Genomic DNA, 71,713 nt, shown 5'->3' on the forward strand with positions numbered 1-71,713 from the left:
ACGGGAAGCAATAATCACTATTCCTTAATATCTCTCAACATCAATGGCCTCAACTCCCCAATAAAAAGACATAGATTAACAAACTGGATACGCAACGAGGACCCTGCATTCTGCTGCCTACAGGAAACACACCTCAGAGACAAAGACAGACATTACCTCAGAGTGAAAGGCTGGAAAACAATTTTCCAAGCAAATGGTCAGAAGAAGCAAGCTGGAGTAGCCATTCTAATATCAAATAAAATCAATTTTTCAATTAAAAGTCATCAAAAAAGATAAGGAAGGACACTTCATATTCATCAAAGGAAAAATCCACCAAGATGAACTCTCAATCCTAAATATCTATGCCCCAAATACAAGGGCACATACATACGTAAAAGAAACCTTACTAAAGCTCAAAACACACATTGCACCTCACACAATAATAGTGGGAGATTTCAACACCCCACTCTCATCAATGGACAGATCATGGAAACAGTAATTAAACAGAGATGTAGACAGACTAAGAGAAGTCATGAGCCAAATGGACTTAACGGATATTTATAGAACATTCTATCCTAAAGCAAAAGGATATACCTTCTTCTCAGCACCTCATGGTACTTTCTCCAAAATTGACCATATAATTGGTCAAAAAATGGGCCTCAACAGGTACAGAAAGATAGAAATAATCCCATGCGTGCTATCGGACCACCACGGCCTAAAACTGGTCTTCAATAACAATCAAGGAAGAATGCCCACATATACTTGGAAATTGAACAATGCTCTACTCAATGATAACCTGGTCAAGAAAGAAATAAAGAAAGAAATTAAAAACTTTTTAGAATTTAATGAAAATGAAGGTACAACATACCCAAACTTATGGGACACAATGAAAGCTGTGCTAAGAGGAAAACTCATAGCGCTGAGTGCCTGCAGAAAGAAACAGGAAAGAGCATATGTCAGCAGCTTGACAGCACACCTAAAAGCTCTAGAACAAAAAGAAGCAAATACACCCAGGAGGAGTAGAAGGCAGGAAATAATCAAACTCAGAGCTGAAATCAACCAAGTAGAAACAAAAAGGACCATAGAAAGAATCAACAGAACCAAAAGTTGGTTCTTTGAGAAAATCAACAAGATAGATAAAACCTTAGCCAGACTAACGAGAGGACACAGAGAATGCGTCCAAATTAACAAAATCAGAAATGAAAAGGGAGACATAACAACAGATTCAGAGGAAATTCAAAAAATCATTAGATCTTAATATAAAAACCTATATTCAACAAAACTTGAAAATCTTCAGGAAATGGACAATTTCCTAGACAGATACTTGAGATCCTGTCTAAAACCAGCACAGAAACCCACCCTGCATTCAAAGCATCATCCACCAATTCTCGATTATCTACCATTCTCTCCCTACCAGTCGTTCAGTTTGGAATGGTAGAAAAAAAAAAAACTGGGACTGATCTTTCTATTCTAAGGACCTTGATCTCTCTTTCCTTAGGTTCACCTTAAGAGTGCATACAAATGGATATCATCATCTGAACATCGTAGTATTATCTACTCTGTATATGTAGCATAATACTGTGCCTATGACAATCTCAAGCTTCCTTGAGTGTTGTTGCCCCATCAAGAAGTGTGATGTACTGAGGCCAATCCCCAGGGATCCTTTCAAGGGATTAGAAGGAAGCCATCAGAGATACTCCACATCATGGATCCCAACAAACAAACTAACAAAAAACAAAAAAACCTGACATTGAACTGTGTGGTGCTGGTCACATACCCTGTTATATTCTGTATGTTACGAGGTTTGTTAATCTTAACAAGTTCCCCAACTATGAGCTTCACATAGGACCCATTAGATTCAAGGAAAATAGGAACAACTATGTGTAAAATGACCCGAGTCAGGGCCCATAGACAGCAGCATTTCCAGCACTTGTGCTTTAGCCCATGTGGATTTTGCAATGAGCTGTGCCTAGCAATGTCCAGTACACAGTTGTGAGCTGTTGCTCTGGTTGAACTGTATTGGTGTGTGCATTCAATGAACTACACTATTTAAATGAATTCAGTGTTCCTGTGGTCTGAGTCCAGACCTCTTGACACCAAATCTTCCCTTCAGCAACATTTAGGAAAAGAAGCTAAGGTTAGGAAAGGTGACATCTTGTCATAAATTATGTGACAAGAGGGATGTCGAAATGATCCCTTGTGTTAAGAATCAAGGTGTCCTCTGTAATATTCAGGTCTATACTGGCCCTGTGCATCAGCTTCAAGGACCCATTTCTGATTTTCTTTGGGGTTCCCGTGATGATGCACTCAGACATGATTGGAAAGAACCAAAACGGTGGTCAGACTTGATTTATAAAATGCAGGCAACATTGCAAACTTATGTTGCAGGATATTTGATTCATATTATCAGCCCCAAGATAGTGTTATTTACTTTAAAAAATTACCTCTGGCAGGTCAGTTCAGCACTAGCACCGATATTTTACCCTAGAGCTTTTTTTGGTTGGTTGTTTGTTTTTTGTTTTTGTTTTTGGATGAACAAGTACTTTCTTATTTTGTGGCCCAGCCCTAGCTCTTACTTCTTTGCACAGTCACAGAGAGACCTCAAACATATACTCAGCCAAAGGCAGGGGAATGTAGAAAAGAGCCTAAGGCAATACCACATAATGACATTGAAAGTGGGTGGCCAAAAGGTGTTATAAAATTCACCTCACTTCAGTGAGTGATGACATACCAACCTGGTGGCCTACGATTCTGGAATATTAATCAGAATCCTTTCGTCATATTAGATCTTAATAGAAACAAGGAAGCAGTCCTTTCCTGAAGTATATATTCATCATACGTAAAGAAGATATTACATCCATATACAACTCAGAATAGAATTATCCCCCAAGACCGGAAAGATCTGGCAACATTAATATTAGAAGCTTCTCCTGTGTTACAATGGTAAGCACAGAAGAAAGAGGAAGATAGGGCTGAACACAAAAGCATCAGGCCAGAGCACTGTTTCTCAGGATGAGTTGCTAGGTGAAGGTAAATAAACCTTACTAAGTTTAATACAGTATTACATACACTGTTGTAAGTAACTGGAGCCGAGGCTATCCCCAAAGGTTTGCCTGTCTGTGAAATCTGATACCCTAACTCAGGTGTCTTCTCTGGCCTCAGTGGGAGAAGGTCCACCAGCCCTACAAAAACTTGATGTGTCTTGGTGGAGGCACACTCTGAGGGATATTCCTCTACTCTCTCAGAGGAGATGGTGTGAGGACATTGGGGAGGAACTGTGGGAGAGAAGTAACAAGAGAAAGGACAGCAATTGGGATGCAAAGTGAATTTAAGCCTGTCAGTCACTGCTCTATTGCTGTGAAGACACCTTAACTAAGGTAACTAATAAAAGAATCAGGGTGTGCCCTTGTCTCCAGGTAGATATGTAGCAGAGGACTAGCTTATCTGGGATCACTGGGACGGGAGACCCTTGTTTCTGAGGAAGCTTCATGAACCATGATATTGGAACTTAGGCCTCTGAGGCGGGAGTGAATTGGTGGGTGGAGGAGAAATCTCATAGGGAGAGAGTGTGGGGGACAGAACAGAAACTCATGTAGAGGAACATGGAGTGGGAGATAAATTGGAAATGTAGATAAAGTGATGAAAGAAAACTAAAAAACATCAGACTATGAGTATCATTCTAATTCAAGCCTCAAATAATAAAAACATAAATGCGAGAGTCGCCTGGTCCTGTTCATGTCATCCTGAATCTTAAAATCTTTTTTCCTCCAAATTCCGTGCCACATGAGGTGCACTGACCTGTCAGCTGCCTGCTTGGATGACAACTGCAGCAGCTTCCCTATGCACTTGCTTTGTAGGAGCACGAAATCTATTGAGCTCCCTTTTCCAAGTTGGAACTTTAATTGGTAAGAGTCTTGCCTTGAGGACACCTTCCACATCTCTACAGTACAGAGGCAGGAGGCTTATCGTTAATAACATTCATCTCCTTAACTATGTCACCCTCCTCTTCAGCACATGACTTTGCTGTGACATTAAACTTCTTAGTGATCTTTTCCACTCTAAGCTGCACATGGTTTTCATGTGTTTGCCCTGTGTGTTGTTCCTTCTCCTGCAGTCTTGAGGAACAGTGACCAAAAGTAACCAAACCACAGGCTCAAAGCCATGTTAATACTGTATTGGGTACTATTTTTACAGAGCTGCCTGAGATGTAAATGGGACATGGAGAATTCGAACATAGTTTGAATCTTAGGCCTTTCACTGGGCAGTCCCTCATCTTCTCTAAAATTTAACCCTATTCTTCTACCATTGAGACCCACCTGCTGCTTAGCTCTTTACCCCTCTGCCGTGGTCTGTTCCATATCTCTTCCTGCCCATGTCTATTCTGAATCTCCTGCTTCAGCTTGCCTCTGCCTATGTCCCTCTCTATGCCCGGAAGTTCTGCCCACATACTTCCTGACGCAGCTCTTGGCCATCAGATCTTTATTACATCCAATCGGCAGTGAGACAACACCTGATACATCTTTTAGCTTGTGTTGAGCTGGTGAGAAGGACAAACATCCACAAAATAGCAAAGCTGATGATGGGACATAGAAATGACAAGAGAAATCCTGCCAGCACTTAGCTCACTGCCAGTACAGAACTAACAATTGAAAGTTGACACACCTTAGTACAAAGGGAGGTCACCTCAGCATTTCCCCTTTTACTCCAAGGAATACCTTTAATTTAACATTAATAAGCTAGATAAAATAAGAAAACTTATGAGATGCATCAGGTAAGAATTACTGTCACAATATTCTGTCCATTCGTATTTTGCAAAATTGGAGAAGGTACTTTGTTATCTAAATTATATTAGTCTAAATTTTTGTACCTAAATCATTTTCTATCACTTTTTAAGCTTTGTATCCCTTATCTATCATAACTTGCATTTATTAACCGTAATAAGTCTTCTGAGACCAAATGTACTTTCATTAATTCCAAACAATTTAAGCGTTTATGTCTTTCATCCTTAAAATTTGACACATTTTTTGCGTACAAATTTTCTTTTTCTTTTTCTTTATTCAGCTTCCACACGAAGATTATTTTTGCTCTGATTTAGAGCAGGATGCAAGGGTGGAGTGCAGACCTGAGGGGAGGGCAGATGAATGGAGTTGAGCTGCAGGATGTGAGGTTCACAGAGAATAAATAAGAAGTTAAAAAAATTAAGAAATAAGCACAGTGGGGATGAAGCTGTGAATGCTTGGCGTGGGGAGGTTTGGCAGTGGACTGGGCATTTTAGGGGTGGGGTGGGATTGGCGTGGGTTCTGGAGTAGTAAGGATGGTGTCTGTTCTTGTCTTTTGGGGAAACTCCTCAGTCTTCTCCCATCCCTCCTCTGCTTCTACCCCCACCTCCAACCGCCATAACTGCCTCCTACCACAGCAGCGGCTTCTGGGCATCGGCCTCTTTCTGCTCAAGCTCTTCTACGTGCTCGGGGGTGGTACAAGCTTTTAAAAGTCCCAGGCAGTGGGCAGACCACGCACACTCTCCTGGCATCCCCATCCTCTCTCAGGACTTATGGTGCCAGAGCGGTTATCGCAGGAGTTTTGATACTGCTGTGGACTGTCCATAGAGCCCTGCTTTCTGAGCCTCCCATGTCCACCCTGTTCCTGTCCAGGTTCCTGGCTGTCACATTTCTGCACGATGGTGAACAAGTTTGTGTTTCTGATTCTCATAACAAGAAAAGGTTAAGACTAAACTATCTAATCTTCAACCCCATCCAAGATCTGAGGAGGAGAAATGTTGCCTGAATAAAAGGAAATTCAGAGCAAACAGCTTCCAAATCTAAAGAAATGACAGAAATTGTTGGCTACCCTGGGAGTCAGTCAGCAAATATTCCTGTGTCACTGTGGCATCCACCTTCAACTCACTGGGCCAGGAGCTCTGACAACAATCCTTTGAAGCAGGTCACTTGAAGGACTATCCTATTTTTTTTTCCAAAAACTGGGACACAGACTTCCCCATGATCAACTTCTGCACAGTCTGGACAGCTTTCTGGCAGCAGTAGAGGTAAGTAGGTAGTATTTCACCCAATGGTTCTTTAGAGCCCATCATCTTTTTCAGAATAGATTGGGGACACTACCAGGAGTTGAGGTCTCTCCCACTGTGAAAAGCCTTTAACTATTAGGACATCTGAAATGGCAGATTCTTCAGATCTCTAAAGGATTTGAGAACCACCTTTGTATGTAATGTCTATCTCAGTGGACAAATGTGGCTTTTTTTCCCAAGGGATTTACTTCCTACTTAACTTTAAAAACATACACAGGAAGTTAAATAAAGCTTATTTCTGTACCTAACTAAAGCAGTACCTAACATGACTGGAAGACTGATTATTTATAGTTGGAAAGTACTAGCTTGAATTCCTTAATTATCCACGTCAGTGTGCAGTAGTAATTTTATAAAATTAGAATTTTACACCACATTGTGAATAAGTTGCATATACTTATATCTTAAAAATGAATTGAATCATTTATGCAAGTACAATTTTAAATTCTATCATCATTCAAAAATCCATGCCATCCTAAAATATTTGAGACTTGGTATTGCTTTCTAGTATAAAGAGAGATACAGTGATCTATGATTTTGTCATTTTAGTCCCTTCTCCTGATTTCCCACAACATTAGACAGAGAATTGAGGAGAGAAAGAGAAAGGAAGAAAGACATCCCTGATTCGAATCTGCTTTACTGTTTCCTCCCTGACCATGGCCAGTAAGAACTTGCAACCAACCCCCTAACTGACAATAATCATCTACAGCCCACGGCAGACAAATAACCACCCACCCACCCTTCCTCCTGAGAATGAGGGGGTCATGTTCCTTTAAGTTGCTTCCCAATGTGTGTGGGGTGACAACATGTTTTGGGACCTTTCAGCAATTGGGATATTTTCCAAATCCTGGGAGATCTTGCAGTTTCCTATGTGTCCAGACCCTGAATGTGGAGAGATTAACTGAAGTCCTGGCTACATTAACAATGGAAAATACAAACACACATTCCTACCATTTGAGGAAGGTCACCGGATATCTACCCCTTGAAGTTTGCTCAAAACAATTAGTCAATTAGCTTTTTATTTATCTTCAGGTCACTTCTTAGTAAACAGACAGAAAAGAGACAGATTGTTTGCCAAAATTATATTAATTGCTTCTAAGCCAGTCACCAATAGAGTTCCTGCCATCCTTTGAAGTTTCATCAGAGAGGCTCTATTTTGCACAGACTCACAATACTTATGTCTCCCATGTGGCAAACTAAAAGAACTGTTAAGATCTCCTTAAATAATTCAACAGTTTTCCCAATCCAAAGTCTCCCACCCTCCTCCAAAAAATCAAGAGATTCCTCACAAACATCTCCACTCACTTCGGTACCAGTTTATATATCAGTCACATTTCTGTTACTGCAGAAAAATACTATGACCAAGAACAACTCAAGGAATACAGTTCTTCACATTGTGGTAACCAACCCCAACTACCAAATTATTTCATTGCTAAGTCATAAATGTAAGGTGGCTACTGTTTTGAATTGTAATGTAAATAGCATGTATAAAGTATGTCTCATATGTGGTTGTTCCCTGAAGGGCTTGCAACCCACAGGTTGAAAACTGCACTTGTGTGTGGTGGTGGGAGTGGGGGTTGTGAGTTTTTTGTTTTGTTTTTTTGTTTTCCTTTTTCTCAAAACCCAAATGCTGATAAGAACATAGGCCAATATCAGGCTCTTCAATTTTATTCCATTAGGCACTGTGTCTGCTCTCATGATATTAACATGCTGGTTTTTCTTTTTTACTATTCCCCAAAATGAAGGTGAAATCATTAAAGGTGATGCCTCCCGCAGTGCTTTACTGTCTTATTAGTTAGCAGTGTCTGACTGCCCTGCTCAGTTGTGCTTTCATGTGAGTTCTGAGATTTTTTTTCATTCCCATGAAGCTCTGTATTGGGATTATAATGGGATGGATTTAAACCTGTAGATGACTCTGGTAGGATTCGATATAATAATATAAATCATACTGATACATGAAAATGAGAGGCCTCTTCATTTTCTGGTTTCTTCAGTTTTTTTTATTTTTCCTAATGATTTCATTTTAACAAGTCTTTACTTCCTTAGATATTACAAGATGTTTATTCTGAATGGGTTTGTTTTCTTGGCTTCTTTCGTCATATTAATTGTTGGTATACAGGAGTTCTATTGATTTTACTGTGATTTTAGTGAATGTGTCCATGAGCCATAGGAGTTTGCCAGCGATTTCGTAGTGGTCTTTATATATGGATCATATCGCCTGCAAATGAGAATGCTCTGACTGCTTTCTTTCATATTAACATGCCTTTCCATCTCTCTATTGTCATATTGTTTGGATAAGACTTCACATACTAGTTGAATTAGATGAAAAGAATGAACATCTGTGACTTATTCCTGATTTTAGTGGAAATCCATTATGATTTCCTCCAGTTAGGATGCTGTTGGCCTTGCATATCGCCTTTATAATGTTAAGGTATGTCTTCTCCATATCCCAGATTCTCCAGGACTTTTGCATTAATCACTGTGGGATTTTGCCAAAGAGATTGTCTGCCTCTACTGCAGTGATCATGTGTTTCCTGTTCTTGGTTTTCTGTGGTGAATTGTTTATTCATTTGTATTTGTTGAAACATTCTTGCACCTCTGCAGTCAAGCCAGCTTGATCTCGGTACCTGACACTTTTGGTAAATGTCTGAATTTTATTTTTCAGGATATTATTGAGAAATTTTTCACTTAACTGTTCCTTCCAATCTTAGTTTCTTTTCTATGCTGTGAAGAGACACCATGAGCAAGGGAACTTGTAGAAGAAAGAGTTTATTTCAGCTTACAGTTTCAAGGATCATGAGTCTATGAATATTATGCTGGGGTACACGGCAGCAGGTAGGACACCATGTTTCTAGAGAACTGGCTGAGAGCTTACATCTTATGTGCAAGTTTGAGACAGAGAAAGTGTTAACTATAGATGGTGTTGAATTTGGAAACCTCAAAGCCCAATCCCATACACTCCTCCAACAAATCCGTATCTTATAATTCTTCCCGAATATTTCCACTAACCAGCAACAAACATTCATATATGTGAGTTTATGGGGGCCATTATCATTCAGATCACCATATTCCACTCCCAATTCCCCATAGGTTCTTAAACATATCATAATAAAAATACATTAGCTCAGCTTCCAAAACCCCTGTAGTCTTTCGGTCTCTACACATTTTATCCACAGTGCTTTTCGACCCTCCAGGAAGTCCCTTAATTATTCCCCTATGAAATCAAAAGGCAAATTGCATACATCCAATGTGTAATGCCAAAAATATGTTGTCATTGCAAAGGGAAATTGGGAATGTGGTGAGCCAGTTCAAGGCATTAACCCAACAGGGCACACTCCACATTCTCTACTTCTGATGCATGACAAAGGGATTAGATGGGTCCACTGCTCTGGCTTTGCTGACTGCAACATAATTCCTAAAACTATGTTGTATCGCATAGATCTGTGGTGGTTGTGTTTTCATTGTCACTCATTTCTAGGAATTTTAATTTTTCCTTATGTGTTCTCCCTTGGCCCTTTCAGTAGTGTGTTGTTTGTGTTGCTGACCTTCCACGAGAGTGTGTCCTGACTGCACTTTCTATTGTGTGATACCAGTTTGATTCCTTTGTGCTCAGATAGAATGCATGACACTACTTCAGCTTTCTTATCTTTCCTGAGGGCTGTTCTGTGTCCTAATCCGTGGTCAATTTTGGAGACAGATCCACAGGCTGATAGAAAATATATGTATAGTTCAGTGTAGTTTGTTAGGTAAATTTGACTGATGATGTCACTGAATTCTGCTCCTCCTCTTTTGTTTATTTGCATGTGATCTGCCAAGTGGTCAGAATAGACTATTAAAAACAATCACAACCACTATTATAGCTAATGGGTAATTTCAGATCTATCTGATAATTATATATTTAAATTTGTGACTGCTGTGTTTAATATGTATATATTTAGAATTGTAGTATCTTTTGGTAATTGCAAAGTATGAAATGAATGTCCTTACATCTTCTGGACAGGATTGGTTTGAAATCTATTCTGTCAGCTGCATAGAGAAACTGCATAGAATTGCTATAGGGACCTGTGTCTTAGGTCTGTTTCCCTAGTGTATCCTCTACATCTCTCATGATGGTGATCCTGTTTCTGGCTAAATGTATGTCTGTTTACTGGGGAATTGAGTTTAGTGACATGCAAATATTATTTAAACCTATGTATTTAATTTTGTTAATTTTTGTGGGTTTTATTGGCTTCTTTTGATTGACTGTTCTAGTTTTGTTACATTATTTCCTGTTTCCTCTGGTATTTTATCCTTCTCTTCAAACTAAAGTATTCCTTTTAGGATCCTCTACAGAGCTCCTTACTGGTTATACATATTTTGTAAATTTATTCATCATATGCCTTAATCAGCACAGTAGCTGGGCAGCTGCCTGCCCTCCATGGTATCAGATCTACTTTCCAAACAATAACGCTCAACTCTTACTGACTGTGTAGCATCTTGGCTGCTCTTTGTTCCCCTTGGACAGCCCTCAGGACCAGGCTCTCCTCTCCCTTAACCATGGCTGCTGTCCTCTTCCTCTCTTCTCTCCATCACACAAGTTCTTCCTTTATTCTCTGGCAGCTTCTTCCTCCTTCTTCCCTCCTCGTGATCCTCTCTAGCAAAGCCCTCAAAGCTCACCTCCCCCATCTCTCTGCTGTGCAGCTGTTGGCTGTTGGCTTCTTTATAATCACAGTTAACTGGGAGCAGGGTCAGTTTTTGGAGGTTAACCAGTCTTGAGTTCTACATATTAGCATTAAAATACAAGCAGAATTAGGCCAATCCACTACAAGGATTTCTTTTGTTTTGTTTTGGTGTAAGTTTTCTTTTACCTTTTCACTTTGTATTTTATTTTTGGCTATTTTTTTATTAATTGGTTATTTTATTTATTTACATTTCAACTGTTGTCCTGCTTTCCACACTCCCCTCATCATATCTTACATCACATTTCTGCTCAGCTTTGCCTATATGACAGTGTTCCCCCACCTACACATATCCATTCCCACCTCACAACTCCAGCATCTACTTTTGGTGGGCAACAGGCCTCAGCATAGTCAATGGCCTCCCGCCACATGGGTGCCACTTAAATCAGTCCTCTTCTACACAGTTACCTAGAACCATAGACCCTGTATATACTTTGGCTGGCAGTTTATCCCCTAGGAGCTGGGGGATTGGTGATAGAGGGTCTGTTTAGATATTAAAGACCAATAGTTGCTGCTTTCTCTTCTTTTTCTGGTTATGGGTGAAATGGTGATTGTGTGCTTCATTTTTTGAAATTATTGAGAGATGATTTATTTCTTGGTTTTTCTTGGGTATAGTTTAGCTCATTGTCTTGGAGTTTCCCTACTACAATCCTCTGTTGTGCTTTCTTAGAGAAAAATATTGTTTAAATTTGGTTTTGTCATGAAATATTTTGGTTTCTCCATTTATGGTGATTGAGAATTATGCTGGGTATAGGATCCTTGGTCCGCATTACATCTGCCCAAGATTTTCTGGCTTTTGGAGTCTCTGTTGAGAAGTCTGGTGTAATTCAGATAGGTCTGAACTTATTTGTTACTGGTTATTTATACCTTACCCCTTCTAATGATCTTTCTTTGATCTGTGCATTCAGTGTTTTAATTATTATGTTAATGGAGGAATTGTTTCTGGTATGATTAAATTGGCATTCTGTAGGCTTGTTGTACCTTCATGGCCTTTTCTTCCTTTACCTTATGGATGTTTTCTGCTATGATTTACTGAATATGCTTACTGGACCTGTGAACTGGAAATCTAAATTCTCTTCTATTCTATTATCCTTAGGTTTGGACTTTTAATTCTGTCCTGAAATTCATGGATGTTTTGTATTCAATAAACCATACATGGTTATCTGAGATGGGTATTTTGTGATTTGTGGGGTGATCTCCTTGACCCCAACTCTCACATTTAGTACCACGTTTTATAATGAAACAAGGTCAAGAATGGTGACCTCTTGCCATAAACTATATGAAAAAGGCAGGTGAATTAATGTGTGTCAAGTATCAGTAGATTCCTGGGTGGTTTTTGCTCCGGGTTGGCCATATGCAACAGTTTCAAAAGCCCAAGTTTGATGTTCCTTGGGATTCCCAAGATGATGCACTCAGACCTGACAGACAACACCCAGAATCCTCCTCAAAGAAATTGATTTATAAAATGGAGGGAACGTTACTAAGTCATGTTACAAAATATTTGATCACACTGTGATCTCCAAGAATGTATTATTTACTGAAAAACTAGTTTGTGGTATAGCAGGGCCATGGCACAGACATTTAAAGCAAGAGTTGTTTATTCATGTAAACATGGACTTAATTACGGTATGGCTCACCTACCACACACATTTATGGCAAAGGTAAAAAGTGCACTTAGGTCCAGCAGATCAAGACACAACGTGAAAGGAAATCTAGATAACTAAACCAATGGAAAGTTTTTGAGTTAAAGGATTTTTAAGAAAGTGTTCAGAGGGAACAGGACTGCTCTTCTTCTGGGAGGTCAGTGAATCAGGAAAGACAGTTGGGAGCTTTACTTGACTTCAGCATCTGACTCCTGAAACTTCATTGGTAAAATTAATGTCTGGAATTTTGGATTGTAAAACAACAGGTTGGCCCTGCAGCTTTGGGCAAGGCCCATGGACAGAGAGATCGCACCTGATGGGAACAATCTTAAAAGCCATCTGATTCTGGTAAGTCACCTGAGAGGTCCTCAAGGAGAGAGGAATGAATGGGTAGCACCATAACAGAAGGCTTTAGGATCTCGGATAGTGCTACTCTAGATGCCTTGGAAATAGAAGCAGAAAATGTAAAGCTAAATGACTTCACAGGAATTAGCTCATTTCTGATTATGATTTTTTCATATTGGTATTTTATATTTATTCTTTTTTTTTAAATTTAAATCAAGAGCCTTAGGTTGTAAGGTGAGGCGGTCTTAGAATCAGAAAATGCTTAGAACACTTGTATGGCGGCTCACAACTAACACTATCTGGCTAGAAATTCTACTTTTAATCTCGTCATCATCGACAGCTTCCATTTAACCAGCAGGGTCCATGCCAGGCAGACACTGAGCAGGTTGTATGTTCTGTTAATCTCCACAACAACCCAATTCAGCAGAAACACCCCCATTTTACAGGTGAAGAAACCACAGCTCAAAGCAAATGAGTATCAGGGTCCCCTCAGTCTCACTGGCTGTCACTCAGACCCACATCCTTCTCTGTACAGGGAAGCCATGGGCCTGATGTGGCTGTGCAAGCTGACTCTGCCGAGATGATCAATGCTATTCTTGACCCTGGGAGAATTTAAGACAAGGTGACCCACAGACTCCTGGGTTAGATTCTGCCGCTGGGTTCTAGGGTGGGACACAGTATCCCTTGTCATGGGTCTCTACTCAGCTGAGGAGTCTGCTCCCATCTGTCAGCTTCTATGGCAGTGGTTCTCAACAGTCCTACTGCTGCAACCCTTTAATACAGCTCTTCATACTGTGATGATCCTCTCCATAAAATTATTTCATTGCTACTTCATAAATAATATTGCTACTCTTATGAGTCATAATGTACAAGGTATCTGATATGCAATCTCTGTGAAGCAGTTGCCACACACAGGTTGAGAAATATTGCTCTATAAACTTTTTTTTTTTTTAATGAAAGGCTTTCACCTCAGAAGTACCTGGAGCAGTTGTAAGAGCCCTGAAATACTGACAAGTTTTGGCAGGCCCAAGACTGCTTGCCTTAATGACAACAGAGATTCCTGGCTAAAGGCACAATCTGAAATCACTGTCCCCAGGTCATTTCTTGCCTAAGTTTTCCCTCATTACAATGTCTGTCTGCTTGGACATGTCTGTCCAGGAAGCCAGTCCATGTAGTCTCTGATACAGACAGAATGCTAAAGGCAAGAATGCTTTCCCTCTGTTGGCCCACAGTCATTTCTATAGAAGTAAGTTCAAATCCCCTGTGGATAAATGTGTGTCTCTCACATGGTGTGTGAGACTTGAAATATCAACCGTTTGAGTTGACAAAAAACAAATTTCACTTCAGATTTACAGCTGACTAAAAATTATTTTTGGGAGAATGCAGAGGGTGGCCAGGCCTGAAGAGTCAGATCCCCTCCCTGCCTGGGATGATCCCACCCTCAGTAGACTTCAGCTTCACCTATAAGGTGTAATCAGAAAAATCTGACCTTAAGATTCTGAAGTCCACAATATGCACAACCCCTAAAGTTGGTAAACGGCCTATATGGGGGTTTTCTCCAGTTTAAACTATTCTGGCTTCTTTTCTCTCTTGTGCTGCAATCTGTTCTCTCAGGTCTGTTGGTCCTGGAAGGACCTGGGTTCAAGTCAAGGCCTCGTGGGTGGGGAGGAAGATGTTCTGTTGTGTGAATGAGTATGGATTAAGAATGTAGCCCCACCAACAGATTGGGAAAAGATCTTTACCAATTCTACAACAGATAGAGGGCTTATATCCAAAATATACAAAGAACTCAAGAAGTTAGACCGCAGGGAGTCAAATAACCCTATTAAAAAATGGAGTTCAGAGGCAAACAAAGAATTCACAGCTGAGGAATGCCGAATGGCTGAGAAACACCGAAAGAAATGTTCAACATCTTTAGTCATAAGGGAAATGCAAATCAAAAAAACCCTGAGATTTGACCTCACAGCAGTGAGAATGGCTAAGATCAAAAACTCAGGTGACAGCAAATGCTGGCCAGGATGTGGAGAAAGAGGAACACTCCTCCATTGTTGGTGGGAGGCAGACTGGTACAACCATTCTGGAAATCAGTTGGAGGTTTCTCAGAAAATTGGACATTGAACTACCTGAGGACCGAGCTATACCTCTCTTGGGCATATACCCAAAAGATGCCCCAACATATAACAAAGACACATGCTCCACTATGTTCATAGCAGCCTTATTTATAATAGCCAGAAGTTGGAAAGAACCCAGATGCCCTTCAACAGAGGAATGGATACAGAAAATGTGGTACATCTACACAATGGAATATTACTCAGCTATCAAAAACAATGATTTTATGAAATTCATAGGCAAACGGTTGGAACTGGAAAGTATCATCCAGAGTGAGGTAACCCAATCACAGAAAAACACACATGGTATGCACTCATTGATAAGTGGCTATTAGCCCAAATGCTCGAATTACCCTAGATGCACAGAACACATGAAAATCAAGAAGGATGACCAAAAAGTGAATGCTTCACTCCTTCTTTAAAAGGGGAACAAGAATACCCTTGGCAGGGAAGAGAGAGGCAAAGATTAAAACAGACACAGAAGGAACACCCACTCAGAGCCTGCCCCACATGTGGCGCATACATATACAGCCATCCAATTAGACAAGATGGATGAAGCAAAGAAGTGCAGGCCGACAGGAATCGGATGTAGATCGCTCCTGAGAGACACAGCCAGAATACAGCAAATACAGAGGCGAATGCCAGCAGCAAACCACTGAACTGAGAATAGGACCCCCGTTGAAGGAATCAGAGAAAGAACTGGAAGAGCTTGAAGGGGCTCGAGACCCCATATGAACAACAATGCCAAGTAACCAGAGCTTCCAGGGACTAAGCCACTACCCAAAGACTGTACATGGACTGACCCTGGACTCTGACCTCATAGGTAGCAATGAATATCCTAGTAAGAGCACCAGTGGAAGGGGAAGCCCTTGGTCCTGCCAAGACTGAACCCCCAGTGAACGTGATTGTTGGGGGGAGGGTGGTAATGGAGGGAGGATGGGGAGGGGAACAGCCATATAGAAGAGGGGGGGTTAGGAGGATGTTGGCCCGGAAACCGGGAAAGAGAATACAATCAAAATGTAAATAAGAAATACTCAAGTTAATAAAGAAAAAAAAAAAGAATGTAGCCCCACTCTGACTGGCCAACTAAGCTCCAGAAAATCTTCCCCAATCACAAAACTGGGCCATGTGGGAGCTTAAACTGTTTAAAGGGGAGAGCTGAGTGCTTTCTCCTGGAAGAAATACTTGGGGGTTGACTGTCACTTGTGAACCTTCTGTGTTAAGTCACTTCTCAGAAGGGAAGCTATCCTCTAACTCTTCCATGGGACTCACACAGCACTGGGGCCTGAGGATCCTATGGTGTTGCAGCTCTGAGCTGGGAGGGGTAGCTCTCACCCTGGCATGGAGAAGCCTGTTTTCACAGCTGATCTAGATCTGAGGAACAGGGGCTTTTAAAGAAGCATGTGAGAGTATCTCCTGCAGGAGAGCCCAGTCTGCAGGGAAAGTCACACAGGACAGCGAAAAGTGACTTCTCAACAAACACAGGGAATGGGAACCAGGGAGGGCACTGGATGGATGGTCGGAGAGTTTGAGAAAGTCTGCATCTCCCTGAAAGACTTCCCACAACCATAAGTCCCACCACTGTCCCCTTCTCACAGGGGAGGCTCAGCAAAGCCTGCCACCTGCTGGGATCCCCTCAAACTAAAACTAAAACCAGAGTGGAGAACTGAGGAAAGCACTTTGGTGGAGGGGGAGACACAAGTCTCCAGGGCCAGGTCAGCCTTCTGTCCCTTTGGTTCTCCTCACTTCACAGAGGTGCCTATTGAAAGGTGAGGCAAGCTGGGATCTCAACAGTCTTTGGCCAAAGAAGTGAGAGCCCACAGGGCAGAGCAAGGCAAAGCAGAGCCAGGCAGAGCAAAGTGAAGCCCTGCCAGTCAGCAAATAGGCCTTGCGCAAGTGGGACTGGTGGCAGCAGTGCTTGCCCTTGCTCTCCTGGTGGCGCAGAACACCTGCCTGGATGTGGGGAAACTCACAGTGGCTTGTCCTCCAGCTGCAACTGCCAGTGCTTGGGGAGGGGGAAGTTGAAGATGTTCCCATGATCCTCCGATTTCCGGCCCATTTTGTCCATGTTCAAGGCTGTGGTCAGCCCCGCCAGAAGCCCCGAGGACAGGGAGAGCAAGCACAACTGGCCAGCAACCACCATGGGCATCTGCGGTGGGACCCAGGCCAAGTAGCCACAGAGGCGCACCAGGCAGCCAGGCACCAGCCCCAAGCCTGTGCATACTGAGGCCAATGACACTCCACTAGTCCCTCCCACCATGCACATCCCACCCCTGGCAGGCAAGATCTCTCTGTCCAGGGCTTCCCCCAGACCTCCAACTACCAACAGCTCAATGAGCCCTTACTTAATTCTTGTTAACCATAATGGCTTGTCATAAAAGGTCATTGGGAAAGTCAATGATGAGATGAAAGCCTTAAAAGAAAACTAGAGAGACTTACTGAAATGAAGAAGAAAGCTCTCTTCCCAGTAGGAGCCTGGCAGTCCCAAGCTCAGGGCACCTCATGTCCAGTCTTGAACCCAGCATGCATTGTTGTGGAGAACCTGCCTGCTTAAGGACCTGGCTTCCCACTCATTCTCCTGAGATGATGACTTTAATTCTTTTAATTTTTACTGGTTATTTTCTTCATTTCCATTTCATGTGTTATCCCCTTTTCCAGTTTCCTTTCTCCACGAAGCAGAGTCCAGCTCACAAGCCTGAGCAGCTGCAGCCATAGTGCACCATGGGGGATCCTGGGGCAGACTGTTTCATCACCAAGATCCTGTGGACCCACAGGGGCTGCATGACCTTAAAGGAACTGCAGAGTAGGATCAGGCTCCAGAGGCAGAGCTCTATGAGCTGCTGGGCAAGACTGCTTATTCCTATTGGAGACTGGAGATCAGGCAGGGATCACGCTGTAGGTGGCGGCTACTACTGAAGCCTGTGGCTTCAATCTCAAGTGCATCCAGGGACCATGCTACAGATTGCCCAAGCCTCTGCAAGCTCAAACTTCTGGGACAGAGTCATTACGCAAAATCCCAGAGAAACCTCTGCAAATATCCACACCAAGTTTTTAGGAACAGAGCTTCCAGGTTCTGAAGAATCATGAGCTTTCTGGGCTTAACCAAGAGGAGCCGGCCTTCTTCCTGGTACAGGGGGATGCTTTTCTCCTGCAAAAGTTACTACAAAGGAGACAGCCACAAACAGATCTGCTTGAAGCCACAGCCATGCAAGAGAGTCCAAGTCTGTGAGCACTTCACCCAGGCCAACTGCCGTTACCTCAACTGTCTCAGGTCTCATGACCTGATGGACAGGAAGGTGCTGACCTCCGTGACTGAGCACGGGCTGAGTTCTGATGGGGTCCAGAACATCCAGGACATCTGCAACAACAAACACATTAGGAGGAGACCCACTGGCATGAGAGCTCCCCATGAACATCATAGCAGCAGGGCATACAGAGACAGAAGCAAAAGCAGAGACTGATTCCTTCCAAACAGTCTAGGATTTCTCTCCCATGTCTCATTTTGGCATCTGGTTCACCTTGTCCAGATGTCACCAGCTGTAAGGATTCCCTGGAGGGCGTGTCTACAGCTGTCACTCAGGAGGTCAAGAACCTGGGGACCCAGGACTCTGCACAGCTTTCCTTGGTCTCATCTAAGGCTGCTGGTGTCTGAGGACCCAGTCACATGAGAGCAAGCCAGGGGTTTTCTGACAATGGAGATCTGGATGCTTCTTTTCTAGGAATCCTACTGATTCTTTGTAAGCTCCTGCCTCCTCTGCTGACTTTCTTCTTGCTGAAGCAAAAAGAGATGAGTCCATGTCCATGAGAACAGGCATGCCTTCTGGACACCGCATGGAGGTCAAGGGAAAGAATGAGGCTCCAGACATCGATTACATCCCATTTTAAATGGTTCTACTGATGGGGTGACAATGGAAGAAGCCACAGACTCAGGAATTCTAGGTAAAGGAGAAACTCAGGGAAGGAGTTTGGCAACGTTCCTTCTCTTTCAATTCAGTGGAATAATTGAAGCACTATTGTTATTGGGTCTTCATTAAAAGTCTGGTAGAAAGGATGCATTAAAGCCATGTGGCCCTGATTATTATTATTTTTAATTTTTGGAGTGGCAGCCTTTAATGACTGTATCTATTTTCTTATGGGAATTATTCATTACCTTCCCAGATCTGTATTTAACTTGGTATTTGTTATCTGTTAGAAAAATCACCAGTATCAAATAGATTTTTCACTTTTCTGTAGTAAAGGCCTCTGAAGTAAGCCCTAATGATTGTTGAATTCACTCAGTGTCCTTTGTTATATCCCCCTTTTCATTTCTGATTTGGTACTTTAGATATAGGCTCTGTGGTTTGTCTGTCTTGTGGATCTTCTCAAAAAAAAAAAAAAAAAGCCAGCTCTTGCTTTGCTTGGCTCTTTGTATCATTCTCTTTGTTTGTAATTGATTGATTTTAGTTCTGAGTTTATTTCCTGCCATCAAATCCTACCAGACTCTCTATGGGATGAGGCTTTGCCTCACCTTGGTAACAGCAGCATGTGATACATGAAGCTTTTGCTGCTCTCTGTAGTGGGGATGACGTCACAATTTCACTGAAAACCATGCACAGCCTCGTTTTAGACTGTATTAAAGTAGCCCACGATTTCAGTGCTCTCTGCAAGGTGCCATGAGACAGTAGTAACATGAGTCTGCCTGCACCTCGACAGTTTTCACTAGGGACTTCTGAGTGATTTTATGAAAATTTATAGTGAGTTCATGGATGAACATGCACAAACACAAACGCACACACACACTTTACTGACATGGTGCACATTCTTTCCACACAAAGAAGAAAGTGAGTATTAATGAAAACACACCAATAAAGGAATCGATGGACGGGGTTGTGGGGAAGCTGGGGCTTAGAGTTATTTAAAGGCCCTGTGCAGGCTCTCCTTCTGTTGGAGGCTAAACTTCAAGTGCAATGGGGTTCTTTATTTTCTTTCTGTATAGCACACAGAGCTAGGGTGGAAACTAGGTTTTGAGCATATTTGGCAAGTACTAGAACACTGAATTAATTCCTAGGGCTGGAACCCTATTAATGTTCTACAGAATTACAGGGCAGGCTGGATGAAGACTCTCAGCTGACAATGTGGACATCTCAAGACAGGCACTGGACAATGGCTGACAGACGTGTATGAAGACTGGAAATGTTTTGCTATCTCAGAGGAAAAGAAGGCCCCTCCGACTACACTGTACTCTAAGGACAGTTTATTCAGGTAAGGGATGACATGAACTATTGTCTCATGTCACAGATGTCAGCACAAAATATCCTGGGTATTGTATGCCAATGGTAGCATTAACAGAACAAATCACACAGTGTTGTGAAGATATAGAATATGACTATATGTAGCAAGAACCAGGCCTCTTCTAGTTTCTAAGATCATACCTGAGAACCTCAAATATAGTAATAATGTGATAATGTGGTATAAGTCTAGTTACAACTAGTTTCTATTGTGACACAGATGACTCTTTTTGTGTCATGGTCAGCTTATAATGAATGACTAGACCTAAGCATGAGAATAACCAAATACTACATTGCTTCTCTAGCTGCTGAGCTTTTAAAAGCCCTGGTGTGACAGCAAGCTTTTGTGGACATCTGGATTATTCCTTCTGTACTTTAACTCTCTAAGTCAACCCCACTCTGAGTAAGTCAGTTCCATTCCATAAGTTGGAAATCAGTCAACTGGAAAAAAAATACTTTCTCAATACAAACACAGATTGGCCATGGAAAAAGGGTAGCTTGAACTGTCCCACCTAGGCCCTGGGCTTGCACAGGCCTGCTCTCCAAAAGAAACGTGTGTTCACAGCTGCAGGCTGCATTCACTATGGATGCTCTTGAGGTTCCTCCCTAAACTGCTTAGATTAAGATAATTTTGTTGCCATCTATCAAAAGAATTCATTATGCCAAACTGGCCTTTCTTCTGAACCTTCTGTTCTGTGGGCAGGGCAAAATCTCCAGCAACCCTCACAGCAATGTGGGCTGCCAATCTGGGACTCAGAATTACACCAGTGCAAACCAAGAACAGGGCAACTGGAAGAGACCTCATTGGGTTGTAGGAACCTTCTGTTCTGAGTCACTTCTCAGAAGGGGCACTTTGCTCTAACTCCTCCATGAGACCCAACCAGTACTGGGGCTGGAGGATCCTTAGGTGTGGCAGCTCTGAGCTGGGAGGGGGAACTGGCACACTGACAGGGAGAAGCCTGTTTTCACAACTGATCTGGATCTGAGGAGCAGGTGCTTTTAAAGAAGCATGTGAGAGTACCTCCTGCAGGAGAGCTCACTCTGCAGGGAAAGTCACACAGGACAGCGAAAAGTGGCTTCCCAACTCCCACAGGTCCTGTGACCCCAGGAGGGCACCAGATGGTCCAAGAGTTTGAGAAAAGCCTGCATTTGCCTGAAAGACTTCCCTCAACCATAAGTCCCACCACTGTCCCAGACTCACACCTGAGGATCAGCAAAACCTGCCACCTGCTGGGGTCCCCACAAACTGAACCCAGAATGGAGAACTGCGGGAAAGCACTTCGGGGGAGGGGGGAGACACAAGTCTCTGGGGCCAGGCCTGGGGTCTGTCCCTTAGGCTCTCCTCACCTCCGTTAGCCTCCTAGTGCAGAGCGCTGCAAGCCGGGATCTCAAAAGTCTTGGGCTGAAGAAGTGGGAGAAGGTAGCAGCAGTGGCAGTGGGGTCGACAGGGGAGTTGAAGACGGAATGGTAGCAACGCAAGCAGCGGCGGCGAGGGCGGAGGCCGGGGGGGGGGGGCGAAGGAGAGGACGGGTGTGGGGGGGTCGGGGCGGGGGCAGGGTAGGGGCGAGGGCAGGCTGGGGGCGGGGATTGGGACGGGTCTGAGTCGAGGGCGGTGGTGGGACTGGGAGGGGGGGATGGGTCGGAGGCGCTGTCGAGTGCGGGTGTGAGGCGGGGGCGTGGGCAGGGGCAAGAGCAGGGGCGGGGGCAGGAGCAGGGGCAAGCAGAGCAAAACCCAGCCCTGTCAGCTGGCGGATATGCTCTGGGGCGGGACAGACTCGCCCTGCAGCTCTATTGATGGGGTGACAATGGAAGAAGCAACAGACTCAGGAATTCTAGGTAAAAAGAGAAACTCAGAGAAGGGGTTTGGCAATGTTCCTTCTCTTTCAAATCAGAGGAATAATTGAAGCACTATTGTTATTAGGTCGTCATTAAACGTCTGGTAGAAAGGCTGCATTAAAGCCTAGTGGCCCTCATATATATTTTTTAATTTTTGTAGTGGCATCGTTTAAATACTATCTATTTTCTTATGAGAATAATCTTATGAGTTAAATCCCACATTTGGATTTAACTTGGTATTTGTTATCTGTGTAGAAAAATTACCAATATCAAATAGATTTTTCACTTTTCTGTAGTAAAGGACTCTGAAGAAGCCCTAATGATTGTTGAATTCACTCACATGTCTATTGCTTCATCCCCCTTTTCATTTCTGATTTGATAATTTAGGTATTGACACTGTGGTGTGTACTTAGTTTCAGAAAGGGGTTGTTTCTCTTATGGATCTCCTCAAAAAACAGCTCTTGCTTCCTATGACTCTTTGTATTATCCTCTTTGTTTGTAATTGAATGATTTTAGTACTAAGTTTATTTCCTGCCATCAAATCATACCAGACTCTCTGTAGGATAAGGCTTTGCCTCATCGTGGTAACAGCGGCATGTGATAAATGAAGCTTTTGCTGCTCTCTCTAGTGGTGATGACGTCACAATCTCCGTGTAAACCATCCACAGCCTGTTTTTAGGCTGTATTATAGTAGACCACCATTTCAGTGTTACCTGCCAGGTGCCGTGGGACACTAGTAACACACGTCTGCATGCACCTCGACAGTTTTCATTACAGTCTTCTAAGTCATTTTATGAAAATTGATAGTGAGTTCATGGATGAACATACACAAACACCTGCACAGAAACACAAACAAACACAAACTCTCTCTCTCTCTCTCTCTCTCTCTCTCACTCTCTCTCTCTCTCTCTCACACACACACACACACACTTTACTGACATGGTACACGTTCTTTGCACACCAAAAATAAAGTGAGCAGTAATGAAAATACACCAGTAATGGAGTCGATGGAGGGAGTTATGCAGAAGCTGGGACTTAGAGTTACTTAAAGGCCCTATGCAGGCTCTCCTTTTGTTGGAGGAGAAATTTCAAGTGCAATGTGGTTCTTTATTTTCTTTCTCTAAAGCACACAGGCTATGGTGGAATGTAGGGCTTTGAGCATGTTTGGAAAGTACAATCACACTGAATTAAATCCTAGGGCTGGAACCCTATTAATCTTCTACAAAATTACAGAGCAGGCTGGATGAATACTCCCAGGAGACAATGTGGACATCTCAAGACAGGCACTGGACAGTGGCTGAAGACTTGTCTGAAGACTTGAAATATTTTGAAAATTCAGAGAGAAAAAAAAGGCCCCTCTGACTACACCGTACTCTAAGGACAGTTTATGCAGGTTAGGATGGCATGAAGTATTGTCTCATGTCACAGATGTCAGCACAAAGTATCCAAGGTATTGTATGCCAATGGTAGCATCAGCAGAACAAAGCACTCAGTGTCATGAAGACATAAATTATGAGTTTGTGTAGCAAGACCCAGGCCTCTTCCAGGTTCCTAGATAGTAACTGAGAACCTCAAATACGGTGGTGATGTGATAGTGTGGGGGTGAATCTAGTTACAACTAGCTTCTATTGTGACACAGATGACTCTTTTTGTGTCATGGTCAGCTTATAATGAATGACTAGACCCAAGCATGAGAATAACCAAATACTACATTGCTTCTCTAGCTGCTGAGCTTTTAAAAGCCCTGGGGTGACAGCAAGCTTTTGTGGACATTCTGGATTGGTCCTTTTGTACTTTAACTCTCTGAGTCACCTCCACTCTCAGTAATTTAGTTCAATTCCATAAATTGGAAATCAGTCACCTGGAAAAAATACATTCTCAATATGATCCCAGATTGGCCATGGAAAAAAGGTAGCTTGAACTGTCCCACCTAGGTTCTGGGCCTGCACAGGCCTGCTCTCCAACAGAAACCTGTGTTCACAGCTGCAGGCTGCATTCACTATGGGTGTCCTTGAGGTTCTTCCCTAAACTGCTTAGATTAAAATAATTTTCATGCTAACAATCAAAAAACTCATTATGCCAATCTGGCCAACAGGAAGCTAATTTCTATTCTGTATTTTGTCAGATGTGCAGAATACATATGGTCATCATTGAAAATAGGTGAAAGATCTGCTCTAATATGGACACTAAGTGGTGCTGGAGGATGATCCTGACCCACAATGAGCAGTGGGAACACCAGAGCCCTGTAGGGATGGCTGGCAAGCTAACACATTGAGCATGCACAGCTCAGTAAATTTCCTGTGAATACACATCTCCTGAGATCTCTCTATTTAATTGGAGGTGATCCTGTCCACCTAATACAGCACATCATGTGGAATAACAAAAGCTACCTGCAGGAGCTGTGGTGATGACTCACAGGATAGAGCATCTGCTGCTCTCTCAGAAGAACCACATGGACCATAACAATTGGGTAAAGCATGTCAGTGATTACTTCATAAAGTGTGTGTCGGAGAAACAGCCACATTATCCACACAAAAGACACTGTCACACTGGGTACCCCTTGGTGACTTTGAATTCACTTATTAGCCCAGGATCCATGGAACATGCAGAAATCCATCTGTAGCTGTCAGTTCTAAGTCCACAGGAGGGGACAGAACCCTTGTGTAAGAATGATGGTCTTAAGAGTCAAGAGATAGAATTCAATTTTTATTCATAAGGAATTCATTTTTACAACAAAACAGGATTAAAACAAATAAATTAAAATATTTAAAAATATTTGAAAAGATAAAAACAGTAAGAAGAACTTATAAATATGAAACAACAAAAAGAAAATTTCAATTAAAATCATAACAAAAATATTTCTACACAGCACATTCTTAACGAACATTTAGAAGCACAGATGTATTGCTGTTTCTCCTCTTGCACACATAATGAAAGGAGGTCCCCCAAGTTGTCTCTCAAGTGCTGTTTTCTGAGAAGAAAGTAAGACCTCAATCAGTCAGGCTGGCTTAGTGTTATATAAATTTAGGGTCTCTAGGCAATGACAAATTAACTCTGAGGAAGAATACTCATCCAAAAAATTTGTTACCATTCAGGATGTTTGTCATCAGGGACTCCTGAGAAAACAATTTATTCTTCAGGAAGCTCTCTTACTGGTGTGTGTCCAATTCCAGCTCTCTTGCACTTTCTGAGACCTGGGAGAGGAAGGCAGTTTTTCAGACACTGATTTGGTGGTGAAATGCAAGGCAGCTGTCAGAAGGCTGCCTTCTACCATCTCAGTTCTATTGGACAGTCAACATGGACCTTTTAACTGATATCATTGTTGCTAACTCTTTGGGAAGGGCAAAATCTCCAGAGATCCTCAAAGTAATGTGGGCTGCCAATATGGGACCCAGACTTATACCAGTGCAAACCAAGTACAGGGCAATGGGAAGAGACCTCATTGGGTTGCAGAATGAAAGGAGACGTCCATATGTCACCAAGGTTAAAACCAATGACAAGTTCTAATTTGACATTTGCACTTTGTTCTTATCCCGCAAAGGTGCTTCCTACACAAGAAGTCACATGACCACAGAGTGTCATTTGTCAAAGAACCAAGAACTTGTTCAAAACTCTACAGAGCATCCAATCTATCATGTGGATATGCAATAATGAGGTATGTTATTAATCTGTCACCATTTCTATACTGCAGCTTCAAAACGAGCAGACAAATATACTTGCAAAATAATTCAGTTTCTGAAAAGTGGTTGGCTTCCCAGAATACTTGTGCATAGGCAGAGCAATGAACAATTCCATTACATGAGGTGGTTGGCTGGTTGTGAGTATAAATTAGAAAGGTGGTAGGAGAGAGCAAAGATGTATCAAATTGGCAAACTTTATCAGATATTTTTAAGCTAACACAGCTGCTCAACCCTACCAGATGATGCTGGGTCTGGACGTTGCTGGTCTTTATCTTTCTTGTTGAAGTCAACCAAATATTTCTGGTTCAGTGCACAATCAAGATGTACCTCCTTGCTCTCCTGCTTCAGTGGGACCAACTTCTTCCTGCATGTGTTCTCCATCAGGAGCTGGCTGAGCAGGTTTCTGGAAATACAGTCTGCATAGTAAGATCATGCTGCCCCTTTCTCCCATTCCCACTCCCGAGTGCCACTAACTCCACCAGGACCCAGATACCCATGAAGACTTAATAGAATTCATTTCGATACATATAAGGCTGCTGCACAAACCACAAAGAGCAAATTCCGGGAAGAATAAATTATTTGTTTGGCCTGAGCACCAATTAGTGTCCACATCTCTCAAAAAGAACATGGATCTACAACTATCCATGAAAGCCCAATGCATGGGGGCAACATCAATTAGTAGTGGGCCAACACCCTCAAAGGAGGTCAGTAGAACCAAGAGAAGGTCATACTAACCATGTGGTCCACACACTGAGTATTGTAAAACCTGGTATGACACCATAGGTCCAGGTCAGCCTAATAACCTTCTGCTGACTTCAATCAGTGCTGTTCTATCTAGAGCCTTCTGAAGATGCCTAGACAATCCTGGGATGAGTAACAGTCTTTTATGGAACTGAAAACTGAGTCCTAATGACCCTGGCACACTGATGTGTAAACAGCACAAGAGATAGAACCAGAGCTGAAGACCATCCAATCCAGAAAAAGAAAGTCAGAAATGGCCATTCCACAGGTGATAGCCTTTCTGACCAGAACTTACCTAGAGAAGATAATCTCCTTCTTCAGCTTATGGTTGTTCTCATGGATTTCAGTGTTCTCCATCTCTAAGTTGTGCAGAATTGACATGACCGCCTCCTCCATTCTCTCCAGGTCTTCATAATATGGATTTGGCCTGAAGTGTGGCCTGGCCCCAAATGATAGAATCCAATGAACATCAGCATTTAGGAATATATGAGCTCATGGTGGGTCCTGTACTACCCCAGTCCTGGAAGGACACCTTCTGAATTCTACATATTGGATCTTCTTCAGCTTCAGAAACCTGTTTTTCTGTGTCCAGGACACCAGAATCTCAGCATCCAGATGGAGGGTTCCCTGGCTCCCTTTGTTCAATCAAGAGGAAATCTGCAGTCAAGCCAGTTAAGCTATCAAGAGCCTAGGCCACACCTCTCCATGCTCCCCCACCCAACACACCCAGAAACCGGTGATTTCTTTTTTCCTGTCCCGATAACAGACCATATATCAACACAAAATTATAATCTGCACAAGGAATACAAATAAACAGACAATCATGGTCACAGAGACAAAGAACTGTGCTGTTGACAGTGGGGCTCCCAGAACAAAGCATTCACATCACCATGAAAGTGTTACAGGTAAATACTCAGGCCAAGACATAGACCCCTAGATTCCAAGTGTGGGGGGAAATATAAACATATAAAAGTTGTCCATATGCATTTGGATGTATGCACATACAGACTCACAGACTGAGAAATACCCACAAAAAAGAGAAATGCAAAAACAGAGTCAGAGAAAGAGAAAGAGAAATATGGAAACAGAGAGTATTGTGAAAACCAGGAGAAATGCATCCACCATTGCTGTCTCAGAGGGCAAGACACACAGACAATAACAAACAGGCCTGAGCCTGAGACCTTCTAGTCAAGCATTGAGATGAACAGTTTGGTACCAGGCCCCTCAGGCTGCTGCGTGGATCTTCCAGCACTGAGTCCCCTGCCTAGCAAGTACAGAGACTCACCATAAACTCACTGCAATTACAATCTTGCAAAGCCACCATCAGTCAAGGGCTTTGCAAATGCACACTAGACACTCACTCTCCCTGACATTATCCCCGAATTCTTCATTCAGACCACAAGTTCTGCTTTTCAATAAATGGAAGCAGATGAGTCCATTTTCCATTTCGCTCCTCAGGAAGGGTCAAGGTTCTGAATCTCCTCTATATGGGAGGTGAGGTTTAGCACAGGGTGGTTAGGGAGGCACAGCTTTCTAGAACCCAAAACCTTAATAGGATAAGATGAAGGTGACCTTGCAGACCCAGGAATGAAACAAGAGCATTTGGAGCGATTCATACCTGTTCTTCTTGGATCTCTCTGTTAGAAACCTCAGGCGATCTCTCAGGTCATTTCTCTCCTCGGTAATGAGCTGCAGCTCTTTAATCAGCCTCTCCTTTTCCTTCTTGGCCTGATTCTCGCTTAGTTCAGTGCCAGGGGATGATGTTTCTCTCCCAGCGTCTGTAGGTAGACGAACACAAGTGAACCTGCATGGGGAGAATGCATAGAGTGTACATAGACCACAGTTAGGCCTAAACAGGAGAACAAGCCTGGAACCCAGTGTCACTGCTAGGCGATTGGTCTATGCTTAAGAGGCCTCCTCAGTGGATCTCAGTTCTCCCACTACTCTATAGAGACCAAGAGATGTAAGCATCCAGGTGTTCCCTATTCCGGACATCAGGTGCTTACATGGACCACGGAGATGGCTTCTCCAGGATTATTATCAGCTGAACAGGGTACAGCTTGGTTTCAGGACCCTCACCCCTGTGGTTTCAGAACTCAGATGATAAATTCACCATCCACAAGACTTGAGTGATTGGAGACACTCAGATGTCCTACCCTGATACTCTAGGCCAACAACTTTGGATTAAAAACACATTTCCATGGAGGACATGGTCAACAGACTTATCAGTTCCCCTATTTGAAATACCAAATGCCCGAGAAGTTCCAATAGGTTACAGGCTGAATCTTGATCCACATGTTCCAAATACTTTTGGTATTTTAGAATCATGGATTTAAAACGCATTTCCAGGGAGGATATGTTCAACAGACTTATCAGTGTCCCTATGTGAAATACCAAATGCCCCAGAAGTGCGAATAGGTTACAGGCTGAATCTTGGTCTACACGTTCCAAATAGTTTTGGTATTGAAAAAAAATTTTTGTAACATACAACCTCTAATATATAAAGCTAACGATGACCCTGCCAGTTAGAAGAAATCAGAGATGGTCTAAGAACATAAGGTTATTGCCTGGAGCACAATCTCTCCCTGTTACTACTGTCAGATACCCACTGTATTTAAAGAAGCAATGAGAGTGAAATACATTGCTGCCCTGTCTAAACTCAGAAAAGGTGGACCCTCCATGAATACTGATGGTGTTATTATATCAATGTAACAGAACAAATGCACTGAAAAGTAAAGACCAGAGGTTCACAGTATAATAGCATTGGCCTTACCATATCCTCCCAGTGGGGATGGGGAAACTAAAGTTTGAAATCCTTGACTTTAAGGAATTGTGATATTCATGGAAATTCAATTCCTTTTCAGATGCTCCAGTTGTTGTGGCCCATTGCTAGAAAGGTCAGCTTAAGCCTGCAGCCCCCCTGGTAGGAAGCTCAAAATACACTGCCCAGAACTTACTCAACATTCCCCAGAAGTGCTGTCTTTGTCCATCATTACTTTGAGACGAAAGGCCAGACTCCTTCACTCTAGTCTCTCCACAATCGACGTTCCCCCTCCCAAAACACTTGCGAAGACGGGAAAACATGTCTTAGGGTGTAACCGCCAGACTCAGACTGAGAGAAACTAGGGCTCTGGTTGTCACTACAACACTGGTGACATCACAGAGGATGCCAGAACTCTCTAGGAGACAATAGAATGTCCAAGAAGGGACAGCTGATGTCATGGGGAGCAGACTTTGCCTCCTGCTAATGTTCTCCCTGTACTGAGCATAAGCAGAGGTGCCCTTTCCAGGAGACTTTCCTGGGCAGAGTCACTGAGCATCTCCTGCTTCCAAAGCCAAATTTTCCTCAAGGCTTGATTATAAAAACCTTAGTAATTCCTATGCATCTAAATGAATGTTTCCTTCCATATCTTGCCCCAAAATGTCTCATCCTAACTCAAATTGTCCTCATTCACCAATGTTAGCCATTAAAACTTCCTGAGATTTCATACCAGCTTGAATATGCAGTCAAAAGTTCTCCTGTCTCATTATGTACGAGTGCTTTAAATCACATCAAGAAATAGTCTGCATGGTAGGTTATAACATGGGTGTGTGTTAGGGGAACACTCATGAAGTCATGTGCTTTGCAATTGACAATTGCCAGAAAATTCCTTAGTTGAAAGAGTTGATGTCTTTATGGTGCTGGGAACAGTGTGGAGACCAGTTGGCAGACAAAAGTGCAATATTGGAGCCACCAATGAAGGGAACCTCATGCTGCTTGTGGGGTTCTCCTTTCTGTGCCAATGTCGCCAAAGGAGCACTGCTGACAGGCCTTCTATCAGAAGCTGAGCTTCTATCAGAAAAATAAAATAGTCAAGAGATATAGGGGGTGCACATAAAGGTGTAGGACGAGGCTATACACATCACTACGTGGATACAGCAAGGACCCAGCACTTGTGCTCTGGGTCATGGGCTTCTCCACAAACACAAAAGCATCTGTCACAGTAAAAAATGGATACTGTATTGAGTTCACACACCAACACTGATTGATCAGATCCATACCCCAGATTTTGGGGGCAGATCCATGGCCCCAAATATCTTCCTCTCAACTTATACAGCAAAAAATAAGAAAGAAAGAAAAGAGTCAAAACAAAAAGCTCAAGCTTCTCATATGAGGATTGCAGGAAGTGTGATCTGGTGGTCAGTTCTGATTAGGCCATTTTAGATAGAACAGTGCACAGTGATGCTTAATGTGATGGGTCCTATATAAAGCTTTCTGCATTATTGGAATTTTAACAAGCCTCATCCAGAACATACAGAACAGGAAAGGATGTGATCACCATGTCCTTGCTCTCTATCAGGTTATTTTTCTGTGTCTGTGATTGTCAGCCATAGACAGCAACAATCTGAAATAGCTGGTAGACATGGAACAAAGTGGCTAAAACTATAGTTGTGGGTTAAACACCTCAACTGTCAAAGGCTAATGCTGTCCTCACAGTCCCTGGAGGCCACTCTTGTAAGACTGTCTACTGGAAAGTAGAAGCAGGTTTATCTGAGCTCAAAGTGAACCTCTCCAGGTAGGAAGAGGGCAACATGGGATACTTGAGACCCTGTCTAAACCAGCACAGAAACCCACACTTCCTTCAAAGCATCATCTATGAATTCTTGATTATCTACCATTCTCTCCCTACCAGTCTTTCAGACTGGAATTGTAGAAAAGAACTGGAAATGATCTTCCTATTCTGAAGACCTTGATCTCTCTTTCCTTAGGTGCACATTAAGAACTCATGCAAATGGGTATGACCATCTGAACATCTTAGTATCATCTACTCAGTATATCTAGCATAATTCTGTGCCTATGGCAATCTCAAGCTTCCTTGAGTTTCGCTGACCCAGCAAGAAGTATGAAGTACTGAGGTCAAACCCCAGTGATCCTTTCAAGGGTTTAGAAGAAAGCCATCAAAGAAACTCCACTTCTTTGTCCTTAGATTAAATCAAGCTGATACAATGTGAACCTGGTGGGCTATTTAACCATGCATCTTTCTGCCAACCCCAGCTTTCTGAGTTCAGTCCATGTGAACCTGCATGGGGAGAATGCATAGACTGTACATAGACCACAGTGAGGCCTAAACAGGACAACAAGCCTGGAATCCAGTGTCACTGCAAGGAGTTTGGTCTTCGCTTAAGAGACCTCCTCAGTGGGTCTCAGTTCTCCCACTACTCTATAGAGACCAAGAGATATAAGCAGCCAGGTGTTCCCTATGCCTTCTGACACACGCAATAAATGCAGTAAATTTTAATTTCTGTTCAATTGTTCAGTAACTTACTTACACTTGCATATTGCTGTGGAAGTGATGGGGTTTCGTGATCAGTACTACATTTAACAATGCATAACCAATCATCCCTCCTAGAATGACTGTATATAGAGAAAGAAAATTTATTAGAATGGTTTATAGGCTGTGGTACAGCTAATTCAACAAGGAATGGAAGGTCTAAAACACAGTAGTTGCCCCTGTTGAAGCCAATCCCCCTAGCATAGCTGTAGCCATTTTGTTCCATGCCTGCCAGATAGTTCATATTCTTGCTGTAATATGTCTGCCTGTCATGGTTGTCTGAAAATAATTTAACTCAGAGCAGGGTCAGGAATGATCACATAACTTGTGTATGTTTTTTTTATTGGTTATTTTGTTTATTTGCATTTCAAATGTTAACCCCCTTTCCAGTTTCCCCTACAATAACCCTGCATTCCACCCCCTTCCCCAGCCTCCTCGAGGGTGCTCCCCCACCCACCCATTCCCGAACCACTGGAAGGAAGTTCTTTATGTTGTGAGGTTTCTTAATCTTAAATTTCATAATTATAAGCTTCATGTAGAACCAATAAAATTAAAGGTCAATATGAGGGCTGCAGAGATGGCTCCATGGTTAAGAGCACTGACTGCTCTTCCAGAGGTCCTGAGTTCAAATCCCAGCAACCACGTGGTGGCTCACAACCATCTGTAATGAGACCTGATGCCCTCTTCTGCTGTGTCTGCAGACAGCTACAGTATACTTATATATAAATAAATAAATCTTTAAACAGATAAAAAGTCAGTATGAACCTTTGTTGTCTAAAATGACTTGAGTCAGGGCTGACAACCAGACAGCCCTTCCAGCACCTGCCTATGAGCTCACATTTTAGTCTTTATAAACTGACATAGAAAAATATCCAGGGTCCTAACGTGACAAATTCTCAGCTACGTCTCTGATGATCAGTCTTAGGGTGGGCATTCAATAAACCATCCCTGTCTAAGTGAGGTCAGAGTTTGTGTGGTTTATGGGGCAACTCCAGGACCTCAACGGTTTTGTCCATAAGGCTGGATATTTCAGCTGGTCTTCAGTACATGCAGGAATCCTGAAGAAGAAGGAAAATTAATAAAGCAAACTTCCTTTTTCCATGTCCTTGATATGAGCCAGCAGAAGGTGTGGTCCAAACAACAACCAACGGATTGGGTAAAGATCTTTACCAATCCTACAACAGATAGAGGCCTTATATCCAAAATATACAAAGAACTCAAGAAGTTAGACCTCAGGGAGACAAATAACACTATTTAAAAAATGGGGCTAAGAGCTAAACAAAGAATTCACAGCTGAGGAATGCCGAATGGCTGAGAAACACTGAAAGAAATGCTCAACATCTTTAGTCACAAGGGAAATGCAAATCAAAACAACCCTGAGATTTCACCTCACACCAGTCAGAATGGCTAAGATCAAAAACTCAGGTGACAGCAGATCCTGGCAAGGATGTAGAGAAAGAGGAAAACTCCTCCATTGTTGGTGGAATTGCAGACTGATACAACCATTCTGGAAATCAGTCTGGAGATTCCTCAGAAAATTGGACATTGAACTACCTGAGGATCCAGCTATACCACTCTTGGGCATATACCCAAAAGATGCCCCAAAATATAACAAAGACACATGCTCCACTATGTTCATAGCACCCTTATTTATAATAGCCAGAAGCTGGAAAGAACCCAGATGCCCTTCAACAGAGGAATGGATACAGAAAATGTGGTACATCTACACAATGGAATATTACTCAGCTATCAAAACCAATGACTTTATGAAATTCATAGGCAAATGGATGGAACTGGAAAATATCATCCTGAGTGAGCTAACCCAATCACAGAAAAACACACATGGTATGCACTCATTGATAAGTGGATATTAGCCCAAATGCTCGAATTACCCTAGATGCACAGAACACATGAAACTCAAGAAGGATGACCAAAATGCAGATGCTTCACTCCTTCTTTAAAAGGGGAACAAGAATACCCTTGGCCGGGAATAGGGAGGCAAAGTTTAGAACAGAGGCAGAAGGAACACCCATTCAGAGCCTGCCCCACATGTGGCCCATACCTATACAGATATTAGATAGGATGGATGAAGCAAAGAAGTGCAAGCCGACAGGAACTGGATGTAGATCTCTCCTGAGAGACACAGCCAGAATACGGCAAATACGTAGCTGAATGCCATCATTAAACCACTGAACTGAGAACGGGGCCCCCGTTGAAGTAATCAGAGAAAGGACTGGAAGAGCTTGAAGGGGTTTAAGACCCCATATGAACAACAATTCCAACCAACCAGAACTTCCAGGGACTAAGCCACTACCCAAAGACTATACGTGGACTGACCCTGGACTCCAACTGCATACGTAGCAATGCATAGCCTAGTAAGAGCACCAGCGGAAGGGGAAACCCTTGGTCCTGCCAAGACTGAACCCCCAGTGAACATGATTGTGGGGGGGAGGTCGCTATGGGGGAAGGATGGGGAGGGGAACACCCAAATAGAAGAGGAGGGGAAAGGGTTGAGGGATGTTGGCCTGGAAATCGGGAAGGGGAATAACAATCGAAATGTAAATAAGAAATTCTCAAGTTAATAAAGATGAAAAAAATAAAAAGAAAAAAGAAGGTGTGGTCCAGATTAGAAGTGGGCCTTTCCATCTCAAAAGATCTGAATTAAAGATTTATCTTCTGATCTCCAAGATTTGGATTACAAGTAGGTCTTCTTGCTTCAGAAAATTTAATTAAGAAAAAAAAAATCCAATGGTGCTTATGCCTTTAGCCTCAGCATCCAGGAGGTAGAGGCAGGTGGATCTCTGAGTTCAAGGCCAGCCTGGTCTACAAAATGAATTCCAGGACAGCCAGAGCTACACAGGGAAACCCTGTCTCAAAAAAAACAAAGAAGAGGAGGAGGACCAAGAGGAGGGGGTTGAAGAGAGGAAAACAGAAAGAAGGAAGGAGAGAGAGAGAGAGAGAGAGAGAGAGAGAGAGAGAGAGAGAGAGATCCCCCTCACAGGGCGTCAAGCCATTTGGCATTAGTTAATTCCAGGTACACTCAAGTTGACAACCAAGAACAGCAATCACATTACCCGTGGTTGTGATCTCACCCTGGTAGGCTCCTGAGTAGGAGACTGAAGCAGGAGAATTGCCATAAGTCTGATGCCAGCATGAACTACACACGTGTTCCAAGCCAAGCCAATCTCAGCTACAGTTTGAGATTCTGTCTGAAAAATATGAAAGAGAAAGAAAACATAATTTCCTAGAGCAGTGTTTCTCAACCTTCCTATGGCCTCAACCCTTTAGAATAGTTCCTCATGCTGTGGTGACCCCAACTACAAAATTATTTTGTCGCTACTTCACAACTGTAAATTTGCTACTGTAATGAATCTTTATTGTAGTGTAAACTATCCGATAGGAGACCCTGTGTGGGTCACGACCCACAGGCTGAGGGCCTTTGCCCTAGAGGCGGTCTTGGCCTAGTTTATATAGTTCATGTTATAATGGGCTCTCTCAGTGTTTGAAGGTCAAGTATATTCACTTGTAACATCAAAACTTAAAAATTCAGTTGAGCTGCTGGCTGGTACGGTGTGACATCCCCCAGAATAGCTTTGCCATTTTGTTCCATGCCTGCCAGCCATTTCATATTGTTGCTGTAACATGCCTGCTGTCACTGACAAGGAGAAGGGACTTGGCTCAAGGACATGCTGACCACACACCTTGTTTTGTTCTGAATATTCTGTATGCGGTTTGCTAATCTTGAGAAATTCTACACCTGAAGGAGTGGTTCCCTGAAGTGGACACAGTTGAAAGGCTAAGGCAGATGTGTGAAGGAATGTTTCACTGAGGCATACGCAGGTAAAAGGATGTTCTGCTAAAGCACGCATGTGAAAGGACACGTGATGAAGGGTTCTGCACTAAGGACACGTGATGAAGGGTTCTGCACTAAGGACACACATGCATTGGTCTGCCTTGCATTCTGTAGTTGAGCTGCATTTGTTGGGACTTCATAGAACCACAGCAAAAACCCTTCTGGTGGGCTGTGTAGTTTCTCACTGTTTCCTTGGACTCGGGCTGATGGGCAGAATGATGTCAGCTGAGACAGACACATGTGCTGACGCAGGACACATGCTGAGGCCTGACCCATGGAGGACAGGGGATATTGAGAGGGAGTTTGGATGGAGTTATGCTTGCGTAGCTTGTTGGTTTGGGTTCTCTGCTGATCTCTGCTCGCCTGAGAGCTGCTCTTACTGACTGTGTAGCATCTTGGCTGCTCTTTGTTCCCCTTGGACAGCCCTCAGGACCAGGCTCTACTCTCCCTTAACCATAGCTGGTGTCCTCTTCCTCTCTCCTCTCCATCACACTCGTTCTTCCTTTATTCTCTGGCAGCTTCTTCTTCCTTCTTCCCTCCTCATGATCCTCTCTAGCAAAGCCCTCAAAGCTCCCCTCCCCCATCTCTCTGCTGTGCAGCTGTTGGCTGTTGGCTCCTTTATAATCACAGTTAACTGGGAGCAGTCAGTTATTTGGGGTTAACCACTCCTGAGTTCCACAAATTAGCATTAAAATACAAGCAGAATTAGGCCAATACACTACAGGGGTTTTTGTTTGTTTGGTTGGTTGGTTTGGTTTAATTTTCATTTACCTTTTCACTTGTTATTTTATTTTTGGCTATTTTTTATTAATCGGTTATTTTATTTATTTACATTTCAACTGTTGTCCTGCTTTCCACACTCCCCTCATCAAACCTTACATCCCGTTTCTGCTCAGCTTTGCCTATGTGACAGTGCTCCCCCACCCACACATATCCATTCCCACCTCACACCTCTAGGATCTGCCTTTGGTGGGGCTACAGGCCTCACCTTGAACCATAGAGCATCCTTGCATACACTTTGGCTGGCAGTTTGGCCCCTGGGAGCTTGGGGATTAGGGAAAGAAGATCTGTTCAGATATTAAAGCCAATGATTGCGGCATTCTCTTCTTTTTCTGGTTATAGGTGAAATTATGTTTGTGTGCTTCTCTTTTTTTAAATTATTGAGAGAAGATTAATTTCTTGGTTTTTCTTGGGTATAGTTTAGTTCATTGTCTTGGAGTTTTCCTCCTATTAGCCTCTGTTGTGCTTTCTTACATAAAAGAGTTGTTTAAATTTGGTTTTGTCATGAAATATCCTGGTTCCTCCTTTTATGGTGATTGAGGATTATGCTGGATATAGGAGCCTGTGTCTGTATTACATCTGCCCAAGATTTTCTGACTTTTAGAATCTCTGTTGAGAAGTCTGGTGTAATTCAGATACGTCTGAATTTATTTGTTACTAGATATTTATACCTTACCCCTTTTAATGTTCTTTCTTGATCTGTGCATTTAGCGTTTTAATTATTATGTGAATGGAGGAATTTTTCTGGTACAATTAGTTTGATGTTCTGTAGGCTTGTTGTACCTTTATGGCCTTTTCTTTCTTTACCTTATAGAAGTTTGCTGCTATGATTTGTTGAAGGTGTTTACTGGATCTATGAACTAGAAATCTTAATTCTCTTCTCTATCTATTATCCTTAGGTTTCAACATTTAATTGTGTCCTGAAATTCATGGATACTTTGGATTCAATAAACTATACATGTTTATCTGAGATGAGTGTTTTGTGCTTTGTGGGATGACCTCCTTGACCCCAGGCTGCATGAAGAATCTCAGCTGACAATGGGGACATAAATTATGAGTATGTGTAGCAAGACCCAGGCCTCTTCCAGGTTCTTAGATATTAACTGAGCACCTCAAATACAGTAGTAATGTGATAGTGTGGTGTGAATCTAGTTACTATTCTCTATTTTGATATAGATGATTCTTTTTGTGTCATGGTCAGCTTATAATGACTAGAATACCTAAGCTTGAGAATAACCAAAGACTACATTGCTTCTCTAGCAGCTGAGCTTTTAAAAGTCCTGGTGTGACAGCAACTGTTGGTGGACATTCTGGATTATTCCTTCTGTACTTTAACTCTCTGTGTCACTTCCACCATCAGTAAGTTAGTTCAATTCCATAAATTGGAAATCCATCACCTGGAAGAAATACTCTTTTTTTTAAAGATTTATTTATTTATTTATTATATACAAGTACACCGTGACTGTCTTCAGACACACCAGAAGAGGGCATCAGATCTCATTACAGATGGTTGTGAGCCACCATGTGGTTGCTGGGATTTGAACTCAGGACCTCTGGAAGAGCTGTCAGTGCTCTTAACCACTAAGCCATCTCTTTAGCCCAAGAAATACTTTCTGAATATGATCTGAGATTGCCCATGGAAAAAGGGTAGCTTGAACTGTGCCACCTAGGTTCTGGGCCTGCACAGGCCTGCTCTCCAAAAGAAACCTGTGTTCACAGCTGTTGGCTGGCTAAGAAAGATTTCACAAGACGTGATACACAGCCCTCGGACTTCTGCTTCAGTCATCTGCACAATTTTTCCCGGACGATATCCTCATACCTCCAGCAGGCAGGTGATGAAGCTGTCCACTCTCAGCTCCCCTTCAGCCATCTTGTGGGCACCAGACTCTCCTCCCTGCAGCGGGAACAAGGGCTTCTCCATGGTGGCTGCAGCAGCAGTGGTGGTTTGGCATTCTCACCTAGGAGTCCCTTTGCCTTTCCCCAGTTCCAACTGACCTCAGGCCCGGGCCTTCCCCCCATCCACTTCCCAGGGAGCAGGGAGAGCAGCACCCACTAGAAATAAAAGGGAAGCCCTTGGTCCTGCCAAGAGTGAACCCCCAGTGAAGGGGCTTGTTGGGGGGAGGGTGGCAATGGGAGGAGGATGGGGAGGGGACACCAATAGAGAAGGGGAGGGGTAGGGGTTAGGGGGATGTTTGCCTGGAAACCCAGAAATGTAATAACAATTGAAATATAAATAAGAAATACCCAATTTAAAAGATGGAGAAAAAAAGAGAAAAGTGTCACACATTTAAAACAGAAGAATATGGACCCTAATTTTAAACCACAGCTCTGTCAATTAACTAAACCTTTAAAAAGCTCAGAAAATCAGGCCAAACAATATTTTCTCAGTTTATGTATCTGTAATGTCGCATAAATAATAATGTCCGTTTCTTGCTATTGTGGAGGGAATTAAATAGATAATATGTAATCATGGAAATTTTGAAGTACCATCCATTTTTCTGTTCATTAAATCACTCTTCCTCATTTCATTGATCAAGTATGTATGTTTTCTTTTCATAGTTACATGTATAATAAAACCAGTATAAAAACCTTCAGAATTGTATAAGCTTTCACTTTTAACAAATTAAATTAGTTGTTCTTTGTATTTCTGCTGAACATTTAAATGTTCTTTATATGTCCCAATGCTAGTTTATTAGGTACCTATAAACTTTAAACTCTTTGCCTGAGAGCATGAGTACTATTTAATTATATAGTAACTACACTCAGGATGTCTTTGTATTAGAACCAATTATATCAGACACTAAGAAAAATTACTATTGCTTTAAAGTTTGTGTGTATGAGTGAGAGTATGAGTATGAGTGTCTGTGTGTGTGTGTGTGTGTGTGTGCGCAGCACATGACCAAACAACGTTCAGGAGCCATTTCTCTCCTTCTGTCATGTGGGTCCCAGGATGTAACCCAGATGTTTGACTTTGGCAATAAATAATATTACCAACTAAATAAATAAATAAACCAACAAAAAACAAGCCACCAATCAACTTTAAAAGTAAAGGCCAGAAGTTCACAGAATAGTACCATTGGCCTTACCATATCCTTTCTTTGGGGATGGGAAAATTAATGTTCTGAAATCCATGACGTTCAGGAATTGTGATATTCATGGAAATTCAATTCCTTTGCAGATGCTCCAGTTGTTGTGGCCAATTGCTAGAAAGGTCAGCTTAAGCTTGCAGGACCCCCACCATCCCTCCCCCACGCCTCCACAGAAAGCTCAAAAGACACTGCCCAGAACTTACTCCACATTCCCCAGAACCACTTTCTTTGTCCATCATTTCTGTGAGACGAAAGGTCAGACTCCTTCACCCTAGTCTCTCCACAATCGACATTCCCCCCTCCCAAAACACTTCTAAGACTGGAAAACATGTCTTAGGATGTATCTGCCAGACTCAGACTGAGACAAACTAGGGCACTGGTTGTCACTACAACATTGGTGACATAGCAGAGGACGCCAAGAACTCTCTAGGAGATAATAGAATGTCCAAGAAGGGACAGCAGATGTCATGGGGAACAGACTTTCCCTCCCTGCTAATGTTCTCCCTGTACTGAGCATAAGCTGAGGTGTCCTTTCCAGGAGACTTTCCCGGGGCAGAGCCACTGAGCACCTCCTGCTTCCAAATCCAAATTTTCCTCAAGGGTTGATTATAAAAACCTTAGTAATTCCTATGCATCTAAATGAATGTTTCCTTCCAAATCCTGCCCAAAAATGTCTCATCCTAACTCAAATTATCCTCCTTCACCAATATTAGCCATTAAAAATTCCTGAGAAATAATACCAGTTTGAATATGCAGTCAAAATGTTCTCCTGTCTTATTATGTACAGGTGCTTGAAATCACATCAAGAAATAGCCTGCATGGAAGGTTGCAACATGGGTGTGTGTTAGGGGAACACCCATGAAGCCTTGTGCTTAGCATTCAACGGTTGCCACAAAATTCCTTAGGAGGAAGACTTGAAATCATTATGGTGCTAGAAACAGTGTGGAGGCCAGTTGGTAGAGGAAAGTGAAACATTAGAGCCACCAGTGAAGGCTCCTGTTGGGCCCTACCTTGGTGTTTCCCTCCCCCCTCGCTGAGCCTTTCAGCCTGCTATAGGAAGAAATTGTTTACACCTTTGACAGCTGCTCTTAGCCCCTGATTTGGGGCTGGGATTTTCCATGGCACCCTTCCTCCCCACTGAGCTTTCCTGCTTCTTGTTTATAAGAAGCTGTTTATGCCCCTGATTGGGCTGGAACTTTCACCACACAGACTTGTCCTATTTTCCTGGTTGGGGATTTTCACCTGCCTTGTTGTTTTTCCACGGCTTTTGCCTCTGGTATATAAGGAGATCTCAGTAAAGCCTTGGTGGCACTCGCTAAAAAGGGGTGAACCGTGTACGTGTTTTCTTTCAACCCCACAAACCTACACCTGATATTCACACACTGTCGGCACAGGCACTGACAATAGGTATCACAATAGAAACTAGTAACTAGATTTAACCAAACTATCCCATTAATGCTGTATTTCGTGGTATTTTTTTTTTTTTTTTGCTCTCCTAGAACCTGGAAGAGGCTTGGGGTTTTCTAATCCTACTCATAATTTATTATCCTTCCCAACACTATGTGCTTTGTTCTGTTAATGCTAACAGCGGCATCCAATACCTAGGATATTTTCTACTGACATGTGTGACGTGAGACAAAACAGTCCCTGTCATCCCTCACCTGAATAAACTTCCTTAGAGGACAGTGTAGTTGGAGGGTCCTTCTTTCCTCTCCAAGATCGAGAAACATTTCCAGTCTTCAGACAAGTGTGTCAGCCATTGTCCAGTGACTGTCTTGAGATGTCCACATTGTCAGCTGAGTGTCGTCATCCAGCCTGCCCTGTAATTGTTGTCGATGATTAATAGGGTTCCAGCCCTAGGATTTAATTCAGTGCTACAGTACTTGCCAAACATGCTCAAAGCCCTAGCTGCCACCCTAGTCCTGTGTGCTCTAGAGAAAGAAAATAAAGAACCACATTGTCTATCAAGTTTCTCCTCCAATAGAAGGAGAATCTGCATCCAGTCTTTTAAGTAACTCTAAGCCCCAGCTTCCCCACAGCTCCCTGCATCGATTCCATTATTGGTGCATTTTCAGTAACGCTCACTTTATTTTTGGTGTGCAAAGAATTTGCACCATGTCAGTAAAGTGTGTGTGTATGTGTGTATGTGTGTTCATCCATGAACTCACTATAAATTATTATCAAATGACCCAGAAGACCGTGGAGAAACCTTTCGATGTGCATGCAGAATTATGTTACTACCGTTCCATGGCACCTTGCAGGGAACACTGAAATAGTGGGCCGCTTTAATAGAGCATAAACCAGGCTATGCATGGTTTTCGGTGAGATTGTGATGTGCAACAGCACAACAGAGATCAGCAGAAGCTTCATTTATTCCATGCTGCTGTTACCAAGAGGAGGCAAAACCTCATCCCATAGAGAGTCTGGTAGGATCTGATGAAGGGCAATAAACTCAGGGTTGAAATCAAGCCTTTAGAAACAAAGAGAAAAATGCAAAGTCAAGGAAAGCAAGAGCTGTCTTTTTCTTTTCTTCCTCTTTTTTTTTTTGAGAAGATCCACAAGAGAGACAACCCCTTCCTCAAACTAACAATGCACAAGAGAGACAATACATGAATTAAAAATCAGAAATGAAATGAGGGACATAAGAATAGAAACCGAGCAAATTCCAAAATCATTAGTTCTTACTCCCGAGGACTTTACGCCAGAACACTGGAATATTTATTCGATATTGTTGATTTTGTAGACAGATAACAATTACCAAAGTTAAATCCAGATCTGGGAAGGTATCTGAAAAATACCCCTAAGAAAATAGATACACTCATTAAAGGTTGCATACATTATATATTATATTGCTTTCTTTTTGCATGATTAAACCCCTTCAAGGACATTTAGCTATGTTATAGAAAGTGTTACTTTTAAAACAAAAGGACAAAGAGAGAAATTGAGGAGTCACTGAGAGACACTTCCCAGACAGGATCAAGGAAAGACGGCTGAGAGATGCAAGCAGGGGCTGGAACGCTGCCCTTGAGAAGAAAATGTTTTTCTCACTTTACCTTACACTATGCTGTATTGTGTCTGTTTTTTGTGGAAGCGGCTCTCATGCTCTCTGGGTTATGACAAGTATATTGTGATACTAGGAAGAGGGGTGATTTGCTATACAGATATTTTAAGGAGAAGCCTTTGCTTAGTCTCACTTCTTTGCCTAGTCTTGCCTCAGTCGTTCCTGGTATCATGGGAATAACGATCTTATTATATCTTGCCAAAAGGGAAAGTTAGGTAATCCATATTCATGCCTATATAAGGGTTAATAAACTTGCAGCTGCATGCAGTTGCATCTGCCTTTGCTCTGCATCCTCTGTGTCCTGGTTATTTGTGACCGTACCTGGGCCCCCAATGCACTAGATGTTGACAAGCATCACCCTTCTCAGTGTCAGGTTTATTTTCTTTCTTTTTTGAAATCTATGATGTGGAGGCGTATTACAGCAACAATATGAAATAGCAGGCGGGCATGTATGAAAATTGCTGTGTTTAAGCTAGGTGTGGGGACAAGTCCTCAAAAGGAGCTGTTAAGATGGGAAACACATAATGCATTTGTTGCTGGAATTGAGTTGCCTCAGCTGTGTTGCTCTGCCTGCTCAGTGTCCATTCAACGTCACTCTGTTTCTACAGAGGAACTCAAGGTTTGCCCCAGCCGCCTGTGAGCTGTGATATGGGCAGAGAAAGGCCAGGACACAGGGGTGATTTCCCACTCCTCAGTTATGCTGAATTTTCCACTACTGTACTTGTATACACAAGTACAGTGTGGTCAGTTATTATAGATATTTGTCATTTCTTACAGAGGGCAACTATGATTGACTACACCCAATTCTATAAAAAACAAAACTCAGGAAACCTGGCCCTTGGCAGCAATGAATCAAGAAATATCTAGGATGGTGGGGCATGAATTCTGCCAAGCAATGAACTCAGATAGGTGGGGTTGTGAGGAAGATGTGTGGTTGAATAGCCCAATAGATTCACGTTGTATCATCTTGATTTAATCTAAGGACAAAGAAGTGCAGTATCTCTGATGGCTTTCTTCTAACCCCTTGAAAGGTTCACTGGGGTTTGACCTCAGTTCTTCATTCTTCTTGCTAGGGCAGCAACACTCAGGGAAGCTTGAGATTGCCATAGGCACAGTATTAGGCTAGAAATGCTGAGTAGGTGATACTAAGTTGTTCAGATGGTGATACCCATTTCATTTGTTCTTAACGTGGACCTAAGGAAAGACAGATCGATGTCCTTAGAATACAAAGATCATTTCCAGTTCTTTTCTACCTTTCCTGAATGAAAGACTGGTTGGCAGAGAATGGTAAAAATTCAAGAATTGGTAGATGATGCTTTGAATGGAGGGTGGGTTTCTGTGCTGGTTTTAGACAGGTTCTCAATTACCCCATCTTGTTCTCTAAGTTGCTCGTCAGGTTCACTTTGAGCTCAAATAAAGCTGCTTCCACTTTCCAACAGGTAGTCTTACAAAGGGGCCTCCAAGGACTGTGAGGACAGCATTAGCCAATGAGAGCTGAGGTGTGTAACCCACAACTGTAGCTTTATCTGAAAGACCCTCAGACAGAGGAGACTCTCGCTCCAGTCCTGAGGACAATCACCACCCCATGAACACACAGGACTCAGTCTTGATGTAAAAACAAGAGGTTTACTTTGGGATACCAATGCACTGGGGCCCGACATGGTCCACACACAGGAGGGATGTGAGGAGCCTCGAACAACAGAAATGTACAGCTTAAATAGTCAGTTAAGATTACACAATTTCATTACCTCAGGTATTTCGGTGCCAAGGATAACTAGGCAGATGTTTCTCATCCTGGAATTCCTGGGATAAGGTCTTAACCACATCAATGCAGCTATTTCAGTATGAAGGACGTCTGACTTGATATATGTTTTCTTATCCTGGGGTTCCCAGGACAAGGACCAAGGATATCTGTCTTGGCAGGTGTTTCTCTTCTGGAGTTCCCAGGACAAGGCTATAGCTATGTCAGGCTATAGCACAGCTGCATTCAGTACCAAGGACATCTCACTTCTATAGTGGTCAGTCAGCTTCCCAGAGATGTTTCCTGTCTTGTAATTGCCCTGCAGTAAATATGTTCTATACCCTCTGTTCTTATGGTCAGGCAGCTTCCTAGAGAGTGGGTGGGAATGTGCTTTCTGTACTTTCTGTTCTATTGTCTAATGTGTAGGGGCTAAACGAGGGCCAGCTTAAAAGATTCTCATTCGTAAGAAATGGCTGTACTGATATCAAACGGGGATCTTTCATATCCACTTTCTTCCAAGTCTACCAGCCATCTCAGATTGTTGCTGTAATATGCCTGACAATCAAGGACACAGAAAAATAACTTGATACACAGCAAGGACATGGCAATCATATCCTGTGTCGTTATGTATGTTCTGGATGAGGTTTGTTAAAATGACAATATTGCACAAAGCTGTATATAGGACCCATCAAATTAAGGGTCACTATGCACTGTCATAGCTAAAATGGCCTGGTCAGAAGGGACCACTGGATCACTCTTCTGTAACTTCACATGAGAGGCTTGTGCTTTTTGTGTTTTTTATTTTTGTGTTTTTTTTCTTATTTATTTATTTATTTATTTATTGCTTTATATGTTGTCAGGAAGATAGTTCAAGTCATGGATCTGCCCCCAAAATCTGAGCTTTGCTACTAATACTGTAAACAGTATTAGTGTATGCATTCAATAAAATAACTGTATTTTTTTTTTTTAGTAGGATAGATGCGTTTGAGTTTTGTGGGGTAATCCATGAAACAGGAGTAAAGATGCTTGTTTCTTACTCTGTCCACTGAGTTATGTCTCTAGGCTTGTCCTACTCCTTTGGCTGCATCCCCCCCCCCCACATCTGCTGACTATTTTATTTTTCAGATGAAATCACACGTTATAGCTTAGAGAGGCCTGTAAGCAATTCTACTTTGGTAACTTAAGTGCAAAGAGGAGAGCCCCACACTCAGCCTGAGGGTGCATTCACTGGTGGATCCAATATTTCAGTTTCCTCTGCTAACAGACCACCACATTGTTGCCAGGACCATAATGAATGCAATTCTTTCTCCTAAGGAATCTGGTGGCAACTGTCAAATGTTAAGCACAAAGCTTCAGGTTGTACCTATAACACACACCCACATTGCAACCTACCCTACAGGCTATTTCTGGGTGTGATTTCATGCACCTGCACATGATGAGACAGGAGACCTCTTTGGCTACTTATAGGAACTGGTGTGATTTCTCAGTAATCTTTAATGGGTAATATTGCTGACTGAGGAGAATTTGAGGTAGGATGAAACATTTCTGTGCAGGGATTGGGGAGGAAGCACTCATTTAGATACATAGCAATGACTTAGGTTTTTCCAATCAAGCCTAGAGCCAAATTTGGCTTTGGAAGCATGTGGTGCTCAGTGGCTATGCCACAAGGAAGTCTCCTGAAAAGGGTCCATCAGCTTTTGCTCAGTACAGGGAGAACATTAGCAAGGAGGCAAAGTCTGTTCTCCGTGACATCAGCCGTCCCTTCGTGGACATTCTATTGTCTCCTAGAGAGACCTTGGAATCCCTGTGATGTCACCAGTACGGTTGTGACAACCAATTCCCTACTTTTTCTCTTAGTGTCCAAAGGATATATCCACAGACATGTTTGCCCGTCTTTGTAGGCGCTTTGGGAGAGCTGATGTTGATAGAGAAGAGTCTAGAGTGAAGCAAACGAAACCTAAAGGTAATGATGGACACAGGACATGGGGAATGTGGAGTAAGTTCTGGGCAGTGTATGTTGAGCTTCCTGTCAGGGGTGTGTGTGGGGGTCTTCCGCTGGCCTTTTTAGTAATGGGCCACAACCACTGGAACATCTCCACAGATATTGAATTCCATGATTATCACAATTCCTGAAAGTCAAGGTTTTCACATCATTAGTTTCTCCATAACCACATGGAGGATATGGCAGTGCCTATGCTATTATTGGGTGAACTTCTAGTCTTTACTTTTACAGTGCATTCTGTATGTTAAATTGATATAATAACACCATAAGTAGTCATGGAGGGTATAACTTTTCTGAATTAAACAGGGCATCAATGTACTTCACTTTCATTGCTTCTTTAAATTCAGTGACTATCTGACAGTAGTAAGAGGGAGAGAACTGTGCTCCTGGCCATGACCTTATATTCTTAGAACTCCTTTGACTACCTCTGGCTGACGGGGCCAATCTTACCTTCATATATTAGAGGTTCTGTGTGGCAGATATTTTTCTACAGTAGCCAACTATACGGAGCAGGTAGAGAAAGAGCTTGTAACCTATTGGCACTTCTGGGGCATTTGTCATTTCTGTAGGGGGAATTAATAAGTCTGTTGACCATGTCCTCCCCCTATATGACTTTTTAATGCAAAGTCATTGGACTAGAGTAACAGTGTAGGATATCTGAGTATCCCTGATCAATCAAGTCATTGTGGATGCTGAATTGATGATCTGACTTCTGAAACCAGGTTGTAGCCTGCGTACCTGATAATAATCCTGGAGAAGGCATCTTTCTGGTACTTGTAAGCCTGTGTGGTTGGGCATAGGGAACACCTGGCTGCTCACATCTCTTGGTCTGTATATAGTAGTGGGGGAACTGTGATCCACTTAGGATGCCTCTTACACATAGACCAAACTCCTTGCAGTGACACTGGCTTCCAAGCATGTTCTCCTGTTTGGGCGACACTGTGGTCTGTGTATGCTCTATGCATTCGCCCCATGCGGGTTCACTTGTATTCTTCTACTTACAGAGGCCTGCAGACAGACGTCATCCCCTGAAAATGTCCAAAACAAGGTGCAGGCCAATGAGGAAGAGGAGAGGCTGAATAGAGAACTGGAGCTAACTACCAAGGAGAGAAATGAGCTGACAGATCGCCTCCTTTATGTGACAGGTGGATCCATGAGCAAGAGGTATGCATTGCTCCAAGAAAACGACCTTGTTCTAAACCTCATCTCCCATAGAGAGGAGATGCAGAACCTGACCCTTACTGAGGAGTGAGTTTGGAAATGGACCCTCTGATTCCACCTGTTGAAAATCTGAACTTGTGATCTGAGTGAAGATTTCAGGGATAAAGTCACTTGGGCATGAGTTCCCAGTGTACAATTGGAAAGCCCTTGACAGGTGGTAGCTTTGCAAGGTTTTAGGTGCTGTGAGTTTATGGAGAGTGTTTGTACTTGCTAGGAAGGTGACTGAATGCTATCATCTCATGGCAGCACCCTTAGGTGACAGGTCCCACAGTGTTCATATCAATGCTTAACTAGAAGTCCTGAGGCTCAGGCCTGTTCCTTCTTGTCTCTGTGCCTTAAATTCCGAGACAGTAATGGTGCATACATTTCTACTGATTCTCATTGTGCTCTTTCCATATTTGTCTCTCTTTCTCATTCTCTGAGTCTGTTTACTTTCCTTTTCTTGTGGGTGTGTCCCAGTTTGTGTGTCTGTGTGTGCACAGGTCTGCATGCATATGCACAACTTTTATATGTTTCTGTGTCCCTCCACCCTTGGAATTTAGGGGTCTGTTTTTTGACCTCAGGATTTACCTGTATAATAGTTTCATGGAGGTGTGAGTGCTTTATTTTGGAAGCCCCACTTTCAACAGCACAGTTCTTTGCCTGTGTGGTCACATTTGTCTATACATTTGTATGCCTTGGGCAGATTATAAGTTTGTGGCAATATCTGGTCTCATCTCCAGAATTATGTGTACTGTCTGCCTCTAGAATATTAGTTATTCGGCTTGTAGCATTCCACTTGTCAAAACAGGAAAAATGAAATCAGAGGTTTCTGGAAGTGTGTGTGTGTGTGTGTGTGTGTGTGTGTGTGTGTGTGTGTGTGTGGTTGGGTAAGCTCTGTGGCCTAGGCTCTTGACAGCATAACAGGTTTGAATGCAGATCCAGCCCTCCTGATTGAAAAAAGTGAGCCAGGGAACCCTTTATCTGGGTGCTTAGCTTCTGTTATCCTGGGCACACAATTCCAAGTTTCTGAAGCTGAAGAAGATCCAAATATGTAGAATTCAGAAAGTGTCCTTCTAGGGCTGGGGTAGTACAGGACACAGCCTGAGTTCATATAATCCTAAACCTCGATGTTCATTGGGTTCTATCTTCCTGGGGCCAGCCCGTACTTCAGGCCAAATCCATTTTATGAAAACTTGAAGATAAAGGAGAAACAGGTCATGTCATTACTGCACAACTTAGACACAAAGAACATTGAACATCGTGAGAAATTTCAGGAACTCAAGAAGGAGATTAACTTCTATCTGTAAGTACTGGTCAGAAGGGCCCATCACTTGTGGAATATCCATTGCTGCCTCTCTTTGTTCTGGACTGGAGAGCCTGCAGCTCTGGGTCCATGTCTTCTGCTGTTTAAATATCACTGTGCCGTGGGTCTTTTGGACTCAGTTTCAGTTCCATAAGAGACTGTGACTTCTCACCACAGTGTCTATGCATCTTTAGAAGGCTCTGGATAGATCTATACTGATTCAGGCATCAGAGTGTTATTAGGCCGACCTGGGCCTCTGGGGTCATACCAGGTTTAACAAAGCTGAATGTGTGGACCACATGGTTAGCATGACCTCCCTTGGTTCTACTGTCCTCTTGTGGTTGTTTACTGCCTACTAATTGATGTTGCCCCGATGCATTGGGCTTTCATGGATAGTTGTAGATCCCTTGTTCTTTTGGAGAGACATGGACTCTTATTGGTGCTTGGGTCACAGAAACAATTTATTCTTCCCTGGATTGGCCGTTTGCTGTTTGTGCAGCAGCCTTACATGTATGGAGATGTATTCTACGAAGTCTTTATGGGAATCTGGGTCCTGGTGGAGTTTGTGGGATTTGGCAGTTGGAATGGGAGGAAGAGGCTTCAGAATCTTACTATGCAGAGTGTGTTTCCAGCAACCTGCACAGCCAGCTCCTGATGGACCAGGCATGTATGAAGAAGAAGTTGGTCACATTGAAGCAGGAGTGCAAGGAGTTACAGCGATATTTGTTTGAGTTGAACCCGAATGATGAAGACGAACAGGAGAAGACCAGCAACCTCCAGACCCAGCAAAATGTGGTAGGAACAAGCAGCTGAGTCAGATTAACAATGTCTGATACCATTTGCCTATTGGATACATCTTTGCTTCCCCTATCACCTTTCTAATCTCCCCACACCCAGTCAGTCACCCACCTCATGTGATAGAGTTATTCATTGCTCTGTCTATGCACAAGTATTCTGGGATGTTAACCACTCTTCAGAAACTGAATTATGGGCAATTATACTTCTCTGCCCTTTTTGAAACTGCAGTCCAGAAATGGTGACAGAGGAATAACATATCACATGACTGAAGGCAGCAACTTGACAGCTGGTATGCGGGTCCCCACCACATCCGTGTCTTAATAGCTGCCTTCTTCTCCCAGGTCTCAGGAACTGCAGGAGACATGGAATAGGACGGATCCCAGGAAGACAGCCCCCTGAAGAATGAGTTTCTCTCTCAGGAGTTCCCTGTGACGACAATCCTCACAGTCAAAGACTTTTTGTGGGTGAATATTCTTCTTCTCAGATAATTTCCTCAATGTATAGAGACCCTACATTTATGTATCCGTATGCCAGCCTGTCTGGTTGAGGTCTTTCTCCTCTCTCATACCGACAACACCATTTGAGAGACAACTGAGGGGACTGCCTTGACATCTCACGTCCTAGAGGAGAAACAGCACTACAACTGTGTTTCTAAATGTTCATTAAGAAAATGCTGTTAAGAAATGTTTTTGGTTATGATTTTCATTGAAGTTTTCTTTTTGTTATTTCATAGTTATATATTCTTGTTACTGTTTTTCATTTTATACCATTTTAGGTATTCATTTTATTCCTGTTTTTTGTAAATTGTACTCCTTATGAATAAAAATTGATTTGAAACTCTTGACTCTTAAGACCATCTTATTCAAGGGTCCTTTCCCCTCCTGTAGACTTAGAACTGACAGCTGGATATGGATCTTTGCATGGACCAGGCAGCATGGGTAAATAGGGAATTCAAAGCCACCAAGGGGTACACAGGGTGATAGTGTCTTTTGTGTGGATAATGTGACTTTTTTTATGGACACACACTTTATGATGTAATCACTGACATACTGTATCCATGCTGTCATGTATTCTTCTCATCCTAACTATATCAGTCTACAACACACATTCCTTATTGACTGTGTGCACCAGATATTGAGTAACACACACTCATGCCTGTAGAGCTGCAGAAAAAATGACAACTTTCACAAAGGAATATAGAATAATCCTAATTGAGAACCATGTGCCTCAGTTTTTCTTACAATACAGCATTAGTATTAAACCACAAAGATAATGACCATTAACGTCATTTTGGGAAATAGGTTTTTATAGGTGCTGTTTCACTTGATCATTCATATGCTGTGTTTTTTATTGTTGCTGATTATATTTATTTTTATCATTTAACTCAATGGATCTTTTTTTTTCAAATGTATGTCTGGGCCACTCCTGAGTGCATTTCCCTCATGATCCAAAAGAGGGAATAGCATTCCCCATTGTAGATGATTGTTAGGGACCATGTGGTTCTTCTGAGAGAGCAGCAGATGCTCTAACCTGTGAGCCATCACCACAGCTCCTGTAGGTAGCTTTTGTCCTTCCAGGGCATGTGCTATACTAGATGGACGCCATCATCTCCCATTAAGGAGAGAGATCTCAGGAGATGTGTATGTACAGGTGGTTGAGCAGTGCCTGCTCAATGTGGCAGCCTGCTAGGCATCCACACCCGGCTCTGGTGCCTCCACTGCTCATTGTGCATTCAGGATCATCCTCCAGCATCACTCAGTTTCAATTCCAAACAGATCTTTCACTTACTATCGATGATTATATACATTAAGCACATCTGATAAAATACTGAAGAGACTAGCCTCCTTCTACAGGCCAACTTGGCATAATGAATTCTTTTGATAGAAAGCAAGATAATTATCTTAATCTATGCAGGTCAGGGAGGACCTCAAGAGCATCCATATTGAATGCAGACTGCAGCTGTGACCACATGTTTCTTTTGCATAGCACGTCTGTGCAAGCCCAGAGCTTAGGTGGGACAGTTCATGTTTCACCTTTTACATGGAAATCTGTGATTGTATTGAGAAAGTATATGTTCCACGGGACTCATTTCCAATTTATGGAATTAAACTGACTTACTGAGAGTGGAGGTGACTCAGAGCGATAAAGTGAAGAAGAATAATCCAGTATGTCTGCAAACAGATGCTGTCTCATTAGGGCTTTTCAATGCTCAGCAGCTGGAGAAGCAAGGGAGAGGCATTGGTGACTCTCAAGCTTAGGTCCTCTAGTCATTATAAGCTGACCATGACACAAAAAGGGTCATAGGTATCACACTAGAACCTAGTAACTAGATTTAACCAACCTATCACATTAATGCTATGTTTGGTGCTATTTTTTGCCCTCTTAGGACCTGGAAGAGGCTTGGGGTTTTCTAATCCTACTCATAATGTATTATCCTTCCCAACACTATGGGCTTTGTTCTGTTAATGCTAACAGCGCCATCCAATACCTAGGATATTTTCTACTGACATGTGTGACATGAGACAAAACAGTCCCTGTCATCCCTCACCTGAATAAACATCCTTAGAGGAAAGTGTAGGTGGAGGGTCCTTCTTTCCTCTCCAAGATCGAGAAACATTTCCAGTCTTCAGACAAGTGTGTCAGCCATTGTCCACTGACTTTCTTGAGATGTCCACAATGTCAGCTGAGTGAGGGCAGGGCAGGGCAGGGCAGGGCAAGGGATTGGGGCAGGACAGGGTAGGGCAGGGGATTGTGGCAGGGCAGGGGAGGGCAGAGCACTGGGGCAGGGTATTGGGGCAGGGCAGGGGTTTGGGGCAGGGCACAGCAGGGCATTGGGGCAGGGCAGGGCAGGGCATTGGGCAGGGCATTGGGGCGGGGCAGGGCAGGGCATTGGGGCAGTGCATTGGAGCAGGGCAGGGCAGGGCAGGGCAGGGGATTGGGGCAGAGTCCATGAGATGTTAGTAGGCAACAGGCCAGCTGGGGCTAGTGTGGGTACAGGGCTTCTAGTGTGGGTGTGAGAGGAGTAAATTAGGAATGGTCAGATTCTGATGCAGCATATAGGTGGGAAGCAGCTTAGACCATCTCAGTGCCATATAGGGACATTGTAGACACTGATGGGCAATGTCGGGATAGTAGGGTCCCATATAGTGCTCTCTGCAGGTGTCAGGAGAGCATACAGTGGCTCTGTCAGACTTATGACAATCAGGCAGGCACTGGGTGCAAGTGAGAATCATGGGACAAGCCCTGTGTGCAGCCTGGTTTTGGGACATTCCCAGGTGCCCCATGGACTGCAAATTAAAGGCAAAGGACACAGGGAAGCCAGCAATTCCCATGCACAGGACATACATACCTGTAGATCTTTCTAGAATTTCCATAGACTATCTGTCACTCGTCCTCATTATAGAAGGCACCAACATTCTGCCCTCTACTTCAACTTGGTGAGACAGCTATTCTAACTCCAGCAGGAAGGCCTCAGGGAAGACAGTAAGAACTCACAAGTGACCCCTTTTACTATTGAAACAGGGTCTTCCTATGGAGCCCAGAGTGGCTGTAGGATACTAATGCTCCTGCCTCACAGTGACTAGAATTCCAATCCACCCTCAAGAGCAGTTGATTCATCAATAGATCAGACTAAGGACATGTGAGGCTCCAGGGTGCTAGGATTACCAGGGTCCTAGTAAGTTTCTCTAGCCTAAATTACAACCTGAGTCAGTGCTGCTATTTGGGACACCGCCTGATGCCCAGTGACATCACACCTTGGAACTCTTTGTCAAGCATAAGCTGTTATGGGAATGAAGTACCCACACAATAAAAACTGGTCTGGATACTCCTAGGTCAAGAATCCCCTGTTGGAAATGCCTTGGACCGCAAAATTTTAAATGCTAGATCCTTCTGGCTTTTAGAAGATTTATAAATACAAAAAAAGAAAGATGGGCATAGTAATTTAAGCCAGTGATCCTAGTCATGGGAAACTGAGTCAGAGTGATGGAAGACTGTAAGTTCCAGGGCAACCTGTGTTTCAAGAAAAAAAAAAAAAGGCATGGTGAATATTCCACTCAAGTAGAAAACAAAAGGGTTTCACATGGGCCCTGCCATCTACTGGTCAGCACTCTCATCACCACAGCCACAGGGAGACACTGGGGAACATTTCCCACTGTCTCTCTTTGGGATGCATTCCACCCCATGATTCTATGTGAGGAATCCCCCAAAGGTTGCATCATGTGAGGGACCTAGAAAGTTCCAGGATTGGGAGAATTTAGGAGTTTATAATTAGGGATGATCTACAGCTGTGGCAAAGCCTTTTCCCAGCACATGGCAGCCCTAGGTTTGTCCCCAACAGTAAAAATAAAATCCCCCAAAATAATTCAAACAAAATGTCCTGAAGCCTGCGCCCTGACCAGTCTCCTCAAAAGTGCGCAGGAACCTGGGTCCACATTTAGGACCCAGCACGGCCTCTGTGACCCGTGAGAAGGGATCTAATATGGGAATTAGTACAGTATGACTTATCCTTGTGGATACCTTTGGTGACAATAACCACCTGACCCCTGAAAACCCATCTACCTGGGGGGCTCAGCACTCATGTCACCCAAAAAGCCCAGATCCTAGGGCCAGCATGGGCAGGTGGTGAAGAAAGTTTGTCTCTCGTGAACATCAGTTGCTGCTCCTGACCTGACTCTATCCTCAGGAGACAATGTCACCCCAGAAAGTGTGGGTGTCAATGGCTCTTCCCAGGCCAAGACTGGGATACTGCTTAAGTTCCACAATGCACAGCAGTGCTCACTCTAGAGCTAAATGTTCTACAGCTGAAAGGGGTGGGTGCTCTGCTGGCCACGCCCCTCCCCTGCAGTATTTAGTGCACTCAGAGTGGTGCTTCAGATGTGAGGGACTTCTTGAGGCTACTCCCATGGAGAATGGCAGATTCATCAGAACGGGGCACAGGGTGAGTTCAGAGCACAGCTGGGAGGAATTTAGGGATGCCAAGCCATGACTAAGACCAGATCCTGGGCTGACAGGCAGTTGAGCTGGAGAACTGGCATCCAAAGTGTGACTGCCTGAATTCCTCTTAGACCAAAAGCCCTGGATCTGAGCTACTTTGGTGCGTGCTCCTAAGTGGGGTCCCAGACACAGCTCAGAATTGGGGCTGTGCATGGACTTTGGTGCTGGCAGCAGGTGGCTTAGCCATAAAGTGCCGAGCTTTCCCATCTGTGCCCACTCAAACTCCTCTGTTTCATTTTAGGTGTGTTTGGTATAGTTTTGAGACAGGGTATCTTGTAGCAGCCCAACTCGCTTTGAGCAACAATGTAACAGAAAAATAACCTTGAATTCAAAATCCTCCACCCCCTCTGTCCCAAGTCCTGGAATTAAGACCTCCAGCTGTGACCATTTTACTGCAGCATAGGATCCATCTGTATTAGAGTGAGCTTTGGAAATACTGGAGCTCTGACTGTTCCTTAGAATTCAGGTTTCCTTAATTCTTAGCAGGAGTTTTGTGATGATGCTGATGAGAGAGTCAGGAGTTACACTGGGAGAGGTAACAGTCCTGGCAGCCCTGAGTGCTCAGTGAAAGTCAAGACAGAAGCCTGCTGATTAGCACCTGAGTGAAAGTGGGAGGATTCAGAGTTCAAGAACAGACTCAGTTACATTCCTAAGACCATATTGCAACATTTTTGTTTCATTTTTGGCTTGTTTTCTTTGAGACAAGGTGTTAATTTATAGCCCTGGCTGTCCTGGAACTCACAATGCCTCTGCCTCCCAACGGACGGAATTAAAGGCATGTGCCAACATGCACTGCCACTAATTAATTTTTAATTAAACATGCTGGCACAATCCAGTAATCCCAGTGCTTAAGAGGCCGAGGCAGGCAGATATCTGGCTTCCTGACAAGTCTGATCTACAGAGAGCATGTCAGAATAGCCAGGGCCAAACAGAGAAACCCTGTCTCAAAAAACAAACAACAAAATGAATTTGTTTTAAAGAAGAGAGGAACGATTTAACAGAGAATTAGAGGCCAAGATCCAAATGATATTGGGTAGTACAGAGCCTAGCTTCTGAGATGAAACTGGACACTATGGGGTTAGGGTGGGGATTCTCATCTTGGACTGGGAGACAGAGGGTGACTTCAGGCATGGAAGGTTCAGTCAGTCATTAGTCAGGATTCTCAATCAAGAGGGTGTTGTAAGATCCAAAATGTGTGAGCAGTGTTCTGCATGAGACTAGAAGGTCCCACGAACCAATACAAAATAGCCAATAAAGAGTAATCACAAGCATACGTCTGGAGGTCCATGGAGAGGTTAACGTCCACCTTAGTGTGGATTCTTCAGAGCACAGGTGGAGAGGAGTAGAAGAGCTGATGGTGGCTGAGGCAGGAGAGGAGTTCGGGTGTGAATTTGAGCCAGTAAAGGAGCTTGTAGGTTGGGCAGAGCAATGAGAGGTCTAACAGCATAGCTGTTGAAATCCTTCAGATTAATTTGTCTTAAGAGCCTCAGGCCATAGCCAAGGACAGGAGTAGATCTGACTATTGTGTGGCTGGGCTCACATAGCCCAACAGGTTTGGCCTTGCATCTGTGGGATTTTAAGTCTCTCCCTTTAGACACAGCCATGGAGAAGGTGTAGCAGTGAAGGTGGAGATGGCTTTGCAATGCTTGGCTTATGGTGTTGAGTACTTCATGCTCCACAGAGCTAGGAAATGTCCTAGAAGCCAGGGAGGCTGAGCATGAGGAAGACAGGTCTCTGGGAGAGAGAAATGATAACCAAAGTCACTAAGAACTTAATGAATCACAGTGTCTGTTAACCATATATTTTATCTACTTATTTTTATGGGCCTGAGTGCTTCACCTAATAAATGCTTGTGCACCATGTGGTATGTGTGGTGCCCGTGAAGTCCAGACTGATTCCCTAGAATTGCAATTACAGGTTAATAGGAGCCACCATGTGGACACTGGGAACTGAACCTTGGTCTTCTGCTCTTAGCCACTAAACCAACCATCTCTTCAGCACCACCCCCCAATTGTATAGTCATTAAGATTTAACCATTTGGCCTTCAGTATTTGAATTAATACAGATGTGACAAGAGTTATAGTTAACATGGTGGTTCAGGTATAGACAGGCAGGCATCTCATTGTATACAAAATATGAATCCTTCCTTCCTTTCTTTCTTTCTTTCTTTCTTTCTTTCTTTCTTTCTTTCTTTCTTTCTTTCTCTTTTTGATTTACTCTTGGAGACAGTGTTGTTTTTTGTGTAGCTGACCTGGAATTAGCTCTGTAGAGGAAGCTGGCCTGGAATTCAGAAATCTGTCTGCCTCTGCCTCCCAAGTGTTAGGATCAAAGGCCTGTGCCACACCACCACACATCCTTCTGTTTAAAGGAAAAATGTAGTCTTACAGGTCAGCATGAGTTTAGCCCCGGTATAGACATTTTCCTAGGCCTTAGGAGCTGTAGAGTTCATGAAGGATTTGCTGCCTTCCCCTTTAGCCTGGCTAACTATGAGAGCTGCACACCCATGGGTGTTTGCTTCACAAGAGTCTGGAGGATGAGGGTCACAGGCTGAGGTAACTGTGTAGAGCAAAGGATGCTTGGTGAAGGTCAAGTGGGTAAAATGCTGAAATGCTGAGAGAAGAGGCCTATGGTAGGCGCCTCCTACACCTGAGACTTCCAACCCCGAAAAGCAGGGGGTAGAGAGTGAGGATGCACAGTGCACACAGGTCAGGAAAAAGCCATGTTCCCGAAGCCTCCATGAGTGGATGGACAGGCTCTAGGGCACCATGAGGGACCTCAGGAGCTTCTGCACTTTGTAGAATTACAGGGTTATATGTTTCACATGCCCATGATTTGCCCCCTGCAGCAGGGAGAAGCCAACACCAGAAACCTCCAGCTCCCAGCCCTGCTTTTGCCATGTAGGTTTATCCAGAAAGAGGTTGGAAGTACCTGGACCTGGAGTCTCAGGTGGTTGTGAGCCACCTGACCTGGGTGCTGGAGACTGAACCCAAGTCTTCTGCAAGAGCAGCAAAGACCTGTGCGCTGCCTGGCCCAGCCAGGGCTGTGAAATGGGATTTATTTTCATGCTGAACAAGCCCAACAACAGTTTAGGTCCCTAGAAGCCACGTAAACCTGGATGCAGTAGTGTCTGTCATCCTGCCCTTCCTACTGGGAAATATGAACCTAAAGTGGACAGTCTCTAGGATTAGGGGGAATGGCTAGCCTAGCAATCACAGCCATGGATGAGAGGTAGGTGAGGACCTGTGCTCAGTTTGTCTCTGACCTTTACACAGGCACACACACACCTGTACTCACAGAAACGCCATACAGACATAGGTGAAAAAGGAAATAAAAACAAACAACATTGAAAATACAGTATACTGGGGCTGGAGGGATGGCTCAGTGGTTAAGACCACTGACTGCTCTTCCAGAGGATCTGAGTTCAATCCCCAGCAACCACACATTGTGTCTCATAACCATTTCTACTCTCATATACTACCCTTTACTGTTGTGTCTGAAAACAGGGACAGCGTACTCAGATGGACAAAATAATTAGTTTTTTAAAATCCTTTTCTTAAAAAAAAAAAAAAACTCTTCTGTGACACATGATCATTGTGTGATTCCAAATGTCGCTAAGTCAGTAAAGTCCTATTGCTACATGGTGCACCAGTTGTGTCAGCCTTGGTAGTAGAATGGCACAGTTGAAAATTTGCTGGTCACAGTGACCAGGCAGCCTAGAAAGCTAACCATGTGCAGAGAAGGCTGTGCTGTGTCCTAGTCCTCTACCCACACTGCCCCTCATCCCTACGAACATAGCCCAAAGAACAGATGAGGAATGTTCCAGGATTCTTTCCTCTTTGATTGCCTTACTAACCTAGCCCTGTGCTACATGTAACCTTGTCACATCCTCTGTCCCATCCCTAAGCCCTCCTACCTGTCAGATAAGACAGGGATCTTGCTTTGGGGGGAAGCTCTGGTCCCTCTCTGTCCTAACAGGCTCTGAGCCATCGCTGAAAGAGAGTCCTCTGAGGACTGAGGGACATCCATAGCCAGTGCTCTGACTTCCAGGAAGGTTTGAGGAAGGGGGTCCTCTTCTTGTGGTGCCTCTAGTAGGAGCAGCCCACACTTGGGCCCAGCTCCCACTGTCAGAAAAAGGAGGGTGGCTCTGGTCTTTGCACAGCTCTCTAGCTGAATGAACAGTGCATCTCTCCTCTCTCTCTTGCAGGAAGTCTCCAGTCTCTGGTGCAGGTGCTGTTCCCAAGACAAAGGAAAGGAAAGTGCTAAGTGAGGGTTCCCGGGATCCTTTAAAACATTATCTGCATTGTCTTCATTAATGTTTCTGTTTAATTTTTTATTCCATGTGTATTGATCTCCTTGTAGGGGTGTGCATGCCAAAGCATGAGTGTTGAAGGTGGAGGAAAAGCCATGGGAGTCACTTTATCCTACTGTGCGGGGTCCCAGGCTCTGAACTGGGTCATTGAGCTTCTTTACAAAGAGCTTTCATGCTGAATTTCTTGCTGACTCTGATTTCAGGGAGAGCATCTCATACAGCCCAGACTGGCCAGTAAACTACTGATCATCCTACCTCAAGCATTACCATCTACTTCATGAAAGGTTGAGTTATTGACATGAGGAACTGGGGATGGGCAGAGGTGCATGACTGAGGCTATCTCTGCTCAGTGGCATGCCTTTGGGGACTGATAGTTTTCATCACTGAGGTGTCATTTGAGTGCAGTGCTCCTCTGGAGAGAAGGAGTCTCTTTTGCCAGGGCATCAGGCTCTCCAGACAGGACTTGAAGGTGGAGGTCTGGAGGCCAGGCCTGCATTCCTCTTCAGAAGCTGCATTTACCACTCTGGACAGTGCTATAGCACAGGGTCACATATCCAGTTCCACCCTGAGACCTGCTGAGTCACATGCAGTTTGTGCTGAGAAGCAAACTGGGGTCTCCTGCAAGGGCAGTGTGTGCCTCTCAACCACTTACTCATGCTTTCCTTAATTGTACACTCGAAGTGGGGCGGGCATGACACATGTGGGGGTCAAACACAAATCAAGGGAGTTTTTTTCTCTTTTTGTATCAGAGAGGGCCTAAGGATCAAACTCAAGCCCTCAGGATTGACAGTGATGCCTGGACCTGGTGAGTTCAGGGTAGGGGATGAGGGTTTAGTCCTAGGGATGGAGCCCAGGACCTCACATACGCTAGGCAAGTGCCTAATCACTGAGCTACATCCCCAGCAGATGTTGGTTGCAAGAGAACTTGGGCCCTCACCATGCCAAAGGAGCACTCTATCACTAAGTGGCCCCAGCCTGGTAGTCTTGTTTGTAACCTCTGCTGTGTTTGCATGCTGCCTGAGCTTATTAATATAGCCACATCCTCAGGGTGACAAAAACTTCATGGAGACTCCCACTGTCAGATACCTGAAGACAGGTTTCAAAGAGAACAGGTAACCAGTGCAGAAGTCTCAGAGTGTTCGTGTGAAGTACATGGAATATAAGTCCCAGATGACAGAATGCTCAGAACACTGGTGTCCCCACTCTTGGAAGTAACCAGGGCCACAGATCCCAGTCTTTCATCACACCTGAAGACCCCTAGCTGGCATGGTGGCACATACTTCTCATCCCAGCACTTGGGAGGCTTAGTCAGGAGAATCTCCTGAGAACAGGAGTAGGAGGACAGCCTGGCCAACCCATCAGGTGTTACCTGCAGGTCTAGTTCCAGACATAATCCTAGCATGCAGTCATCCCCGGCCATGCAGGGAAAGCATCATGGCACACCAGGAAGCCAGTGAGGCCCATGTTGCTTGACTGGGCAGCTACTTGTTAGCCATAAGGACTAGGGCTCAGAGTGCCCAGAGGCTGTGAGACTGAGGGTTTCAAGGACCCAGCAGCAGGCCAGATGGTCTCAGCCTGGACTCGATACTGAAGAAGGAAGGAGCCCTGAGTCCTGGGCCAAAGCTGTTAGTAGCCCCATGACCTGGGCTGCTGGTGGCTGCTGGGGTCAGGAGCAGTGTCTTGGTGGGTCCTGCTGTGGTGAGAGAGAGCAGCAGAACTTCTGGAGGACAGAGAGGGAGCAAAATAGAACAGGAATCCAGTGTAGAGATCTTAGAGTGTTTGTGTGAAGCAGAGCTAGGAAGTGGGTTGCAGGGGCAGGGGAGCAGCAGGCTGTTCCTGTAGAGATGAGTCCAGCAGCATGGGGTGGGAGAGTATCTCAGGGGAGTGGCTCCTGTCCTTCCAGGACAGTCTCCATCAGAGACTGAAGGGCTGGGCCTGAGAGGCTAGGGGAATTAGGGATGAGGGAGAGACTGGAGAGATGTGGGAAACGGATGCACCTAGGAGTGAAGCAGGGCCCCCAATGTGGGATGGCTGAGGCCCAACAGAGTTGGATGTTGCTGATCCTACATTAGGCCAGGCCAGAGGGCCCAAGCTCCAGCAGCCAGAAAGGAAGCCAAAGTGTCTGAGGAGGCCTGCATCAGATTGCTGCATCTCATGAGGGTCCCACCAGTGGCCAAGGCAGGATTTGTTGAAAGCAAGGTTGTGTGTATAATTGTTCTCACCTCAGAAGGGAATAGGTGGCCATGGCTCTCACAGGTACTGAGGGTGCAGGGACAGGAGACCTATGGACTGACCTTACTGCCACAGGGCGGCTGAAGGCTCTTGCTGCCTTCAGTTAGTTGTTATATTAACCTGGTAGCTTCATTTCTTGAGAAGCTTGGGTGGATGAGGTGTAGCAGATCAAGGTCCAGCTGTGAGGAGGGATCCAGAGTGTTCCATGGTTGGCAAACAGGTTCTGAGATCTGGCCTGTGCACTCAGGCCAGTGTAACTGTTTGTCTTAGCTGCAGGCTCAAGAGGGTTGAACTGTCCCAGGATCAAACACCACATGTGCCCTGTGTTTTCCAAGCTTTCTCATGGTTGCAAGCGCTGGGCGATCTCACATGGACTTTTCCATCATTCCCTGAGCTCTAGGTGACTCGGATGGATCATGGAGATATCTCTAAGCCTATGCCAGCACAGCAGTGACATCATGGCAGTGTCCTCTAGGGTTCCAGGACTGGATTTTTTTTCTCTCTGCTGAAATAAGGAATAAGACATCCTATAAAACAAGGCCAAGTTTTCCTAGAGTTGAAGCCCAGAACACACAAGACTCCCCCAGAGATGGGCCCATCCAAGAAGGTGTGGGATGTTTTGTGGCTTAGGTTGTTTCACGGTGAGTGAGAAGTGTCTAAGACGCACACATGTAGCTGCTTGGGAGCTGGGGACGTCATGGGACCCCCTAGATCTGATTCTGCAGATGACTGTGAACATCCATGTGCTGGGATCTGAACTCTGGTCCTCAATCACTGAGCCATCCCACTGGCCACTGGCTGTCCCTTCCTAGAATGTTTCTGTATTTCCTCCTACTTGATGCCTTGATGCTGGCTCCTAGCCCAATGGCCTTATATACAAGATGAATTCTATAAATGTCTTATAAACACTAAGTATCCTGTGAAGGGTACTAATGCCCTGTTCATAACAGGAAGGCTGAGGAATCCAGTCTGCAACAAAGAGAAGGCTGGGTGCTTTTCCTGTCATTCAGCATGAAGGGCCAGTCATGTTTTCAATGTAGCGTCCTGGTTATGCTATGGGTCTTCCTGGTGCAGCAGTCCTGTTCTGTGACAAACGATGTGACTCCTGCAGGAGGAAGAGTGGTCGAGTCACAGTACCTGCAATATGACAAGAAAACGAAAAAGGTGATGAAGTCCTTGACTCCCAGAAACACAGGAAGTGGGTTAGGTGGAGGGCAAGTAGGGAGACAGCTGAATCCTGAAGGAAACTGTTGGGACCTTTGCCAGGTGCCTCTGTGACATCCAGACTTGGACACAGGGATGAGTCTGGGTAGTCTAACATCAGCATATATCAGTCTCCATGGTCTACGGCCCCTGCACCTCCTCACTGCTCCTCTGGCTTTGGAGACCTCAATTTTGCCAAGCCTTTTCTTCAGGACCATCCCCTGAATCATCCAGGTGGCTCCTAAGAGACAGGCAGTGACAGCAGACATTTGGTATGGATCACAGGCGAAATTGTCATGGGGCTTTGTGCCATCCTACCCAGAATGCTGTGAAAGGCCCCACTTTGGTGGTGTTCACTTCTGGAATGCCCTGTGTGATAGTTTCAGCTGTGAATAACAAGGCTAGCAGTTTCTACTGCTGCCCACACAGGCCTTCAGCACCCTGAAAGCTGCAGTGCTCACCTAGAAGGGAAGCACATTCAGGACAGGGAGAGCCCTGAGGAGCTCAGTCAACTTCCTGGTCATCCCTGCAGAGACACCTCACCCCTGCAGTGTGGTCATCCCCGCAGTGACACCTCACCCCTGCAGTGTGTGGTCATCCCCGCAGTGACACCTCACCCCTGCAGTGTGTGGTCATCCCCGCAATGACACCACACCCCTGCAGTGTGTGGTCATCCCCGCAGTGACTCCTCACGCCTGCAGTGTGTGGTCATCCCTGCAGTGACAACTCACCCCTGCAGTGTGTGGTCATCCCCGCAGTGACTCCTCACCCCTGCAGTGTGTGGTCATCCCTGCAGTGACACCTCACCCCTGCAGTGTGTGGTCATCCGCGCAGTGACACCTCACCCCTGCAGTGTGTGGTCATCCCTGCAGTGACTCCTCACCCCTGCACTGTGTGGTCATCCCTGCAGTGATGCCTCACCCCTGCAGTGCAGACCTTTGGACCTGTGGCCTTCAGGTTCCGGATTATCTGTTAAACTCAGTTCATAATCAGAATGTTTTGTGTTCAGCCTCTGCCTGGACTGTACTCCAAGAAGAGTTCAAGGGTTTCTGTGGCAACATCTAGCGATCAAGCCTTAGCAAAAGGATTCCCACATCACCCTGCAGGCAGATTCCCATAGTCATCCCTAGTCCATTTAAGCTGCTGCTGAAGATGCCTTGAAGGCATAGCCACAGCGACCCTGTGTGTTCAGAGGTGATGTTTTCATTCAGGAACCTGATGCTGAGTCTTCTCCTAACCCAGCAGGCGGTCCCTGCATCAGGCTGGAGTCTTGAGTTTCTGTGTTGTCCTGATAACACCTGCTGTGTTCTCCTGGGGCAGAATGGATCTCAGAAGGTCTGGGCCAGTCTCACTGGTTGAGGATTCCTGCAAGGCCTCATCTCCAATTCCTGAGGGAAGGTGTAGGTTAGGAGAACGCCTGGATTTGAAATTCAGTGTTTTCAGATTTCAGGATTGGATGAGGGGAACTCAGCGTGTGCATGTATCCATGTGTCTGTATGCATGCACATGCAGGCCAGGGATGGACACCAGCAACCTTCCTCAGTCACCCTATGCCTCTCACACAAAGGAGCTCTCACACAGAAGCTGTGGCTCACAGATGAGGTTGCTCAGGCTTAGAGTCCCAGAGATTCTTCTGCTGTGCTTCAAAACTTTGAGAGAGAGAGAGAGAGAGAGACAGAGAGAGAGAGACAGAGAGAGACAGAGAGAGAGAGTGTGAGAGAGAGAGAGAGAGAGACAGACAGAGAGAGACAGAGAGAGAGACAGAGAGAGAGAGAGAGAGAGAGAGAGAGAGAGAGAGATTCTACCAGCTTGTACAACCATGCATGCACATATGGATGCCAGAGGGAAATATCCTGTATCTTCCTTTTCGAACAGGGTCCTAATCAACTATCAGGTCTCTATATCTTAATATCTAGCAGGGGTCCCAGCGTGAGCATAGCCAGGGCATACACATGCTTGGCTGTCAGGCAGGCAAGAGGCAGAGATCTTGTTCTATTTTTCATGGTTAATGCTCTTAGTGCCCTTGAGGGCCTGGCGGACACCTGCCTGGAGACGGCTGGATCTGATGCTGGCCTAGACAGCCAGGGCTATTGATGATGGATGTCCAAAGTGGCCCTCATTCTTGGCAAACTTCTCTCATCTAGTCTAAATGTGCTTGGGTGTTTAATGCAAGGACTGGGTTGTAGTTTTCCTCTTCCATCCTGCTGCCTCCTTGTTTTCTTCAGTGGGTCACCTGCCCTAGTGAGGAAAGAGAAGTGTGTGAACCACAGCACCACCTGCCCATGCTTCTGCTTGCTGGTCTGTGGTATCTGTTGATGGAGAACCGTTCCTGTGGCGGTCAGTCCTGTTGCTGTTTGTGAGTTTTGAGGATTTACTTCAGTGTAGTAATGTGCACAGTCATCCTGGGAAACCCCACAGGAAGTTGGTCCCCAGGTTTCAGCACACAGAAGCACAGGCCAGAAGAGATGCCCAGGTGTTGAAGGAGGTCCTGTAGATGTGCTGTTAGTTTCCTGTGCCTGATGCATGATTGTCCCTTGCTTAATAAAATGTATACACAAAACTCTTTAAGTGTCCCACTGACCTCTGAGAAAGAACATCAAAGGGAAGATGGCTTTGAACTCTTAACTCCCTGTTCCTGTCCTCATAACAGGTTTCTGTAGCAGCCAAAGGAGAGAAGCCACCTGAGGGAAGGAAGTCCAAGACAGTGCCTAGGAGCAGAAGTAGGGTCTGGCTGTAGAGGGGACAAGTGGCTGGGTATAGGGACTCTAGGATCAGAAAAGAGGCTGCCTGGCATCTCCCACAGCAATGAAGACAGTCACGCATAGTCATGCTCAAAGGCCAGTCTGATCCAGACTGTCCCTCATTTCCCAGGCGATTATAGATTGTGTCAGGTAGCAGTTGAAAACTGGCCATCAGGGCATGATTCAAGTGTTTATTAAGGTATCATGGCATCAAGAGTATATGAGGACATAGCCATATGTACACAGAACGACATGCAGATGCAGAGAGCAGGGAGGGAATAGCCAGGAGCTCCTGCTTGCTGCTGCCTTAGGGATTCTACAGAAATCCCAGTGGCACTTGGGAAGTGGAGGCAATATCAATTAGGGATTGTGGCCACATGGGGAGATTGAGACCAGCCATGTGCTGTGGCATCAGAACACTGACCAGCGATGACAAAATGGAACATAAAACACTGGTTGCTCAGCTTTGATACTGCTGACTGCTGATGTGGCCAGGGGCCATCCGGTTCACCAAAGGCTCAGCCAACAGTTGTCTCTCCACTCACCAAATCTCAAAGAGTGGCCCAGCTCCACAACCAAATGTGTGCCCACATTGCAATGGCTCCGGTACTGTTTCACCTCAGCTGCAGAGATCTCAGGATCCATGAGTGTCCAGCACACACACACCCAAAAGAGACAGTCTTAGGGGTCGTAGGCAGAACTGAGGGTGGTAAGCCTCTGCCTCACGGCTCAACGGCCCTGACCTTGGCATTGTTTGGGCACAAGAGAGCAAAGTGATGGGGACAGACAACCTGCAGTCTACCACGCTGGAAGGGCATGACTAACACTGATTGATCTCACCCATGTGACTACTGAAGCTTTTCCTGCTCTCTGTAGTGGTGACCTTACAGAAACCATGCACACCCGGTTTAGACTGTATTAAAGTAGCACACCATTTCAGGGTTCCCTGCAAGGTACCATGGGACAGTAGTAGCATGAGTCTGCATGTATCTCGACAGTTTTCACTAGGGACCAAACACACACACACACACACACACACACACACACACACACACACACACACACACCCTTTACTGACATGGTGCACATTCTTTGCACACAGAAGAAAGTGAGTAGTACTGAAAACACACCAATCATGGAATTGATGGAGGGAGTTGTGGGGAAGCTGGGGCTTAGAGTTACTTAAAGGCCCTATGCAGGCTCTCCTTTTGTTGGAGGAGAAACTTCAAGTGCAATGTGGTTCTTTATTTTCTTTCTCTAAAGCACAGAGGGCTAGGGTGGATCACAGGGCTTTGAGCATGTTCGGCAAGTACAGTCACAGTGAATTAAATAATAGGGCTGGAACCCTATTAATCTTCTACAGAATTACAGAGCTGCCTGGATGAAGACTCTCAGCTGAAAAGGTGGACATCTCAAGACAGGCACTGGACAATGGCTGACAGACTTGACTGAAGACTGGAAATGTTTTGGTATCTCATAGGAAAAGAAGGCCCCTCCCACTACACTGTACTCTAAGGACAGTTTATTCAGGTTAGGATGACATGAACTATTGTCTTAGGTCACAGATGTCAGCACAAAGTATCCAAGGTATTGTATGCCAATGGTAGCATCAACAGAACAAAGCACACAGTGTCATGAAGACATAAATTATGAGTTTGTGTAGCAAGACCCAGGCCTCTTCCAGGTTCTTAGATAGTAACTGAGAACCTCAAATATGGTGGTGATGTGATAGTGTGGGGTGAATCTAGTTACAACTAGTTTGTATTGTGACACAGATGACACTTTTTGTGTCATGGTCAGCTTTTAATGAATGACTAGACCTAAGCATGAGAGTAACCAAATACTACATTGCTTCTCTAGCTGCTGAGCTTTTAAAAGCCCTGGGGTGACAGCAAGCTTTTGTGGACATACTGCATTGGTCCTTCTGTACTTTAACTCTCTGAGTCACCTCCACTCTCAGCAAGTTAGATCAATTCCACAAATTGGAAATCAGTCACCTGGAAAAAATACATTCTCAATACGATCCCAGATTGGCCATGGAAAAAGGGTAGCTTGAACTGTCCCACCTAGGTTGGGCTTGCACAGGCCTGCTCTCCAAAAGAAACCTGTGTTCACAGCTGCAAGCTGCATTCACTATGGATGCTCTTGAGGTTCCTTCCTAAACTGCTTAGATTAAAATAATTTTCTTGCTAACAATCAAAAAACTGATTATGCCAATCTGGCCTACAAGAAGCTAGTTTCTATTCTGTATTTTATCAGATGTGCAGAATAAATATGGTCATCACTGATAATAGGTGAAAGATCTGCTCTAATATGAAAACTAAGTGATGCTGGAGGATGATCCTGACACACAATGAGCAGTGGGAACACCAGAGCTCTGTAGGGATGCCTGACAACCTAACACGTTGAGCACGCACGCCTCAGTAAGTTCCCTGTGAACACACATCTCCTGAGATCTCTCTATTTAATTGGAGGTGATCCTGTCCACCTAATACAGCACCTCATGTGGAATAACAAAAGCCACCTGCAGGAGCTATGGTGATGACTCACAGGGTAGAGCATCTGCTGCTCTCTCAGAAGAACCACATGGACCCTAACAATTGGGTAAAGTGTGTCAGTGATTACATCATAAAGTGTGTGTCCGAGACACAGCCACATTATCCACACAAAAGACACTGTCACACTGGGTACACCTTGGTGACTTTGAATTCACTTATTAGCCCAGGCTCCATGGAACATGCAGAGATCCATCTGTAGCTGTAAGTTCTAGGTCCACAGGAAGGGACAGAACCCTTGAGTAAGAAAGATAGTCTTAAGAGTCAAGACATAGAATTCAATTTTTATTCATAACAAATACATTTTTACAACAAAACAGGATTAAAATGAATAAAAATATTTTAAAATATTTGAAAGTAAAAATAGTAACAAGAACATATAAATATGAAACAACAAAAAGAAAACTTCAATTAAAATCATAACAAAAATATTTCTAAACAGCATATTCTTAACGAACATTTAGAAGCACAGACGTATTGCTGTTTCTCCTCTAGCACAAATAATGAAAGGCGGTCCCCCAAGTTGTCTCTCAAGTGCTGTTTTCTGAAGAAGAAAGTGAGTAAGACCTCAATCAGTCAGGATGGCTTAGTGGTATATAAATTTAGGGTCTCTAATAAATGACAAATTAACGCAGAGGATGAATACTCATCCAAAAAATGTTGTTACCATTCAGGATGTTGGTCATCAGGGACTCCTGAGAAAGCAACTTATTCTTCAGGAAGCTCTCTTACTGGGGTGTGTCCAATTCCAGCTCTCTTGCACTTTCTGAGACCTGGGAGAGGAAGGCAGTTTTTCAGACACTGATTTGGTCGGGAAATGCAAGCCAGCTGTCAGAATGCTGCCTTCTACCACCTCAGTTCTATTGGACAGTCGACATGGACCTTTTAACTGATATCATTGTTGCTAACTCTGTGGGCAGGGCAAAATCTCCAGCAAGCCTCACAGTAATGTGGGCTGCCAATCTGGGACCCAGACTTATACCAGTGCAAACCAAGAACAGGGCAACGGGAAGAGACCTCATCGGGTTGCAGGAAGAAAGGAGATGTCCATATGTCACCAAGGTTAAAGCCAATGACAAGTACTAATTTGACATTTGCACTTGGTTCTTATCCCAAAGGTGCTTCCTACACAAGAGGTCACATGACCACAGAGTGTCAATTGTTCAAGAACCAAGAAATTGTTCAAAACTCTACATAGGATCCAATCTATCACATGGATATGCAATTTTAGATATGTTATTCATCTGTCACCATTTCTAGACTGCAGCTTCAAAAAGAGCAGCAAAATATGCTTGCACAATAATTCAGTTTCTGAAAAGTGGTTAACTTCCCAGAATACTTGTGCATAGGCAGAGCAATGAACAATTCCATTACATGAGGTGGTTGGCTGGTTGTGAGTGTAAATTAGAAAGGTGGTAAGAGAAGCAAAGATGTATCAAATTGGCAAATTTTATCAGATATTGTTAAGCTAACACATCTGCTCATCCCTACCTGATAATGCTGGTTCTGGCCGTTGATGGTCTTTATCTTTCTTGTTAAAGTCAACTAAATATTTCTGGTTCAGTGCACAATCAAGATGTACCTTCCTTGCTCTCCTGCTTCAGGGGGACCAACTTCTTCCTACATGTGTTCTCCATCAGGAGCTGGCTAAGCAGATTTCTGGAAATACAGTCTGCATAGTAAGATCATGCTGGCCCTTCCTCCCATTCCTACTCCCAAGTCCCACTAACTCTACCAGATCCCAGATACCCATGAAGACTTAATAAAATGCATCTTGATACATATAAGGCTGCTGCACAAACCATAAAGAGTTAATTCGGGGAAGAATAAATTGTTTGCTTGGCCTGACACCAATTAGTGTCCACACCTCTGAGAAAGAACATGGATCTACAACTATCCATGAAAGCCCAATGCATGGGGCCAACATCGATTAGTAGTGGGCCAACACCCTCAAAGGAGGTCAGTAGAACCAAGAGAAGGTCATGCTAACCATGTGGTCCACGCACTGAATTTTATAAAACCTGGTGTGACACCATAGGTCCAGGTCAGCCTAATAACCTTCTGCTGACTTCAATCAGTACTGTTCTATCTAGAGCCTTCTGAAGATGCCTAGACAATCCTGGGATGAGTAACAGTCTTTTATGGAACTGAAAACTGAGTCCTAATGACCCTGGAACACTGATGGGTAAATAGCACAAGAGATAGAACCAGAGCTGAAGACCGTCCAATCCAGAACAAAGAAAGTCAGAAATGGCCATTCCACAAGTGATAGCCTTTCTGACCAGGACTTACCTAGAGAAGGTAATCTCCTTCTTCAGCTTATGGTTGTTCTCATGGACCTCACTGTTCTCCATCTCTAAGTTGTGCAGAATTGACATGACTGCCTCCTCCATTCTCTCCAGGTCTTCATAATATGGATTTGGCCTGAAGTGTGGCCTGGCCCCAAATGATAGAATACAATGAACATCGGCATTTAGGAATATATGAACTCAGGGTGGGTCCTATATTACTCCAGGCTGCTGCCTGGATCTTCCAGCACTCAGTCCCCTGCCTAGCAAGTACAGAGACTCACCATAAACTCACTGCAATTACAATCTTGCAAAGCCACCAGCTGTCAAGGGCTTTGCAAATGCACACTGGGAACTCACTCTCCCTGACTTTATCCCTGAATTCTTCATTCAGACCACAAGTTCTGCTTTTAAATAAGTGGAAGCAGATGAGTCCATTTTCAATCTCACTCCTGAGGAAGGGTAAGGTTCTGAATCTCCACTATATGGGAGGTGAGGTTTAGCACAGGGTGGTTAGGGAGGCACAGCTTTCTAGAACCCAAAACCTTAACAGGATAAGAAAAAGGTGACCTTGCAGACCCAGGAATGAAACAAGAGCATTTGGTGTGATTCATACCTGTTCTTCATGGATCTCTCTGTCAGAAACCTCAGGCGATCTCTCAGGTCATTTCTCTCCTCGGTAATGAGCTGCAGCTCTTTAATCAGCCTCTCCTTTTCCTTCATGGCCTGATTCTTGCTTAGGTCAGTGTCATGGGAAGATGTTTCTATCCCAGCGTCTGTAGGTAGAAGAACACAAGTGAACCTGCATGGGGAGAATGCATAGAGTGTTCATAGATCACAGTGAGGCCTAAACAGGAGAACAAGCCTGGAACCCAGTGTCACTGCTAGGCGATTGGTCTATGCTTAAGAGACCTCCTCAGGGGATCTCAGTTCTCGCACTACTCTATAGAGACCAAGAGATGTAAGCAGCCAGGTGTTCCCTATGCTGGACATCACGTGCTTACATGTACCACGGAGATGGCTTCTCCAGGATTATTATCAGCTGAACAGGGTACAGCTTGGTTTCAGGACCCTCACCCCTGTGGCTTCAGAACTCATGATAAATTCACCATCCACAAAACTTGAGTGATTGGAGACACTCAGATGTCCTACCCTGATACTCTAAAGCAACAACTTTGGATTTAAAACGCATTTCCAGGGAGGATATGTTCAACAGACTTATCAGTGTCCCTATGTGAAATACCAAATGCCCCAGAAGTGCGAATAGGTTACAGGCTGAATCTTGGTCTACACGTTCCAAATAGTTTTGGTATTGTAGAAAAATTTTTGTAACATACAACCTCTAATATATAAAGCAAACGATGACCCTGCCAGTTAGAAGAAATCGGAGAAGGTCTATGAACATAAGATTATTGCCTGAAGCACAATCTCTCCCTGTTACTACTGTCAGATACCCACTGTATTTAAAGAAGCAATGATAGTGAAATACATTGCTGCCCTGTCTAAACTCAGAAAAGGTGGACCCTCCATGACCACTGATGGTGTTATTATATCAATGTAACAGAGCAAATGAACTGAAAAGTAAAGACCAGAAGTTCACAGTATAATAGCATTGGCCTTACCATATCCTCCCAGTGGGGATGGGTAAACTAAAATTCTGAAATCCTTGACTTTAGGGAATTGTGATATTCGTGGAAATTCAATTCCTTTTCAGATGCTCCAGTTGCTGTGGCCCATTGCTAGAAAGGTCAGCTTAAGCCTGCAGCCACCCTGGCAGGAAGCTCAAAATACACTGCCCAGAACTTACTGAACATTCCCCAGAAGTGCTGTCTTTGTCCATCATTACTTTGAG

The 71,713-nt window shown here is 44.0% G+C and overlaps 2 protein-coding genes and 1 pseudogene across 4 annotated transcripts; 2 read left to right on the top strand and 1 right to left on the bottom strand.

Moving 5' to 3' along the window:
- Positions 1–17,330: 17,330 nt before the first annotated feature.
- LOC134483141 (zinc finger CCCH-type antiviral protein 1-like) lies at positions 17,331–20,191 on the top strand (annotated as a pseudogene).
- Positions 20,192–24,839: 4,648 nt separating this feature from the next.
- On the bottom strand, positions 24,840–29,501 carry LOC134483142 (uncharacterized). 2 transcript variants are annotated; one of them, XM_063278385.1, is made up of 6 exons: positions 29,354–29,501; positions 28,015–28,174; positions 26,692–26,835; positions 25,892–26,058; positions 25,064–25,169; positions 24,840–24,946 (listed from the first exon to the last, which is right to left on the bottom strand). In XM_063278385.1, exons 1-5 carry the CDS (start codon positions 29,478–29,480, stop codon positions 25,105–25,107), a joined length of 663 nt encoding a protein of 220 aa, XP_063134455.1. In that variant the 5' UTR covers positions 29,481–29,501; the 3' UTR covers positions 24,840–24,946; positions 25,064–25,104. The 2 variants fall into 2 exon arrangements, with proteins under 2 accessions (XP_063134455.1, XP_063134456.1); XM_063278386.1 differs by having other exon boundaries at positions 28,015–28,200; positions 29,354–29,467.
- Positions 24,922–50,618, top strand: LOC134483143 (disks large homolog 5-like). 2 transcript variants are annotated; one of them, XM_063278387.1, is made up of 5 exons: positions 24,922–25,630; positions 46,090–46,195; positions 47,239–47,398; positions 48,597–48,740; positions 49,373–50,618. In XM_063278387.1, exons 1-5 carry the CDS (start codon positions 25,610–25,612, stop codon positions 49,551–49,553), a joined length of 612 nt encoding a protein of 203 aa, XP_063134457.1. In that variant the 5' UTR covers positions 24,922–25,609; the 3' UTR covers positions 49,554–50,618. The 2 variants fall into 2 exon arrangements, with proteins under 2 accessions (XP_063134457.1, XP_063134458.1); XM_063278388.1 differs by lacking the exon at positions 48,597–48,740.
- The last annotated feature ends 21,095 nt before the right edge of the window (positions 50,619–71,713 follow it).

This window comes from Rattus norvegicus, chromosome 19 (genome assembly GCF_036323735.1).
Source record: "Rattus norvegicus strain BN/NHsdMcwi chromosome 19, GRCr8, whole genome shotgun sequence".
In the NCBI taxonomy this organism is placed as follows: domain Eukaryota; kingdom Metazoa; phylum Chordata; class Mammalia; order Rodentia; family Muridae; genus Rattus; species Rattus norvegicus.

Excerpts from the sequence above, each read along its gene's own strand:
- LOC134483143 (XM_063278387.1), top strand. The coding sequence starts at position 25,610 with ATGTGGATATGCAATAATGAG. Across the intron at positions 25,631-46,089 it reads TGTGGATATGCAATAATGAG|TGTCCAAAGGATATATCCAC; the intron begins GTATGTTATTAA and ends TTTTTCTCTTAG. Across the intron at positions 48,741-49,372 it reads AAGGAGATTAACTTCTATCT|CAACCTGCACAGCCAGCTCC; the intron begins GTAAGTACTGGT and ends GTGTGTTTCCAG.
- LOC134483142 (XM_063278385.1), bottom strand. The coding sequence starts at position 29,480 with ATGTTTTCCCGTCTTCGCAAGTGTTTTGGGAGGGGGAACGTCGATTGT. Across the intron at positions 28,175-29,353 it reads GCACTTCTGGGGAATGTTGA|ACGCTGGGAGAGAAACATCA; the intron begins GTAAGTTCTGGG and ends GTCTACCTACAG. Across the intron at positions 26,059-26,691 it reads AAGGAGATTATCTTCTCTAG|AAACCTGCTCAGCCAGCTCC; the intron begins GTAAGTTCTGGT and ends CTGTATTTCCAG.